The 72,089-nt window shown below is 39.6% G+C and overlaps 1 protein-coding gene and 1 pseudogene across 1 annotated transcript; one reads left to right on the top strand and one right to left on the bottom strand.

Annotated features, from left to right (window-relative positions):
- Nucleotides 1-16,075: 16,075 nt before the first annotated feature.
- LOC148012359 (BTB/POZ domain-containing protein At1g67900-like) lies at nucleotides 16,076-44,983 on the top strand. Its single transcript, XM_087668703.1, has 5 exons — nucleotides 16,076-16,799; nucleotides 16,905-16,974; nucleotides 42,000-43,259; nucleotides 43,364-43,828; nucleotides 43,927-44,983. The coding sequence occupies exons 1-5, from the start codon at nucleotides 16,741-16,743 to the stop codon at nucleotides 43,933-43,935; spliced, it is 1,863 nt and encodes a 620-aa protein (XP_087524829.1). The 5' UTR covers nucleotides 16,076-16,740; the 3' UTR covers nucleotides 43,936-44,983.
- LOC148012360 (uncharacterized) lies at nucleotides 19,454-29,930 on the bottom strand (annotated as a pseudogene).
- Nucleotides 44,984-72,089: the final 27,106 nt, after the last annotated feature.

Raw genomic sequence — 72,089 nt, 5'->3', positions numbered from 1 at the left:
TACATCAGATGGATGTAAAGACTGCCTTCTTGCATGGTGATTTGCAAGAAGAGGTATATATGGAGCAGCCACCAGGTTATGTGCATGCTGTTCATCTTGAGTTTGTTCGCAGGTTGAAGAAAGCATTGTATGGCTTGAAGCAAGCACCTAGAGCATGGTCTGACAAGATAGGATAGTATCTTGTCACTATTAGCTTTCAAATTTCCAAGGCAGATTTCTCACTATATGTGAGAAAAACAGAGAAAGGTATCATGCTACTTGTCATTTATGTTGATGATTTGATTATGACAGGTGACAGTGATGAAGATATCCTTCATGTGAAAATGCTATTGAAGCAAAAGTTTGAGATGAAGGATTTGGGAGAGCTGCGTTATTTCTTGGGCATTGAGGTGATTAGATCACCAAGTGGGATACAGCTCTTACAGAGGCAGTATGGATTGGACATGCTGTCCAAATATGGGATGACAGGCTGTAAGCCTATTTCAGTTCCTTTGGAGCAGAATGTGAAGCTCAGCACAGATGCAGGTGAGCTTCTAGAAGACCCTACTATGTATAGACGCATAGTAGGAAGTTTGATTTATATGACTATTACTTGGCCAGATTTGAGCTATGCTGTTGGATTGGTAAGTCAGTTTATGCAGGCTCCAAGGAAACCACATTTGGATGCGGCTTGACGCATACTCAGGTATGTGAAGTCCACATTGCAGTATGGACTATTTCATGAGACTGGGGCTCAGATACAGTTGCATGGATACACTGATGCTGATTGGGTTGGTAGTATTTCTGATAGACGATCTACCAGTGGATATGTGTTCTCTTTTGGGAGTGCTGCAGTCACTTGGAGCAGCAAGAAACAGCCTACAGTTGCCTTGTCGAGCATAGAGGCTGAGTACAAGGGTGCAGCAATGGCTGCATGTGAGGTAGCTTGGTTGCATAAGCTACTTTATGATATGCATCAGTCTACAGATGGGCCAGTTGTCATTTATTGTGACAACATGAGTAGTATACACTTGGCAAATAACCCAGTCTATCATGCTAGAACAAAGCACATTGAGGTGGATTATCACTATGTGAGAGAGAGGGTTTTACTAGGTCTTATTGATCTAGTTTATGTCAGTACAGAGGATCAGGTAGCTGACATATTCACGAAGGCATTAGGCGCAGAGAAGCTGCGCAAGTTTAGAGACCTGCTTGGTGTGCAGGAATTGGGATTGAGCTCGAGGGGGAGTGTTGAGATATCGAGCTCCACTCGTGATACGCCAGGGTGACCATTGTGTATTTATGTCACTGACTTGTCAGTTGCAGACGCGGTTGGTACACCGCCCATGAATAATAGCTACATGATAGCTATCCTTATCTACTCTAGTTCGTGGCTCAGTTAGTATGCCACCTTAGTTAGTTGAGTTTGGTTTGAGACCCATATATAGGGTTCTTCTATTTCTTTGTACAAAAAGTTCTTTTGGCTTACACAACTAAGAAGAGGAAAACTGTTTTCAGCCTCCACCCTTGTGTGTATTCCCCCATTGTGCAAGCAAGAAAGCTACAAGTGAGACTCCTTCCTTCTCTCCCACAATCTTGACAAAACCTACTTTTACACCTACCAAAATCTAAACCATTCCTTATGCACGAGATTTCCCCAATAGCTAGGAGTCTTAGGATATGCCAAAATGTCACCTCTTTCATGTTGAACTCACCCTTATCACGAAGAAAAATTTTTTTGGGGCAAAAGGAGCTTGATAGACCAACATTATTTAGTATTTTCCCAAGTTCATGCCAAACTGCCCTAACGTCAGGGCATGCCCAAAATACATGCATAACATCCTCGTCCTTCCTTTTGTGAAAACAACAAAGACTAGTAACTCCTTCTGCTTCAATTTGGTTTTCATTGTGGTAGCTTATTCATCAACACTCACCATAGTAAGGGATTTGATCTAACAAAAGGGTTCATTTTCCAATAAGCATTCTCAATTCTCCTCTTCTAAGCCTTGCAGAATCCTAAGAGAAACACTTTTTTCGAGTTTCAACCACTTTAATACTCCACTCATGATAAACATTTCTAAAATCCTTTTTATGCTTGAGTTTCACAAGTGGTTTTTCCTTGTATGGAAAGGGTTATCATTTGAGATAGCATACTTAGGCACCCTACAACTTATATGCTAATGAATTGAGGTGGCTTGAGCAAGTATTGGGTGATTTAGTTCAAGTCTAAGAGGTGATAGTTATGCTAAGGAAGAAAGTTTGGAACCATCCACTTTATACCAGTCTTAGAGGAGTCGAAGATTTCTAAAGCACTCCACTTTAAATCTTCAAAGATATGGGCTAATGCATGGGATTTTGCAATCCAAGAATACTACAGTGTGGAATTCCTACAATAAGAGTATTGCCTCAATGAAAAGAAGATGCTATGGTTAAACAGAAAGAGGGAATGACTAGCTGTGAAAGTTATAGCCAATAAGTATCATCTCAAGTACCTTTGGATGAGTGGGGGACTTAGAAGGTCAAAATTCAACCATTTACATGGGCACTCACTATGCATCCACCTAGTACAACACATAGATGGAAAAAACTCTTCCCACATGCAAGGGTGAGGACATGGAGGAAGCGGCTAAAGTGGGCATGGAAATCCATGTCTTTACCCAAACTAAATTTACTACTTTGGAGGTTACTACTCTATAAGCTCCCTGTGGGGCACAAGTTGGTCGGGAAATACTTGTGTCACCAACATGCCATTATGTTGCAAAACGGAGTAAAACCTAACTCACTTTTTTGGGATTGTTGTAAGGTTTGCCTACTTTGGAAACAAGTCAAACAACAGTAAAATGATGCTAATCTAAGTAACGATCTTAACTTACAATAACTCTTTTTAGTGATCAAGGGTGCCTTGATGAAGAAACCTTAAAGGTAATGTAGTAAATGAGGGTCCTAACAATCACTTTTTTTGGCAATTCAAAAATGCTATAGTCTTTCAAGGTAGAAGATCTTCTAGTCTCATATAATTTGTTTCTAGGGTGAAAGATGAATTGTGTATTATCATTCAAAAGGATGAAGAATAAGGTTCATGTCATTAAGGTTTTGCATAAGAAGCTCTTTAAAGCTAGCCATTTGGCAATCCCTTGAGGCATTTTGATGTGTTCATTAGTTACTTTATAATACATATCTATTAGGCGCTTTGCATCTAATTTCCTCCTAGTGTGAATGTAAACGCCCCGAACAACGTAGCTTAACAATTATGATATTTGCTTGTTTTCGAGATTTAATAGAAAAGAGAATGAACACTTAAAGCTGAAAATGAAAATTACTCACAAAATTACAGCCATAAAAATGTAAAAGTAATGGAGACAAGATTGAGGGTTGAAGATGGGCAACCCCCCCGAAGGAATGTATTTCTGCTCAACCCAAGTCCCTTAGGGAAGAGCTCAGTTACAATCAACCTGAGAGTGAGAAGAAGTAATTCTCACTCTCACAAGATCATGCAAAGATGTACAAACACACATGTATTATCTATTATGCAATGATAAGAACTGATTTCTTTACAGTATGAGAGAAGAAAAAGGGGAATTCAGCCTTTCTCCATCGTTGATCAGTAGTACAGGGATAGAGCTTGCTTCTTGTAGCTAAAATGGAAGAAAGAGCTCAAGAAGGAGGTGCTGTAATGAATTTACAGGCTTGCTGTCTTGTAAAACAGCAGTGATAGAAGAGGGAATATGGAGGAATTTGATAATGGAGAAGTGGGGGATGATGATGGGGATGGATGGGGCCAGTTTCTGGCTATCTGTGGGTGCTGTACATGAGTTTACAGCAAAGAAAAATGATGCTCAATGAAGAAAAACGAGCTCTTATTTATAGGAGAGGGGAGAGCTAGTACAAAAGGGGAAAGTGGAGTAGCACAAGACAAGTGTCCAGCTACATGTCATGAGATGTGACAAGTGGTGGGACACTTGGAAACTTGTGTGACAAGTGTCTTGACACTTGTCTCTTCTTTATGGCCTTTCTTTTTGGGTTGAATACTGTCAAGAATAGAAACAACCAAATTTAGTAAGCACAGTCAGAGTACAGAACTTACTATTTTTAGAATGACATCCCTATTTTTTAGGACTAGCATTTTTAGGCTAATTCGAGGCTCCTAAAATTTAGGGACCTCCTAAAATTTAGGGATCTCCTAGAATTTAGGGACCCCCCCAATATGGGTATCATATGAAAGCTTTTTCCGTGTACATCGCAAAAATGGTATCCGAATCTTCATGTGACTTTCCTATGCAAAGAAATGTGCATTTCAAGCTTTCAGCCCACACATGCACATTATACAAGCATTTCATGATCATGCCATCTTGTTGATTGTAACTGTCTGTTCTGGTGGATCTAGCCCACACTTCAAGGCATCAATCCTTTCTGTGTGCGAGTCTAACCCTGATATGCGTGAGTTCTAGTCACTGGCGCCCAATCGGGTCATATAGGTGGAAGTGTGAACTATCTTTTCTCTAACCCACCGTGTGGGTCCACCATAACCTGTGACCACTCATCAGTGCCAGCTCCAATGCACTTTTCTTTATATCTAATTAGTGCAAAGGAAATAAATTTAATAAATCATTATATAGATAAATTAATGAAAAAGGATACAAATTCTGTTTCTATAGAGTTGTGACAGCCCTCTGGCTTTTATTCAGCTGTCCTCAGCTGAAAATCTTCTTGATATTGTTGTAGAATATTTGGGTAATCCTTCATGAATTTTTCATCTACCCACTGTGCATCTGTGGTGGGTAGATTCTTGAACTTTAGCAAGAATTTTCGTGTCACAAGGCCACTTCTCGTGGTTCGATCCTTGAGAAACAAAATCTTTTCAGGTTCCAAGAGTTGCTCTGTTTCTTCAACTTCTGGGGGATCTTCAGTAATGGGTTCCTTTGGTTCTGGTCCTATGTAAGGTTTTAGCAAACTTACATGAAAAGCATTGTGTATTTTCCAATGAGTAGGAAGCTCAAGTCGATAAGAAACTTCATTTATTTTCTCAATCACTTTGAAGGGTCCAAAGTATCTACTGGAGAGCTTTGGAAAAGATGAATTTTGACCAGAACCTTGTTTGAGCCTGCTTTTATCAAACTTTAGCAAGACATATTGATCTTTTTCAAAAGCCAAAGGTCTTCTTCGTTTATCTGCTTGCTTCTTTTGTCGCTCTTGCGCAACTTTGATAGTGGCTCGAACTTGATCCATTGTTGTTTTTAAATCTGAAGCAAACTCATCAGCAGCAAAAATCTTATCTTTAGTGCGAATAATTGGAGGAGGAATCACTTTACCCTGTACTATTTCATTTGGAGCTTTCCCTGTGGATGAGTGCACTGTATTGTTGTAAGCAAACTCCAATAATGGAAGATATTTCTCCCATTGTGACTTATGTTCACTAACATAAGCTTTCAACATATCCAAAAGAGTGAGATTCATCACCTCTGTTTGGCCGTCAGTTTGAGGATGAAAAGCTGAGGAGAACTTTAAAGTGGTTCCCAAATTCTCAAATAAAGCACGCCAAAAGTTACTTGTGAATTTGGAGTCTCTATCTGAAATGATCTCAGAAGGCATACCATGTAATCTGAAGATATGTTGAATGAAAAGTCTTGCAGCTTGTGCGGATTTCAATGTTTTATGACATGGAATAAAATGTGATTGTTTGCTGAATCTATCAATTATGACCCAAATCATATCATGACCTTGAGGTGTTCTTGGAATACCTGAGATGAAATCCATTGTGATATATTCCCATAGATCTTTGGGCACTGGAAGAGGTTGCAACAATCCTGGAATCTTCTGCCTATCATATTTGGATTTTTGGCATACCAGACAAGCCTCGATGAAGTTATGTGTATCTTTTCGTAATGTTGGCCAATAAAAGTAGCGCTCAATTGCACTTAGAGTGGCTGCCCTCCCTCTATGCCCTGCATAAGGGGGTTCATGACTTTCTTTAAGCACCTTTTGTCGAACAGGAAGAGTGACACAAAGGCGATTGTTCATGAGAAGGTAACCATCTTTGATGGAATAATCTGGATGAGAACCTCCTTGCTATAAATTTGACCAAATTGCTGCAAAATCAGTATCTTCATCATAAGTATTCTTCATCGTTTGAAAATCTTCATGATGAGCCACTGTAATAGTTGCAATGCAAGGCACTCTAGAAAGTGCATCAGCAACTACATTTTGTTTCCCTGGAGTGTACATAATTTGAAAATGAAACATAGACAAGAAATTTTTCCATCTTGCATGTTTCTCCTGCAAATGCTTTTGAGTCTTGAAATACTTCAAGCTTTGATGATCGGTTTTAATAAGGAATTCATTGCCTAAAAGATAATGTTTCCATATCTTTAAAGCATGAACCACTGTTAAGAGCTCCTTTTCATAAATGTCATACATTTTCTCCACATCATTTAGACGGCGGCTTTCAAAGGCTATGGCATGGCCTTCTTGATTCAGCACTGCACCAATACAATCACCGCAAGCATCTGCTTCCACCACAAATGGTTTTACCAGATCTGGAATGATAAGAACAGGTCCAGAAGTAAGAGCTGTTTTCAGCCTTGTGAAGGCTGCCTTCTCTTTTTCCTTCCATTGGAAAGAGATCTTCTTCTTTGTAAGGTCATGAAGTGGAGAAGCCATATGTGCAAAATGCTTGATGAAGCGGCGGTAATAAGAACATAAGCCAAGAAACGATCGCACCTCATGTACATCACGAAGATGAGGCCATTCTTGGATTATCCTGATCTTTTCAGGATCCATCTGAATCCCTTCAAAAGAGATGACATGCCCAAGGTAATTTATTTTATGCATGAAAAATTCACTCTTTTTACCATTTACCAAGAGTTGATTTTGTTGTAGTAATTGTAGAACAATTTCCAAGTGTTGATGATGATCCTCTTCATTCTTGCTAAAGACAAGAATATCATCAAAGAAAGTACCGACATATTGTCGATGCTCTCTAAAGATGCGCTCCATCATTCGATTAAAGGTGGCTGGTGCATTGGTTAATCCGAAAGGAACCACCAAGAATTTATAAAGACCGTATGAAGTGAGAAAAATAGTTTTGTGTACATCTTGTGGTATTACCCTAATTTGATGATAACCACTCTTTAGATCAATGCGGTTGAAAACCTTTGAGCCTCCTAGACGATCCAAAATGTCGTCAATTCTGGGAATAGGAAACCGATTCTTCACAGTGATTTTGTTGAGGGCTCGATAATCAATGCACATCCTGAATGTGCTATCTTTCTTTTGAACGAGAAGAACCGATGAACAAAATGGTGAGCTACTTGGCCTAATTAGCCCACGGTTGAGTAGGTCTTCGACTTGCTTTCTAATTTCTTCTTGTTGAGGACGGCTCACACGGTATGGCGCTATATTAGGAGGAGAACTACTCGGAATAATATCAATATGATGGTCTTCTGGCCTTTCTGGGGGAAGCTGATAAGGAAGATCATAGGTATGGTGTCTCCAGAAACTCCAACTTGGATCTCGTACTTCTTGCCTTTGTTGGTGAGTTCTACCTTTTTTTTCTGAGAGAAGATGGTTGAATCTACTCTATGATTCCAGGGCATGCCAAGAATCACATCGCAACCATCAAGGTCTCCGATACAGAAGGTATCTTCATCACTGTAGCCTTGAATTTGAAACTTGAGCTTGCCAATGTAGGGTATCACAGTCTTCACTGTGTCACCTTCATCAGCATTTAAAGCTTGGCGAACTTCTGCCGGAGTGTCCATCTCTTCATTCTTTAATCCAAGCTCTTTAGCTAATTGCAAGGAAATGATATTTTCATTCGCCCCAAGATCTATCAAGAATAGTGCTTGCTTACCTTGCAACTGTCCCCAAGCTTTTAATAATTTGCGCGTCTCTGGAGTGTGAGTTGTGTTTGCAACTACATCACTGATAGCATTGATTTTCACTGGCGACTTAGGCTTGTTGTCAGAAACCTTGCTTTGTCCCTTGTTTGGACATTGCTTCACTATGTGGCCTGTTTGTCCACATTTAAAGCACTTCCCTTCTTTCATGAAGCGTTGCTTTTCTTCTTCGGAAAATTGCTTTGCTTGTGGGTATAGATTGGAGCGAAATTGAGGAGCATTAGGAGGTGCATAGGGCTTCATCTTCTTTTGATTTGATGGCTGCTTTTGCCACTGTTTTTGTCCTTCATTTGGGGCTCAATACTCCTCATCATCAGCTACTCTCTTCTTATCATTCTTTTGGAATGATTTGTTGCCATTGTGCTCCATTTCCCATGTCTCAGCATGGTCAATGAGTTCCCTGAGACTAGAACAATGATAATGATTAAGAGCAGTACGAAGTTTAAAATGCAAACCTCCTTGAAACTTCCTAAGCTTTTCCGAACTACTGATCTTCTTGAAATGTTGGACCTTCAAAAGTAGCTCCCAAAATCTCTTGGTATAGTCACCAAGTGACTCATTTTTCCTTTGCCAAAGCCGATCCCATTCCATTTTTACATCTCTTTTGAAATGAACATGAAGAAATTGGCTTTGTATCAGGCGAACAAAGGACCGCCATGATTTTGGGGCAGCATGATCATATTCCAACCCCGTCCACCAAGTATGGGCTAAGTCGGTTAAATGTAAAGCTGCAAACTTAATCTTTTCTTTTTCTTTATACTTGTCACGACCATACAAAATTTGAAATTGACGAATAAACTTCAGAAGAAGATCAGGATTTCGGGAACCATCATACATACTGAACTTGATCTTCTTTTCAAGTTGAGATAGTGACTTAGTCTTCTTCTTCTTCTTATGCCTTCGTCCATGCTCGGATATTGAGGTTGAAGATGATGAAGTGCTTGATGGGGATGAAGATGGAGACGAGGGTGAAGAATGTCGACGCCTTTGACGATGATGAGGTCTTCCACGAGAAGGGTGTGACTCTTCATTACTAGAAGAGGATCCATCAGAATAGGCACCAGATGACTTTGAAGAAGAGGATGAGCTTCGACGCGATCTCTTTCTTTGTCTTGAAGTAGAATGGGACTGCCTCTTAGAAGTAGTTGGACTTCTTGATTGGCTCCTTTCATTGGTATGGCTTTGTCTCCTTGAAGTAGATGGGCTTCTTTCCTTGAATTCTTTGGGATTCTCAACTTTTTCTAGTTTGAGAAGTTGCTCACGAATTTGCTGATTCTCCTCTCTAAGACTTTGAATGGCTTGAAGGATAGCACTCGATTGATCCATTGAGACTAAAGAAAAAAAAATATGCTCACGCACTCAATGCAAGGGCTGAAAATAAACAAACTTATAGTTGTAAGCACTACCAGTGTTGGGGGTGAGGACCGAGCCAAAGCTCTGATACCACTGTAAACGCCCCGAACAACGTAGTATGCTTAACAATTATGATATTTGCTTGTTTTCGAGATTTAATAGAAAAGAGAATGAACACTTAAAGCTGAAAATGAAAATTACTCACAAAATTACAGCCATAAAAATGTAAAAGTAATGGAGACAAGATTGAGGGTTGAAGATGGGCAACCCCCCCCGAAGGAATGTATTTCTGCTCAACCCAAGTCCCTTAGGGAAGAGCTCAGTTACAATCAACCTGAGAGTGAGAAGAAGTAATTCTCACTCTCACAAGATCATGCAAAGATGTACAAACACACATGCATTATCTATTATGCAATGATAAGAACTGATTTCTTTACAGTATGAGAGAAGAAAAAGGGGAATTCAGTCTTTCTCCATCGTTGATCAGCAGTACAGGGATAGAGCTTGCTTCTTGTAGCTAAAATGGAAGAAAGAGCTCAAGAAGGAGGTGCTGTAATGAATTTACAGGCTTGGTGTCTTGTAAAACAACAGTGATAGAAGAGGAAATATGGAGGAATTTGATAATGGAGAAGTGGGGGATGATGATGGGGATGGATGGGGCCAGTTTCTGGCTATCTGTGGGTGCTGTACATGAGTTTACAGCAAAGAAAAATGATGCTCAATGAAGAAAAACGAGCTCTTATTTATAGGAGAGGGGAGAGCTAGTACAAAAGGGGAAAGTGGAGTAGCACAAGACAAGTGTCCAGCCACATGTCATGAGATGTGACAAGTGGTGGGACACTTGGAAACTTGTGTGACAAGTGTCTTGACACTTGTCTCTTCTTTATGGCCTTCCTTTTTGGGTTGAATACTGTCAAGAATAGAAACAACCAAATTTAGTAAGCACAGTCAGAGTACAGAACTTACTATTTTTAGAATGACATCCCTATTTTTTAGGACTAGCATTTTTAGGCTAATTCGAGGCTCCTAAAATTTAGGGACCTCCTAAAATTTAGGGATCTCCTAGAATTTAGGGACCCCCCCCCAATATGGGTATCATATGAAAGCTTTTTCCGTGTACATCGCAAAAATGGTATCTGAATCTTCATGTGACTTTCCTATGCAAAGAAATGTGCATTTCAAGCTTTCAGCCCACACATGCACATTATACAAGCATTTCATGATCATGCCATCTTGTTGATTGTAACTGTCTGTTCTGGTGGATCTAGCCCACACTTCAAGGCATCAATCCTTTCTGTGTGCGAGTCTAACCCTGATATGCGTGAGTTCTAGTCACAGGCGCCCAATCGGGTCATATAGGTGGAAGTGTGAACTATCTTTTCTCTAACCCACCGTGTGGGTCCACCATAACTTGTGACCACTCATCAGTGGCCAGCTCCAATGCACTTTTCTTTATATCTAATTAGTGCAAAGGAAATAAATTTAATAAATCATTATATAGATAAATTAATGAAAAAGGATACAAATTCTGTTTCTATAGAGTTGTGACAGTGAAGGTTCTACGTGCTAGCTTAAGTTTGGTGCTTTGCACCATCAAAGTTAAGCTAAGCACATAGGGGCAAGGGTGGGGGTTTGGGGGGGGAGGGATGGGAACACTCAAACAAATAGTAACAATAAAGATGTGTGTGTGTGTGTGTGCATACATTTGTATGTATGTATTATACTATTGATTATATGTAAATATAAAGACTTACACAATGATAGTATATTATCATTAATGTTATAATATATTGATATTGATATAAATTGATAATATATATCAACACAACAATAATCCAAAAATATATTTAAAATATCATAATACTACATGTCACTAAGTTTGGCGTTACGCAGTAAGTCCGACTTGAGGGCATGCTCTGTCAAACGATTTCGACATCACAACACTAAACCTAACTTCAAGGTTTGCGTGATCTCAAAGCAAATCCCTACCCTTCACTTTATGGAGTAAAGGGGCCAATAAAGCAATGGCCTCTAAAAGGAAAACACACCCCACCCCAATTGAGTGACAATTTTACAAGAAAGATGTGGCTTTTTTAGCCACTTAACAATACAATATGATTTTTTTAAAATTACAAATGAGTTTAACTTAAGACAAACAATTGAACCATGCAAATTTTTTGATATTTTAGATTTTGTAAAACCCTAAAGCAATGCATCCTCGAGTGTCACTTTATTGTCCCCTCACTGTCCCTCTGTTATGAACCTTTCATTTGTAACTAAGACAACTTAATAAAAATATCAAAATATCCCAGTAGTTTTTTTTTGAGCTCTATATAATATAAATAGTTTGACCATTAAAAAATATTTATGCAACTCACTTGGAATTTTTTTTAAATAATGGAGGATTGTTAGATGACAATCTATTGGCACCCTTTACCCTAGTGGTGTAATTGTGTTAATTTGCGGCTCTGCGCCGATGAGACAAATAAAGTGAAGCATAGCTCGAATTGCATAGCCTCAAATCGCACATGCGGATGGGCGCAAAATTCGCATGGGCAATTGAGAGCGAATGGGCGGGCAATTCGCATGGGGTGCCGATGCATGGCACCCCACATTTGAGTGAAGGGAGACATGGGGGCTGTCTCATGGCACGTGCCCCCCTACCCCTATAATCTGTTAACTAATAGTAAATATTATCGACTGCATTATTTATAAAGAAAAAAGGGTTATTGGTCTAAGGACAAGTTGGGAGGAGTACTTTGAAATCCCAAATCCATCCTTTGCTTTCGCTAAGGAGGATCACTTTTTATTAAAATTGTTACATCGTGGGTAACGAGACTTCATGAAAGTTTGAAAATTGAGGCCACATACGCAGGAGCAGCACTTGCCTCGGGTTCCTTGCAAACCGCCTCTCTAGAGACTCTCTCTCTCTCTCTCTCTCTCTCTCTCTCTCTCTCTCTCGCGTCAAGATCAAGGCTGCTGTCAATCAAACAACAGCAAGTACAGTCCAGAGTCGTCGCTACCTTCTCTCATTATCTTCTTTAATTGTTTTAAATTTTGTCAAGTGAACGATTCATGTGCTGTCAGCTTGGCCGCAACCCTAATAATGCTCATACACAATGTACCTCGTGGCATCGTGCACACACACACGGAAAGAGAGACAGAGAGGGCATGTAGTTTTTACAAAAAAAAAAACTAAGGTTTAATGTGAAGTGAATTGCAAAATTTTCAAAAAAAAAAAACTCACAATTTAAAGAAGTTTAAAATATTTAAGTTATCAAAGCAGCAAATACATGTAATTTGATTTAAAAATCTATTCAAATTTTTAATCTAGAGGTCTCATTGCTCCATTTGTCAACCCCCCTAATTTGAACCCACATTGCCATGGTAGACCTGGAACTCAATCAACACACTTGCATGCACAAGATTTGCAAAAGCCATACTCGTTTCAATAATAGTCCCGAAAATATCAATGCCCCCCTCTTATAATTGACACTTTCGATCACATGAATTGGAAAGCATGGGTGTGTGGCAGGGCATGTGTTAATATCTATCCTTGCCCCTTGAGCATTGCTCTCCAAGAAGAGCTCCTAGACAGTAAAGGAGCCAATAGAGTGTCGTGTCATCTAATCTATACTTGCTCGTCGAGCATTGCTCTCTAAGAAGAGCTCCTAGAGTAAAGGGGCCAATTGAGAGTTGTGTCCCCTCCCCCTCGAAAGGTGAGTTGCTTAAATTTTTTTAAATAGTTGACCTATTTATCATATGACACTCAAACCAGAAGATTTTAGGAATTCTTAATATTTTTATCGAGTAGGCCTAGTTATAAATGAAGGGTTCACAAAAGAGTGACAACAAGGGGCCAATAGAGTGACATTCAAGAATACATTGTTTAAGGTTCTACAAAATCCAAAATATAAAAAATCTTACAGGACTCAATTGTTTGGCTCACATTAAGCTTATGCATAATCTACAATAATTTGTATCACAACTTTAAATTGCTCAAATATATGCAGCTTTTATGTAAAACTGTCACTCAATCAGGGTGCAATGCATTTTGCTTTTGGTGGCATCATCTTCTTGGTCCCTTTACCTCAATGCTACTTCAATTACAAAGAGCAAGGGCTTTTTCAACATTTTGCTTACACAAGAAAGAGAAGTTCTGACAAAAAAATTTGAACTTAAGCTATATAAAATCAATTCTTAACTAGTCTAAAAGTGAGCCATTTTCTTTGGAGGAAAGAAGTGAGCCATTTAACTCAATTTAATCAAGGGTAATTTTTGGAAGATAAATGCTTTGCCATTGCACCATTATAATAGCATGTGCCTTAATGGTGGGCAATGCTAACAAGAAGAGAGAGATCTCTCAAATTATTTCCTTGGGACTCTTTTGCATGTGCTTTCCATGCCTTGCATTACTTGTATATTGGTGGCATGTTGCTTGGCTTCACAAAGGAATCTTGTGTGCTTATGAAGTTCCCTAGCCTTGCTAGGCAAGGTTGGGAGTTGCAGATATGAAACCCCATATATAGGAAGTTTAATGAGATGTGTGTTGATCATTTATTGTTGAGACTAGTGCCAAACCATTTTTTTGTGGCATTGAGCATAGGACAATGGTTATCAAAGAATGCCTAGGTATGGATATGGCGATAAGAATGGTGAGTGACTTGTAGCAATAATGATAATTAGTAAGAGCACCACATTGTCTAAATAAAGCAACACTAGTTTGAAAGTAGCCCCATGCATTGGACAAGATAAGAATATCCTAGTACAAGTTTCTATTAGACATGTTATCAATGAAGCAAATGTTTATCTTTTCATTCACGCATTAAGCGCACCCCTTTCTCATTAATCATCTATATTTTGAAAACCAATGTGCAAGGACACATTTAGAGTGAGAAAGACAAACTTTTGCAAAATAAGCAATGATTTTCATCAAGCCTATTAAAGTCAACATCCATCATTTCTTACGAAGACCACACAATCAAGTGATAGCAATAGGGTAGGCGCATATCCTATGGTAGACTAGTGACCAAGGGCATATCCCATTGAAGTTCTCATAGTGCCTTGGAGTTTTTAATTGCATGCATGGATTGGATTGTTTTTGGAGAGATCAAGCTTAGACCTTATGTAAAGTAGTGATGGAATAACTTTTTGTTTGACGCTTGGCAACCGCCATTGTTCATGTTTTTGTGTAGGTTTAAGTGCTTTATTACCCTAATAATAAGATATTATACTTTACTCGTGTGTTCAATGGGGAGAGACTTGCTTTTAGCTTCTCCTCAATATTGGCATCCAAGTAGGCTATAGGTTGTGCATAAATGCTAAGCTTAGTTATAAGATGGGCAACTTGAGATAGGTTACATCCTACATGCTAAACAAGTTGCGCATAGTAAGGATAAGTATCAAATTCACCCCAAAAGGAAACTTGTTAAGATAAATGCATGTTCTTGAAATAATTATAGGGCAATTTTGAGAAAGAATATGTAACACAAATTGGCCTGAGTATGTTGCACTTGATAATGAGCGTTTTTGCAACAAGATCTTAGGCCGCATGTTTATGGTTAGAGAGTGATCCTAATCTCACTACAAGTTGTACGTTGGAGGATTCAATTAGCAAGTGCAAGATTGAAAGTATACAAGCCTTGGACATGTGAATTGTAATAATTCCCAACTAATGAAGCTAGCTTTTGGTATCCCGTGTATAAGAACTAGATAAGCCACCCATCACCTTAATGCTCTCATAGTCTAACGTGAAGCTTGGTTACTATGTGAATTGATAGTATACATTAAGTTCTAGGTAAGAACTTAAGAAATATGCAAGTTGGCATACATTTCCCTTTGCTTGTGTGTTGGATTAAAAAGGACCAAAGTCCATCTCTTTTATTTAATATTGGGTGGGGATAGATGCTCTTGCTCACCTTGATCCATTGACATAAAGTTTGCCCATTGACATTACATATGCAATGCATGCAAGACCGAGTTGAGGGATTGATCACACGATTGAGCATTGGCAAGCCAAGTAAGGAAGCATGCACAACAATTGAATAGTAGATGCATTGAGGTATTAAAATATCAATAAATTCTTCTTACATGTTCTAGAACACCACATATGCAATTGTTGTTTCTCCAATATAGTATTTCCAAATGTATACCATTTGAGGTTGAGTAGAATGACACTTGACAAATTGTATTGATTCAAGAAAATGCCAAAATCAAGAATTGCACCTCATAACAAAGGAATGGAAGATACAAAGCTTTAAGTATGTTGGTGGAAAGTAGACTTTGAGGTATAGCTTTGAGATCTTGAAATATGACACAATTTCAAGTTTGGAGGCTCATTACTTGAAGCATTCACATTACACAAGAACTTGATTTCCCTTGCGAAAAGAAGCTTGCGACTCTCAAGCAAGGATGCATGAGGTGTGTGAGAGCATTCCTAGTGAGACATTAAGTTGATCGAGTACTCCAAGCCAACAACAAAAGCTAAGCAACATTAATTTGTTTGTGTCAACCATTTCTCAATGCACGATGAAGATGATTATGGAAAAATATGAGAGAGAGAGAGAGAGAGAGAGAGAGAGAGAGAGAGAGAGAGAGAGAGCTCTCAGTGGACATAATCAATGAGTAGCATGCCTGCACATGCACTGCTAATGCTCATATAGAGCTAGGCTTTATTCCTTAGTAATGCAACTTATTTTGTTTAGTGGCATTGTTTTGATGGGAGTCGTCAAGCTAAGCTATTTGACCTTAATTGATCATAAAGCCATGTTGTGAGAGAGAGAAAAAGCCATGGGAGGGGCGGCGGGTTTGAAGAAAGGCAAATTGTGGGATGCGGACTCGGGACAGCTACTGCGACTGTAAAAAAATTTGTTCCTTGCTTGTTTGCCTACTGCCAACTGGGGTGGTGGTGTAACGTGTTTATGCTCTCTCTCTCTCTCTCTCTCTCTCTCTCTCAGTAGGTTTGTGTTCTCCATCGCTTGTATAGCTCGTGGCCCCCTCCTGACACTAGGCTACAGGGTTGTCCCTTCCCGACCATGCCGCATGTCTCATGGTACTCCCTCCCCCGAGCTTTTGACAGTCCACCTCTCCTTCCACCCCCTCTCCTCCTCTTAAGCTTCCTTTTTATCCCGCCTTAAGCCTCGCCCTCCCCCGCCTTCATCATCATTCTCATCCTCATCATCATCCCCTTTGTCAACTGCCTCCCAGCCATCTCCGGCTATAATCATGCTTTAATCATGGCCCCTCTCATGTGAGCTTTAACGTCTGGCAAGGCCTAAAAGCCTCGCATGCAGGCTTTACTTCACAGCGGCCTGTAAACCTGCTTAACATAATGCATGCTTTGCTTCTTTCCTGGCAATGAGGCACAGTTTTTTCCCCCTCCTTTTCTCTTTCTTGCGTAAACTGTGTTTGGGAAAAGCGGAGTAGTTGTTTTAGCTGGCAGCTCCGGTGATCATCACCATGAGTAGAATGCGGTAAAACTGTCAGGGTTGAAAAGACTCCATTCTTGGTCGAGATGAAGTTCATGCGTCTAGGATCCAAGACGGACATCTTCGAAACCGTCGGCAACACCAGGTTCAACACAACGTTCCCCGTTTTTTCATGAATCAGCACGTTGCAATTCCATTTGAACGCCCCTTGAAAGTCAGTTCTGTCCTTATGCTTTGCCTCGCGTAACAGGTCTGCCAAATCGGATATACCAAGCGACATAACCGTCATAGTCAATGGCATGACATTTCATCTGCATAAGGTATGCTCGCTTTCATTTTTTGTATTTTCCGCCTTAACAACTCGAGGAAAAGAATTACCGTTACGGGAGCCTCATCAAAGTCTGTTAGCAGGAGGTAGATATGGCATTTTCTAGAACGATCATCTGTGCCTAGCAAGTTATCCAGAAATTTGGTTACACCTACATGCGTTCGCATAGTCATATCTAGTTCTCCGAAGTCTTTTGGACCTTTGTAATGACCAGATGCGATCCTTTAACCTTCATGTAGAACACAGTCCAGTTGAGAAGCTATATTGTCCCAATGTAAACCACATTCAATTATAAGTCTAGCAAGCTCCTCAACGAAGGGGCAGCGTGAATGTAAAAAATTATGTTTATATGTCATTTGTGCCTCAAATACTCCCAAACCCACAAATACACAAATTACATCAAGATTAAACCAAAGGAAGTGATCGGCTTAGCGTTGTTTATGGGTGCACCTTCATGAATTGTTTCTTCTCATGCACACATTTGATGACTTAGTGAGATGAGATACAAGAAAGTTGAACATGTAAGTACACCAAATGCAAGAAAAAGAAAACTTCCCTTTTCAATATGAAGGATTTGAAAATTTGGATTGTGTAAATTGTGTTTGTGCCCTTACATCACTAGACTTATGTCACATTCACTTTGACAATTAAGCCACTTGATGCACTAAATGTTTAACTTAGTGCTCCTTTGGTTAAAACATTTGGTGCACTAGTAATAGTTCTCTTAGAATGAGTTTTTTTCGAAACTCATTCTAGTATCATTCAATAATTGAAAGAGAGAGGAGATTTGAAGGAAAAACTTTTGTCCTTGCAATTATGCTAGATCCAAGATGGTTGAAATGCAACCCTACAAATGAGATGAGAATTTGCGTATAAGAGTTTTATTGTGAGATGCTTTGCTACAGAAAAAAAACACAAGTAAAGCAAAAATGAACGATGAATAGAGTAAAAAAATGTATGAATGTGTGAGTGAAAAGCTAAACCAACTACTAGGTCTCAAAGACCTTGAGACTCAAGCATTTGTTGAATAGCTATAGATTAGACCAAGTGGTGAAATGAGGCCTATTGAAATGAGTCTTATCCATAGAGGCATTCTTGATTGTAGCGATTGGAATGTTAGTGTTGAAGAAGGAATAGGATGGATAGGGTGGGGGAAAGAAGTACACTTGGGGATCAATCCAAGAGTGCCCACCATGCATGCATGATGTGTGCACAATGGGTGTGGATTGATGGGCATGGGCATGGTAGCCATACGAGTAGCCCAAGGAGGGTGGATAGACACACTATAAGCAGGGAATGGAAATTTTGAATTGGTAGAGGATGGATATCTTTGTGTTTGAGAGGCCATTGGAATGGGTGGTGCATTTCCAAGGCAATGAGGGGTATATCCAGCATAGCCATCCCATGATAAACAAATGTGTTCACTTACAAGTGTGTGAAAGGTACAATGCTAGTGGGTGGTATTCTCGATAATGATGAACCTAGATACAGAGTCGCATTCACCTATGAGTAGCTAATGGATGGAACTGAAAAGAAAAAGTTCTAGAAATACAAGCAAATGATCCTAATCTTGTTGTACTTGATGCAGATGTGGAATTTAAACCAAAGGTATTGAAAGTAGATGAAAGAAAATCTAGTTATTGTAAGCATAAAAGATCTAAATGAGGAATAGAAGAGGGAGGGCCAGGAGGGAATTGTGAATGAGTACTATTGACTCCATGTTCAAATGAATAGGCATATCTACTTTGAGCACCTCCTCGATTTATGTTAACATAATCAAACCTTTCATGATTTGGATCTTGTACACCAAATGAAGTAACAAGGAAAGGTTTTGTATCAAATGACTCAAAAGGAGTACATGAATATGGCATCGGGTTTGGCTGTGATGAAGAAGATGGATCGCTAGCCATTCCAAATGTAGCATGTCCTCCTTGAGTGTAGAGGTGGCGAGCTTCACCGAGACTGATCTTGACTAATGCATAAGGTTCCTAGGAGTTCCTTCACAGTAGCAAGAGTATTTTATAAGAATGAATTCACTAAACTCCGCTTCCATCATAAGCCCTACATTTGGCAAGAATAAAGAAAGAGATGATGCATTGTCCTAGTTGAGGCCATAATGTCTCCTAAGGGCCTCTAGTAATGGAGAAATTGATCGATTATTTGGGTCACCTAAGAAGAAATAACTAAATTGCATCGATCACCTTGAACTAAATATTTTGTAATTGTCCATAGAGGGTCATAACTTGCATGGTCGATGGAGCCTCATACATCAGCTATAACTTCTCTTGCACCTCTGCAGTCTGAGAATCAAAATGCAGGGTCTGGCAGCAAAAACACAGGCTGGCATGGCTGCCTAGTGGCTGAAAACTGTCACTGTGTTGTAGGAACAGTCGCCTAGGTCTGCCAGAACCAGGACAGCAGCAAAGGAAGTTTCTAAAGCACTCTACACACAATTAACCTGAAAACAGCAGTCAGACACAGCAACCACCACCAGAACCAGGAAACTTGTGCTCCAATACCATGTCAAAAAGGTGTGGAGCAATGGAAGCAAAGAGATGGTGCTGATAGATCTGCTATAAAACACAAAAAACAGAAAAGAACAACAAGAACACAAAAGAACTCAAAGAGTACAGACTTGGGAAATGGAATCCATACTCAAGAGTACAAGGGTAAGGGCTGAAGACAGCCAAGAAGGTGAGTAGTCTCCCTCTCTTCAACAGCAAAAGTGTGCTTGTATCTGTTGAATACATGAGAGGAGGAGGGAGTAGCCTGACAAGAAAATGAAACTCACTCCAAGTAGGGGTTCTGGCACCCAAATAAACAATTTAGCACCTAGGATAAGTACATTACTAACTACTAACGAGTTCCCTAAATAAAGATCCTACATGTGCATTTCCACATCTAATATTGCACCTTCCCCCATTGGTTTAGGTGTACATGTATGATCCCAAGAAATCCAAGAGCGTCAAAATGTATAGAGTCTTTTTCCCACAGCATGAAGCAGATAGATTGCATGATTTCCCACAAGGTAGTCTTCAACAAGGGCAACAATGGCAAGTAATATGAAATCCTCGGCAATATTATTGTTTGAGCAGCCTTGAAAGTTGACGTACACATGGAATGGTCACGCCTTTGATTTCTACTAAACAAATTTTTTTGCAATACATGGTGAACTCCTAGTCGAGCAATTGCTTAGCTAAGACTTGTATGCCCACAAGATATCCCGAGTGTCTCACAATATTGCCTTTTGTTATCACCCTCCCTTGACATCCCAATGCCAATGAGTCTCATTTTATGCCGCTTATGAGAATTGATGTTTAGATGTGAATGCAGTGCCTTGAAGTTGAAACTAGTAACTCCTGTGTGACCATGGCTTTTCAAATATTACCCTTGTTACCTTTCAAGAAAGGTATCATCTACCAAAGCTTAGCCTACTAGTTGTTGTTGAGAAGGGTGAGATAACCCAACCACCTCACCATTTTGCTACCAAATGGGATAGCATTTTTGAGATCGGACAATGTAGAGCAGATTGGGTATTATGGTCCTAAAATCAATCTTCTACATGAATTGGGCCATACAAGACCAATCTAGATGATCAAAAGCTTTCTCCAAGTCTAGCCAAACCATCACTATCTCCTAATATGCATGTTGCTTATAATCCATGACAATCTATAGATTGAGGATATTATGTAGAGTATCTCATCCTTTGATGAATGCACATTGAGTAGGATGCATTATGTTTGAGAGGTGTTTATGCATTGATTAACTCCAAAATGGTACACTCAGGTTTAATCTTGGCTAATTTAATTATTGCATCTTCTCACATGCTAGGGACATTTAGCCCACCCCCTAGGGCACATGTTAAATAGAGCCCTCATGTAATAATTCCATCTAGTTTTGCAACCAATACTATTGTACTAAATCACAAAGCAAGAGACCATAGAGAATCCAGATTGGACCATGATGATTGGTCACACTTTGGAAAAGTCTATCCGTAAGTATGAGTTGAAACTTGAGCAAATGAGTATAGAGTAAACCCGAAGCGAATAGACAAGATGGCTTCAAAGAAGGATTAACTACATTTTTGCCATGCACAACATCATTGAGAAGGGTTGTTACTAACTCAAAATTCTTGACTATATTTTCACGCTACATGACATCATTAAGGAAGGTTGACACTAGACGAGACATATTGTTGGTTTGTGGATTTGTAAGACATTTGATATTATGCCACGTGCTAGGCTCTTACATCGACACTAGACCAGGGGAGTACCATAAAAGATGATATGGGGGCCCATAAACTTTAGGAATCAATGATGAACAAGATATGGGGTCAAGGTGGAGCGTCGAACTTGATCTGCGCGATGATTGGCATGAAGCAAGGATATCCTCTTATCCACGGCCTTTGTACCATGTATTTATGAGGTTAATTTCATGGATAGATTTGGGGAAGCAAAAGCATCACTCATAGGAGTCTTGATCCTAATCATAGTAAATGTTGTTGACAATGATTGTGTTGATTTTACACTCTCTTAATGTCATCTTGATGCACATGCTTCCTACATAGAGGGACCTCACTATGAACCTTGGGAAGATCGAGGTTGTGATTTTTAGCTTCTACTAGTTGGATCACCATGGTAGCTCTGCAAGTTGCAGTTTATCCATGAGAGTAATAATTTGGAGCAAGTACTATCATGAGCCACCTTGGGGTTACCTCTCTAGATGCAAGTTCTCCATGAGGAGAGTTATTGACGATAGGCTCACATAAGGGTTCATAGCCCTCACTACCCTAGAGAGTGTTGAAATCCAATTTTAAGAATGAAGGGCAAAGTAGGGCTCTTTTATATATCTATCATACCAGCCCTGATGTCTACAACTACTTTTTTGGGTTCTAATCTTCACATGAAATGGCAAAGGATGGATCCAAGACGATGTGTAGCTAACCATCACTACCACAGTACATCATGAAAGTGGAGCTGGCTGCTGTCCCCACAATGGTTGGGACTCTCTTCCAAGCAGTCACATACATCACATAGTGACATGGAACGAGTTTTGGGAACAAGAATGGGGATGAGAATTGCCATCCCCAATCACCATCAAAGGAGGCTCTAACAAGGAGATGGGATTGGGATGGTTTGAGGATAGGCTAGAATTGGATGGGAAGCTAGACAATGGCCATCCCATGTCACTGTCAAACATTGATAGTTTTTCTTTTGAACATCATATGTTTCAACCTCCATCATTGTTTCTATCGATGTCATGATCATGGAGTATATTTCCATCCAAAGATCCCCCTCTTCTAGTAAGAAAACGATCCAAAATTGCTTTAGCAGTGTGAATTCAATAGAAGAGAAACATAGACAAATTACAACTACTCTTATCAAATTAGAAAAGGCAAATGAATGGTGAGACACAGAAACTAAACATACATCCATAGTTGTTCTTTTGAGCATTAGATGCTCCAACCTCCATTGTTTCATTTCATCATATGATGTAATGATTAGAGAGTATATCTGCCATCCAAACATTTCCCTCTTCTAGTAAGAAGAAAATCCAAAATTGTGATAGGCATGTGAACTCAACAGCAAGAGAAACATGGACAAATAACAACTCTTACCAATGAAGCTAAAGCAAATGAATAATGAACCAGCAGACCCAAACATTTGTGCCAAAGCCATGCCAATTGTCTATGATCACAACAAGAATGTTGTGACATAAAACCAAAAGCTTGGACAAAATGCAGCACAAGTACTAGATGCTCCTGATTTTGGTACTGACTAGCTGGAAGCTCCTGAGGCTTCAAGTTTGTTTATACTCCATTCATAATTGTTAGCTCTTTATGCAAGAACCAGTTGTCTAACTTCAGAGAATTTGTGACTACCATCATTCCAACATGGAATCATTGACCTGTTAACATCTTGGCAAGCTAATTACTGCTGCCTTTTGCTGTTTTCATGCTTTCATTGCTGAGATTTGGTGTTTTCTCATGGAAATCAGCCCCAGGGGACTTTTCTACCATCATAGGCTGTCTGTAGCAACTGTTGCTGCCCCCATATACATCTCAACAAAATTTGTGTTGTCTTAATTTTTTCGCTGCCACCCTTGTCCTTAGATCTCAAGCAGTCTCACTTGCCAAGTTTCATAGTAGTCGACTCAAGCATGTGCCATCTCAATTCTTGAGCTACCCAATCTCTCCAATGCCTTGAAGTTGAATGGTTGCAACTACTCCTCATGGAAGTTGGCGATAAGCACATCTTTGACACCTACAACCTATGCTAATTTTGTCTTTGTTATGTTATGCTGCTCAAAGCATCAGCCAGCCCTATGGGATGAGATCAATGCTAGAGACAAGCCATTCTTTTACATTTATTGCATCTACTATATTCTTGTTCAAGTTTAGTTAGGACAAGTTTCCAAGCTCTCACTAGTTTTGCGCCTTCTTCCATCAATTCACCCTGGAGCTTTGGTTGCAAAGTAGTTGTCTCGTTGCGTATTGGCCTTTGTTAAAAGATGCTATGGCAGCTGCTGGTATTGTCTTGGTTCCCCCCCACTTTTGAGGGCCACAAATTGCAACCGTGTATACATGTTGTGGAATACTTCTCATAAAGGTCTGATTAGTTATGTCTTAACTATTCTAGAATGTATCCTTTGTATTTTCGCTTGAAATGGGGCACTGTTGTAAGCCATTACTTCTCTTGTGGAAAGTTGGGGCATTTTATGGCTGAGTGTCCAAAGAAAAACGCATCTCTAGATGTAGGGATTGCTCTACCTGTCATTGATTATCTCATGGTTGAAGGCTCTTAGGATGATGAGTACAAATGCCTTGAACAACGCTGTATGCTCGACAATTATAATGTTCATTTGTTTTCAAGATTTAATATTTTAAGAAATGGAGGGGACAAATACTTAAAGCTGAATATAACAATTTACAACCATGGAAATGCAAAAGCAATGGAGATAAGATTGAGGATTAAAAATGGCAATTTTCTCGAAGAAATTTATTTTTGCTCAACCCAAGTACTTTAGGGAATAGCTCAGTTACAATCAACCACAGAGTGAGAAGCAGTTCTCACTCTCACAAGATTACGAAAAGACGTATACACACACTTGCATCACTTACTATGTAATAAAAACAAGAGATTTCTTTACAAGACGTGAGTAACAAGAGAGAAAATCAACCTTTCTCCATCGTTAATCAATGATACATTGATATGGCTTGGTTCTTGTTCTTGAAATGGAAAAAGAGCTCTGGGAGGAAGGGCTATAATGAATTTACAGTTTTGTTGTCTTGTAAAATAGTAGTAACAGAAGAGGGAATATGGAGGCATTCGATGGTGGAGTGGAGGATATGATGTAGATAGATGGGGCCAACTTTAGGCTATCTTCAGTTGATGCATGAGAGTTTACAGCCAAGAAAATTGATGTAGAATGAAGAAAAATGAGTTGTCTTTATAGGAGAAAGGGGAGAGCTAATGTAAAATGGAAAAGTGGAGTAATATGAGACAATTGTCTAGTCACATTGCATGAGGTGTGACAAGTGGAATGACACTTGGAAGCTTGGGTGACAAGTGTCGTGACACTTGTTTCTTCTCTATGGCCTTCCTTTTTGGGTTGAGTATTGACAAGAATAAAAACAACCGAATTTAGTAAGCATTGCTAGAATACTAAACTTAGTATTTTTAGAATGTCATCTCTATTTTTTAGGATAAGCATTTTTAGACCGATCTGAGACTTTTGAAATTTAGAGATCTAAAATTTAGAAATTCTCTAAAATTTCGGGATCACTTTCTTTTCTTCCCAAATATGGGTGTCATATGAAAGCTTTTTACGAATACATTATGAAAACAATGTTGAAATCTTCATAGAAGTTTCCTATGCAAAGATATGTGCATTTTGAGCTTTTAGTCAACACAGTCACATTGTATAAACATTTCATGGTCATGTCATCTTGTTGATTATAATTATTTATTTTGGTAAATTTAGTCTACACTTCAAGGCATTAATTCTTTCTATGTATAAGCTTAATCTTGATATACTTAACCGGTCATATGCACTCAATCAGGTCATACAGTTGGAAGTGTATACTATCTTTTCTTTAACCCATTGCGTGGGTGCACTGTAATAGTGACCACTCATCAATGGCTAGCTCTAGTGCACTTTTCTTTATATCTAGTGAGTGCAAAGGAAACAAATTTAATAAACAAACAAATATGCTGAATAATAAAAATGATACAAAATTCAAATTTTTAAAAAATTGTCTTATGACAATGAGGTCCTTGCACTAAAAACTCTGAATACAAGGAAATTACTAGTGCAGCCTTCGGATTGGCTAAACATGGTTGGGTTGATGTTCAGGCTAAAAGAGACAAAAAGATGCATATTAACATAACAGCTAAATTCTAATATATCTATCACTTTGCAAGACTCTTTACATATCTATGTGTGATGGAAAGAAAAGTTCTTCTATACTTGCTGTGAATGAAATGATTTTGTTTGATTCTTTGAGACTTGCCACTAGAAATCTATTGGTTAATCACTCGGGGAATCCACTTGCTAAACTTGCTTTTGATACAAGAGGCAAGGTGAACACTCTGTGGGATTGTTTTTATCGACGATTGGCTCCAAAGACATGGGATACTCCCTACACCTGTAAATCCAAGTGCTAGGGTCTAAATTCATTTGCAGTGTTGGTTGATTTCCTTGATGAGAAAGTCCTTGATATCTTAGTAAAAAAAGTAAAATTAAGGTAAAATCAGTCTTGAACTTCATTTTTTATCCTTGATGTATACGGAGATCACCACTTGGAATGGACACAGAATTTTCTCTCATAGCAGGCAGCATGACATGTGGTGTGTTTTGTATGAGAATTGATGGGATGTACCATGTGATCTTGAGCATAAGAGTCATGGTGAAGCAAGAAAAATTATGAATTGTCACAAGTTTCAACAATTTTATGCTAGGGGTTTTGCAATGCACTACTTTGAGGTACTCATGATTGTTCATGAGAAATTCTAGTCCGTTTTGGTTACAAATGATGTGCATGGTCGATTTTTTGTGATTGTATTATTTCACTTTCTTAGATTTTGGGGTTGTTGGCATACTGGGTTGTTCGAAATGCATTCGTTTCTTGTTGGTTTTCAAGGGCACATATCTATGTTCAAGGGTCTTTTGCATTGGTAGTTATATTCGTTTAGTATGTTGACATCTTCCCCAGGGAGGACTTGGTATTGGCACATGGCAATTTATTTTGTTCCTTTGCCATGACTTTTGTATTCCTTATATGATTTGATATGATATAGACATCCATTATGGAAGAGAGAGAGAGAGAGAGAGAGAGAGAGAGAGAGAGTGTGTGTGTGTGTGTCTTTTGAGGCCAAAATCGGCCTATGATACAAAACCATATACAATGTTGATCGTCTCTAGATATCAAAGTGTGACATGCTAAGCTAAGGTGATGTACTGAACAAAATAGTGCTTATATAGGAATACAACGGAAGGATGAGGTAGTACATGTCTAGCTGTGTGGCTGAATGATATGTGAAAGTCCTCGGCATCTCACTTGACCCACCACTCTCTCATATAGTGCATAGATATCCCAAATCATGTCCGATGGGATCTCCAGTGTTTGCAGCCTTTTTAGTAGTCTATCTCGTGGAATAGTATCAAAGGCTTTATGAGAATCCACAAAGCAGCAATAGAGTCTCTTCTTCCTCATTTTTGCTTGCTTAATCATGCTTCTTAGGGTGAAGATGTGGTCAAGTATAGAGAATCTTTGCCAGATGCCAGCGTGTCCTACTGCCCTCAATCTCCCTCTCTTTGCATATGCATTGAGCTCTAGCTCTATCATTGCTCCATATATATTTGCCATTGTGGGCCACCATGATCATTCTATAGTTACCTGGATCTAGGGGGTCTCCAAACTTGTGGATGGGCACGATGGTATGCATGGTCCACTCATTTGGGAAGTCTTCTACTAGGACCCTATTGAACATAAAAGCAAGGAGACAAGCCAAAATGTCAATTGCATAAATGAAATGCTCACTTTGTATACCTGTGTGATCCATTGATTGCCCATGCTGTAGGCGCTTTATTGCTCTCCTCACCATATCATGTGTGAAGAAGATGCATGTGGTAGGGCGAGGCATTGGTGGGTGAGGAATTAGTGGTTGGTGTGGTACATCATATAGTTCCTTTGCATAGGAGGGCCATGTCTCTAGCTCATTGATAGGAGTGGGGTGGTATGCACGGTCCACTCATCTGGGAAGCCTTCTACTAGGGTCCTATTGAACGTAAAAGCAAGGAGATGAGCCAAAATGTCAATTGCATAAATGAAATGCTCACCTTGTATACTTGTGTGATCCATTGATCGTCCATGTTGTAGGCGCTCTATTGCTCTCCTCACCATATCATGTGTGAAGAAGATGCATGTGGTAGGGCAAGGCATCGGTGGGTGAGGAATTAGTGGCTGGTGTGGTATATCATATAGTTCCTCTGCATAGGAGGGCCATGTCTCTAGCTCATTGATGGGTGTGGGGTGGCACAGTGCTTGCGATCTACGCCATGCTGTGGCTACATCTCTACTCATGAACAAATGGTACAGATCCCAATACTATGCCTCCTCGTATGCTTGCCATTTACGATGAGTGAAGATCCGCATTTGTTTGTAGGTGTCTCTCTCTCTCTTTGTGATAAGGCTTAGTCTTTGGATCCGGAGGTGTGTGTATAGCTCTTTGCACTCATTGCCATATCACCTCTTTTGAGGCATGGTCCTAGGTTGGGTGGGCTTGCTAGTGTGAGGAGTGTGGGAAGCTCGAGAGAGCAACTGAGTGGAGGATGCAGGTGAGCTGGGAGGTGAGTGTCCCTAGGGGGGCAGTATGCTCATACTATGTGAGCCCATCATATATGTGATGGTTGTATATGTCAGCTAGCTCATGTTTAAAATAGAAAGTGGTGGACTGGATATGTGTAGTGGCTGGCATTTGTGGGTGTGGGGAGGAAGATATGTTGAGGGACAAATAGGTATGATCTCCTTCGATCCAGCAAGGGGAAGAGTGAAGGATTTGACTAGTTCCATCGTCTTGATGGAACCTAGTACATAGTCTATTGTGCTGGAGCCCGTGGGTTGGAAGCAAGTTAGCACTCTGGATCTAGGCCATTTCTTCATCCCGTTGTAAATAACGAGATTGTGTCGGGACCCTAGCTCTAGTAGGTGTTGGCTGTAGTAGCGAGTATTGTCTCCTCTAGTAGCAGCAGATTTTTTGCATGTGCATGCAGAATATCCTAGCAGTAAATAATGAGATCGTGTTGGGACCCTAGCTCTAGTAGGTGCTAGTTGTAGCGAGTACTCTCTCCTCTAGTAGCAGCGGATATTTTGCATGTGTATGCCTCCTTTACATCCATCACTTATAGCCTCCCAAAATCCTCAAAATCATGTGTCGCACTATTTGCTCTGCGTCCTTGTGTTAAAATCTTTGACTAGGAGGATCTCCCCTAGACTTGAGTAGTGTACAATCTCATTGGATAGGAGTGTAAAAGGGGACTCTTTTCCTCCATCTCTCTCTCCCTCCTGTTGGTGCAGCTCCCTGGTAGCATGTCTTGGCCCTCATGGGGGAAGTAGCAGAGGGCAATATATAGCATCTCGCCGGTGGAGATCTCTACTCTAATCTACATGTATTGATCCTCCGATGGTGCCTTGATGTTTCCAGTAGCTCCTATATGTTGACTCCCATTCATATCCCTACAGTCTATGCAATCCCTTCTTGGGACTTTGGTGTGTTTCTGTGATCAAAATCAGCTCATGATTCTCCATCACCTCCTTAATCCTCCCTGTCCATAATGAGTCGTTACAGTTCTAAATTGTCATCCATATCTTTGAGGTGTCTGTCTCATAGGTTCCTTGTCCCTATTCAATTGCCTTGCCATCAATGATGACTCGGCCATCTCTATATATTGCCTTCTTGCTCTCCTTCCTAGCCTTAATTATTTTGGGCATGCTTTTGTGCTTGTGCTCCACTTGCAATCCTAGTAAGGCTATTGTCCAGGCAAATGGGATCCCCTCGGAGTTTGTGTAGTATGGCTTTCTTCCTCACGAGGGCCATCCTTTCCATTTCATCCTGAAACCTTAGGATGAGTGTGCACTTTTGTGGTTCCTTTTGGACTCTCCAAGCTTTTGTAAAGGGGAGTGTTTCTTCTTCTTTATGTTTGAGGCCTATGCACAAATTCTTACTATTCTCCTTAGGCGACATGTCCTTCTCGGGTATGCCAATTACCCATATGTTTCGTTGCCTCCCTTGCCTCATCCTCTCTTCCTCCAGCTCGGTATTGACAATGTGTACCTTCTCTTTTCGGTTGTCCTCTTCTTTTTTTATGTTCTTCACTAGCTCCACCCACCCATAGGTCTATCAAGGCGGGCTGCTAAGGGCAGGTTTGCAGGGCACAGCAAAGGTGGGATTGGGGGCGGAGGGAGTACATGGCAGAGCCGGGTTTAGGCAGAGGGTGGGGTCGGGTTCAGACAGGGGGTGGGGTGAGCCAAGTTGGGGCAGGTTGGGATTAGACGGGCAAGGGGAGGGGCAGGTTGAGAGTCATTTTCAGGTAGAGGGTGGGGTTGGGGTCCAGAGAGAGAGAGAGAGAGAGAGAGAGAGAGAGAGAGAGAGAGAGAGGGAAGCCGCGATGGAGATACGCTCGTCGTCTGCGCGTCGTGCTGCCGCCGTTTTGACCTAGCGCGCCGCCGTTTTGCCCTCTCGACAGGCGCCCTGACGACGCCCCGTCTTGCGCGACCTGTTGACTCTGCCTGCGCGATCTGCGACTCGCGCCCCCAGCCGTCGCCCTTACCTGCGCCCCCTCGCCCCGTCTCGCCTGTGCCCTCTCGCCCCGACTTGACCCGTTGCGGCCCCGCCCGTCTGACCTGTCCGACCCGTCGCGGGACCTGCACGTCGTCCTGTTCGCCATCAGACCAGCCCTCGCCTGTCAGACGCCATCGCCTGCCAGACCTATCCGCCCTCGCCTGTTAAACGTCGCCTGTCAGACGTTGCCCGCTCCTGTCAGCCACCGCCCTGTCTACTGCCTGTCCTGCTGAAACGTCTGCAGCCGCCCCGTCTACTTCGCCTGTGCTGCCGTTTGAGGCGCCGCCTGCGTGCGTTCCTCCTTTCGTGCGAGGCGCCCAGCTCCTGTCAAAACCCATCGTCAGAGAGGCAGCGTCCGGGATAGCGTGCCCCCTGCTCTGTACACACACACAGAGAGAGAGAGAGAGAGAGAGAGAGAGAGAGAGAGAGAGAGAGAGAGAGAGAGAGAGAGAGAGAGAGAGAGAGAGAGAGAGCGGTCCTGCTCTGCACTGTCGGTCAGCCCTTCTTCGCGATCAGCGCGTCATACACGATGGCTGGTTTGGATCTGGATTTCATAGACCAAATAGTGGCAGCACTTGGCCCGGACTCTGATGCTGAGAAACCGGAGGATATGGTTCCGTGCACTGAAGAATTGCCCCCGGGTCCTGACATCTAGCCTGCGGGTAAACGTACCAAGCATGCACCGGAAGAGATAGGTGTTACTCCGGATCGTTCCTATGTGCAGGTTGCTTCGGATTCTGTGGACTCTCAGGAGATGGACTGGGAGTATCTGTTGGAATTTGCCAACACTCTGCTTGGTGAATATGTTCAACATAATCAGGAAGCCTTCTCTGACTCTGCTCCAGACGATGTTCTGGAAGCTACAGTTGACCCAAAAACTGTCCTACGCTCCTTTTCGGTATTTTATGATCGCGCGGTGATACTCTTCTTCACTGGTCGAATCCCGCTGCTTTCCCGTATTCGCCAATGGCTGCAGAGTCTGCTACAAGGGGAATGTGTTGAAGAGATTTTTGTTGGATCCCGAGGTTTTTTTGAGGTCCTCTTGAAAACCGAGACGCACCGTGCTGCTCTCCTGTCTAAACTACCGTTGTTTTTTGATCGTCGGTTGGTTCATGTGGTTCCATGGCGCCCGATGGCAGATTTCCAGCGCCTCCTGCAACGTGAATGCCCTGTGTGGGTAGAAGTGGAAAATTGTCCGGCTGTTTATTGGCCGCTATTGAAGGATGCTATGGCCGCTGTGGGCACGGTTTTGGTCCCTCCCAATCTCAGGGCTGTGAATCGCAATCGCTTGTGCATGTTATGGGATACTGCAAGGAAACGGCCTGCTTGGTTACGCCTCAATTGCTCTGGCATGCATCCGCTACACTTTCGTTTGAAATGGGGCAATTTTGCAGGCCATTGCTTTTCCTGTGGACAGTTGGGGCACTTTATGGCTGAATGCCCTGAGCAACAACACGTTTCAGATACGGGTCATGTTGCTCCGCCCATGGAAGATATGGTGTGCGATGCTCTGTCGCAGGATACTATCCACCCGCCCCAAGTTCTGGCCAAAGGTAAACAACAGGTTTCGGGTCTGGATTCCCGTGCCACTGATTGGGTTGAAATACGTGCCAAAAAAGGCAACAGGATTGGTGCTGGCATGGAGAGTACTCTGCCTACTACCTCACAAGATTCCATGCGAACATACATGCGCAGGAAGGAAATGATGTCTTCTGAGCGCTCTGCTCCTGCTATGGTTTCTTCAGCTCCCCGTCATCAACCAGCCAGGAAAATGTATTCGGATCGTCTAAAGGGCCCACTTGCACAGCTGGCTTTTGATACCAGAGGCAACGTCATTACTCCGTGGGATCGTCGTTACCCACGTTCCAACCCCAAGCAAGCAGATATGCCGTCTACTTCCAAACTGGCCCTCAGAACTCTTTTGCGGTGTTGGCGGATTTCTTGGATGAGGGAGTCCTGGACATTCTCGCCGACAAAGTCAAATCGAGGCAAGCTGTGCCTCGTACTTGATTGTGTTTTGTATACACATGAAAGTGGCCACGTGGAATGTGCGAGGGATTTGTTCTCGCCACAAGCAACATGCCATGTGGATGGCATTGTATGAGAATCAGTGGGATGTCCTGTGCGCTGTTGAGCACAAGAGTCACGGTGACACCGGTAAAGTTGTGGATTGCCATGGCTTTCGTCTGTTCTATGCAGGAACACAGGCCATGCATTATTCGGGTGTGCTCATGATTGTACATGCCAAATATCAGCCTGTTCTTATTAAAAATGATGTTCATGGCCGCTTCTTGGTGGTTGAAATCTTATTCGAAGGGGAAATCCTATGGTTACTTGGCCTCTATGCTCCGAATGATTTGTTATCTCGCCGGGAGCTTTGGCAGACTTTGAAGACTTCCTTATCACTTGGCAGACGGGGCTTCTTCATGGGGGATTTCAATATGTGTGTTGATTCTTCCCAGTCTACATCGGAGCACTCGGTCATGGATGCACCGGAAAGTCGTATGTGGCAAGAGTTGGCTCTTGCTGTTCTTAAGCAAGATCTTTGGTCCTGGCTACACCAGTCTTCTCCAGGCTTTACTTTCCATTCGGCCCAGTATGCCACAACATGGTCGCGGCTAGACTGTATATATATCATGCAGAATGATGATTTTCTGCCTGAGATGCTCGAAATAAAAGTATTGCAGCAATATGTCTTGTCGGACCATTTCCCTCTGCAGTTTGAGTTGCTTGCACAACCCATTGCCCCTTTCAAGCAATTTCTGGAGAGACTCCCTTTGCGTTTCAACTCGTCCTACTTAAAGCATACAATTTTTCAGGGCTATATGCAACAATTGCTTGATAGATTCTCCTTGGACTTTTCCTCTCAGGGCACTGCGTCATTTGAAAGATTGCTCTCTAATGTGCAGCGGGTTGCTCGGCAATATGGGATCTATCATGCCTCTCTTTGTCGGCGCCGTCGACAGGCAGCGGAGGACCTGCTGGTTTTGGTTCGCTCCCTGCTGGTAGACACTCCGGATGATGCATTTCTGCTTGCACTGGCCATGCGGGTGGCCGATCTTATTAAAGAATTCCAGCTAAAATCGTATAAGCAGGCCAAATTGCAACATTTGACAGAGACTTTGCAAGATAGTGCATGTCAGACCCATAAGTTCTTTCGAGCCCTCCATGCCTCTCCTGCTCGAGAGAATATGACCAGACTCGAGGATGCACAAGGCCATTTTATCCTGGATCCACAGACTATTGTGCATATGTGCAGGAATTATTTCCGTGACCTTCTCGGTTACGCTTCACCTTCAGCCCAAATTACTCAGCCCCGTTTGGTTTTTTATGACCTGGTCCACAATCAGCTTCCGCAGGACATGCAAGCTACTCTGGAGTCAGATATTGGTGAAGCAGAGGTTATGGATGTCTTATTACACTTGCCCAAAGATAAAAGTCCGGGTTGGGATGGTCTCACCAATGAGTTCTTTGAAGCTTTCGCTACCCAACTGGCGAAACCATTACAGGCTTTGTTTCAACAGGTGTGGGAAACGGGAATCATGCCTCCCTCATGGAAACAAGGAATTATTAAACTGCTTCCAAAAGTTCCTTCGCCATTTAAGTTGACTCACTGGCGCCCCATTTCTTTGATGGGTTCAATGTACAAAATCTTTTCCAAAATAATGGCGAATCGGCTCCATAAGCATCTTCCTGCCCTTGTGCACCCTCTCCAGTATGGTTTCATTAAGGGCCGAAATATTCTACACAATGTTTTGAATGCCCAATTGGCCATTGATTATGTCTGCCATTCTAATCAGGAGGTGGTACTGATTCAACTGGACCTGGAAAAGGCTTTTGACTATCTGGACTGGTCTTTCGTTGCTGACCTTATGTTTGCTATGGGCTTTGGTGCTCGGATGTCTCGTCTAATCTACACCATTAGTGCTGCGGCGTCTTCGCGAGTCATGCTGAACGGAGGTGTTACTGAGCCATTTGTCCTTGCCCGTTCTGTCAGACAGGGGTGCCCTTTGAGCCCTTTATTCTTTGCCCTTGCGACACATCCAGTTCTTTCCATGTTATCACATATGGCCGCCTCTTCCCAGTTGGCCGGACTGTCGCTTCCTACAGGACAACACTTCATTGGCCAATCACTGGCGGATGATACTTTTATGATTTTGCGAGCGGACAAGGATAACCTTCGAAAAGCATTGGATGTTTGGGGTCTCTTTGGTCAGGCGTTAGGCCTTCGTATCAATGCGCTCAAATCAGCCATCCTAAGCTACACGGAGTCGGATTTGCAGTCCTTGGACTGGCAGGGTCTGGTTGTTCCTCGCGGTTCCATTGTCAGGCATCTTGGATGCCCTTTGGGTGTTGATGTTCCCCCAAAATACCTTCTGCAGTGGATTTCTCAGAAAATGGTGGCCAAGTTTATGTATTGGAAGTCTCAAGCCTGGCCTTTTCATGTTCGCCTCAAAGTAGCCCAGATAATTATGTTGCCAATGCTCACATATTTCTTGCCATTGTTGCCCTGGACTCCTACGACTCTGAATGCTCTCACTCAGTCTATTCGCTTCATGCTATGGAAGAAGGACTCATTGCATGCAGGTATTTCCTGGATCTCGTGGTTGCATGCGTGCACCCCCAAACGCATGGGTGGCGGAGCTATTTTAGATGCCCAAACTCACATGCAGGCACTTCGTTGGTCCCTTTTCCGCGCCATGTGCTCGGATGATCATCATCCGTGGGTCGCTATCGCCCGTTATTTCCTCGAGGGCCATGGGCTTCGGCATGGCAATACCCAACTCCGAAGTTCTTGGTGGCACGTTCTTAATGCGGATTCGCAGTTTTCCAGTTCTTCTTCATCGCTGCTTACTCATTTGGTGTGTTCCTGGAAACACGTCCTTCAAAAGGCTCAGTGGCACCCAACGGAGGATCGCTTGGCTAATAACTCTTTTCAATTGGAATTACTGGCGGTCTCGCGTTTACTTTCGTGGGAAGGTAAACATGAGCTTAGACCACAATTCAACCGGATGGCACGTTTGGGCTTGTTTTCAGTCGCGGATGCCACCCTTGCCAGTCGCAATGTGCTTATATCGTTTCGTACTGCTAGGAGGCTCTTCCGGATCCCTTGTGGATATAGGCCTATATGGGAACAGCTTTTGACGGTGCTCCAGAGCAGACAACCCTTTCCTGCTCTTGCTTTGGATCATCCCTGGCAAGATTGGGACCTACAAGGCTGGCTGCATTTGAGCAAAGCTTTTGCTAATCAAGTGTATCATCTTCTGGTTAAAGATAATCAATGGCTAGTTACTAAAGCGAATGCTTTATGGGGATTGCGTAAATCCCGGTCATGGTGGAGGGCAACTGTGATGGAGGGCTGGGTCAACAAGACACCCTTTAAATACAAAGTCTTTCTTTGGAGAGTGATGATTGGGGGTCTTCCGCTTGCTTCGGCTCTTTCCAAGCGACGAATCTCCAATGGCACCTGTTTCTTTTGCACCACTACTATGGAATCCGCCCGTCACCGATTTATTTCTTGCCCCGTCGCTAAGAAAGTCTGGTTGTTTTTGTCGGCCGTTTGGCGAGGGGTGGTTGGTATCACACTGCGCCCCTTTGATTGGGTTTTGGGCCAGCCCAAATACCCTACTCCCGCACAGCCACATATGAAGCTCATGTACCACTTTCTTCGATACTGGGGCTGTTGGCATAACTGGACCATTCGGAATGCTTTTCTGTTTGACTCTGCCCATAATGTTCAGCGGCATATTGTGAGGCTTAAGGGCCTCTTGTATTGGCAATTAGCTCTTCTCCATCGTTCTGATTTGCTCTCTATGGAGGACTTCCGTCCTTGGCATATGGCAATTTCCTCCGCATCCTTGCCATGAAATTGTAACTCGTAGTACTTAGCACCTCTTCACATGATGGCCTGGCTTGTCGTCATGTATCTTGTAATCAAGTAATCTTGTATTTTTTTCGTAATTAATACAATTACCTTTTACGAAAAAAAAAAAGAGAGAGTACATCCATGTTTGATACCAACTCATCCAACTCATCAAGAAAGTTTTTAAAAAAAGTAAATAATTGCATCCTAGTCTAAGAGTAGTATCTAAAAATCTACGAATTGTATATAGAAGATATCTAGATATTGTAGCTATCCCTTTGGATCTCAAGGTCAACATATGATGCTGGTCGTAATGTGGTCTAGGGCCACTATGCTGATGTGCCTAGGGTAGAATCCATGGTGGCTTGCAATGATGATTCTGATCTAACCGTGGTGTGGGGTCCCTCGGTTGTGGCATCGATGGTTGAGGTCGTCCTCCTTATAGCGAAGTGCAATGGCCCTATCTAGTATGACTCCATGGCATGGGGTAGATGCAGTCCTAGTGGGTGGTTTTGTCTTTGCTGAACTATTGGTGCCTATAGGATGGGATTTGTAGAAAAAATCTGTCATTGCTCTCTGCATGTCTGTCTGCACGGGCTGGTTTCGTATCTTGTGGTAGTGTAGGCATAGAAGTTCCAAGAATGAAGGGCCCCAGAAACATGTGGTCCTTGTACTCCATAATACATCGGAGAGGTCCAAAGCCCTCACAGAAGAGATAGTGATCATTGATACCTCCCCCATATGTGATGATACTTTGTACATTTGTATATATAGTGCTCCTTCGTCTCAATCTTTCAGCCACACAATTATCATATCCTATCCTTTGCTGGGATGTCTGTCCATGCTTGATTGCGAGGTGTAGAGTACTGTGCATTTCGTGGGAGAGGTGTGTGTCCATACATTGTGGTCGGATAATAAATCCATCTTGAGAGGCACAATAGTTCCTAGAGGGACTGGCAGCTGAATCTAAGTTCTCTATGTCTCAACCCTTAGAATATTGACTTGATAATTGAAATCAGCTCAGATCTATTGAGGTGAAGTGTGGGTTAGTCCATGCTATAGTCAAAAGGTGGTCAATGTCTAATCCATGCAAGCTCATCCAATGTCTAGTCCATGCAAGCTCATCCAAGTGGCCATTTGTGAGTACTAGTTGGAGGAGGTCAATGCCAATTTTGGGTAGCTCTAATACAAGAGCTCCCATCATCTATGCAAGAAAGGCACTCTTATTGAAGAGTGCCTCCACAACCATAGGTGTTGCCCTAAACCTTGGTATGACGATGAGGTGTGGAGTGGAGGGCTTACTCCTGATCATATGTGATATCATCAACATTATCAATGGCTTCTCATATTATCCTAGCCATCACAATAATCTTTTTGTGGGCTAATTTGATCAGCGCTTAGTCATCTAGGGTATAACGCTAAACCTTTGCTTCATAAAAGAGTGGGTGTAATTTAAGTAACAAATAGCTACAATTTGGTATAAGGTTCCTAAAACTATCAGTGGGTGTACCGACTCTCAAGGACCCCTAATGTTGCATAGCCTTGTGCCAATTAGATCTCCAATTGTCCCTCTCTGTGAAATCTCATACTTGAGAAAGTGACTACTAGGTATATGTACAAAGTGATTGTCAGGTATACATACTCCCTCACTTGCTTCATTATATCTCCTCCTAATGTGAATTGATACATAAATCTGGTCATCCATGCTGTTGAAGTGATGAAAACCATAATTATGGTCTTTCCAAGGTTCATGTGAGATTCTATCTTTGTAAAAGGTGTGTAGTGCATCCAAGTGGGTTTGCAAGCCCTTTGGGGAGTTTGAAATGAACACAAGTTCATTGGGCTAAAACAATAGTGGAACCAACTCCCTAACTAGGCCAGCTTTGACTCCACATCCCTTGTCAATGTAGTTAGACACCTCCATGTATAATCCAAATAGTGTGGGTGAAAGTGAGCATCCTTGTTTTACTCCTATTGTGATGTCAATTCTCTTGAACATCCCCCAAGTACTCGTCAATGGCCTGTCATTGTTATACACGATGCATAAATGTCCCATTGCATGCACTTTGGCACTTCAATGTATTGCAATCTTGGCATGGTTTGTGCTTGAGGTACTATGTCAAATGCCTCGCGGAATTCCCAAGCTCAACTTGCACGGGCAATTTTGACAAGTGGCAACCTCTTTTGCCACTTGGTAGCCTTTTTATTGTACTTTCCAACTTTTATCCATTTGACCTTGCTCAAGAACTGGCTAGTGCCTAGTCACAATTAATATGCTAAGCAGTGCTAACTTTGTGGGACATTTAATGATGCCAATATTATTGACATTGGACTAGCATTGATTTTAGTAATTAATGCCTAGTCCCAAAATGTCACATTGGATATTTAATGGCCCAATTAATGGTCTAGACCCCAAATTGACACCAGTATGCACTAGTGCCTACCCAGTATAACTTTGTACAACTTTTGCCAATGTCACCCATTGTTCACTTGGGCTAGTTAAGCCATCACCGTGACTGAACTGACTTGCACTTCACATGTGCACTTGACTTGCGCACAACTTAATAATGCCTAAGTTACGCATTAACAATACATGTCCTTGTGATAGACTCCCCATTGAAATCCTTGCAATCATTCTCGATCTCACTTTAAGAATTGGCTAGTGCCTAGTTACAATTAATATGCTAAGCAGTGCTAACTTTGTGGGACATTTAATGATGCCAATCTTATTGACATTGGACTAGCATTGATTTTAGTAATTAATGCCTAGTCCCACAATGTCACCATTGGATCTTTAATGGCCCAATTAATGGTCTAGACCCCAAATTGACACCGAGTACGCACTAGTGCCTATCCGGCATAACTTTATACAACTTTTGCCAATGTCACCCATTGTTCACTTGGGCTAGTTAAGCCATCAAGCATTAACAATACATGTCCTTGTGATAGACTCCCCATTGAAATCCTTGCAATCATTCCCGATCGCACTTCAAGGTGACAAAAGTAAAGCATGGAAGAAGCATAGACATATAGTCAAAGAATATCAGTTGCTGTTCATATTATGCTATTACCAAACTCATATTTAAATTTCCAGCCAATATAACTAAGTCATAACTAACCAAAAATGAATCATAGCTACTGTCAGAATCACATGGGATGCATCCATTAACTCTAAACCAAAAGTATTTTGACCAAACAACCATAGCAAAGCATAAACTAAGCATGAACCATCGCTGAACTATCAACCAACAACTTATAATCAATCTCTAATGATCAAAATTTGATGCAAATGTATAGTTTCAAATCCATGGTAAAAACTATATCCATCTGCATACCAACTGTAGTAACTAGTATAGTGAATAGTGACCTCTTGGCAATTATATTGTTAGCAAACAATACCTTGGATGCATGCTAAATACATCCAAGATCCATTGTACACTAGAGCTGTCTAGCATTGGAAGAGTGGAAGTGCTATCTCCCCCTTGAGCATTAGGTAATGCTTTGGACCCTTGCTCTGTTGAACCTTTATTGAGCTTGATCCAAAGTCTGCTCCAACTGAAAAGCATTGAGGTAAAGTTGCAATAGTCAAGAGTGGTTTGCCAAGTTACTCTCTTTCATCCATTTAGCATTCATTGGTGAGTAATTTTGAAACTTCACCAAGTATCTCTTGGAAACTTTACCTTTGATCTTTCTTTCTTTTTGTACCAAAATCTGCTGGGTTATCAATATCTCATCTAGCTTCTTAACCTCTGGCTGAATTTCAATAGATACATCCTTTGGCACATCACATGAAAATGCCTCAATAAATAACATGAAAGGCATTGTGTATTTGCCAGTGTGCAGGGAATTTCTGCCTATAATAAACATCATTGATCTTCTCTAACACTTGGAAGAGTCCATAATAACACTTACTTAGCTTTGGATACAATCCCTCTCTACCATTTATATTTTTCAGCCTTGCCTTTCAAAATGCAGCAATACATAATCGTCCTCTACAAATTGCAAATTATGTGGCACTTCTCATGTCTTTGGTAAGGTAATACTTGGGGAATTGTTGTGGGTATCTCCATGGTGGGGTTGAATTGTATCAGCAAGTGATCTTGAGGCAGAGGTAGGTATGGTCTATAGCTTTTGCAATATGGCATAGGGAGATGGTAAAAGATTGTAAATCTGGCATGAGAGATAAGGATCCTAATAGGTAATTCACTATGCTCACTCCGACTCTCTATGTACTAATTAGGTCTTGTAGATGGGCCTCTACTCAACCGTCTAGATGCATGCTTATTTGGAAAGCATGTGAGAGCATCTAATCTTGCCCATCTAGCCAGACCATTAAAAGTGGCTAGTCCATGTGCACCTCCTAGAGCCAAGAGATAGTCTCCATAGTTTGTACACTTTGTTGTGTCCTATGATGTCTTGTTGAGTCCCATCTCCTCTAATGCTACATCTTTGTACATAAAATCCTTACTCTCGAGAAAAGGTACCTATCTTTGTGACGTGTGTGCATTAAAGCCCCTAGCTAATAGAACATCCCCTATGTTGGAGTAATGCACATATCCTCATATAGTGATAGATAGAGGTGACTTTGCGGGTATAGCGTACGCAAAGGCTATGGGAGCAAAGTAGCATACTGCAATGTATATGTCAGATGGGCGATTTGTGTGCATCGGGATCCACATGAAGTGAGCCTCCTCATCTCTCTCTACACACACACACACACACACACACACACACACACAGAGTCACATGGTCAACTATACTCCCTCCAAATCCAAATGGATGGCATGAATGCTTTGTACGCTTCTTGGATTTCGTCTTTGTAGAAATTGGTCAGTCATCAACATGTTCTTGTATCTTGATATCCAAGGAAGGGGGTAAAGATTTAATAATATAGTTTATTATTGAAGGTGAGACCCGCCATTAATTAGCTTAAATCCACATAATGGTAGACCTCAATAAAATAAAAAGCATGGTTGATCTAACAATTCGTAAGCATTTGAAGATGGGCTAGATTATCCAAATCATGTTGATGAATGGCCATTGTGCCATCCCAATAAAAATGGCAAGTCTCCCATATTGTGTGATGTTTATTGGATTTGATAGGTCTTAATGCGACATGTCCCCCTAATTTTACCTCCTTATTCATGGGCTTTGACATGTGAAATAAGGGGGCTTGGTGTTTGGGATTAGAGCTTATAGTCCTTAGCAAGGAGTATGTCGCCAACTACTCTCAAATTGGCTTTGGTGGGTCTTTGTGTTCTCCCCCACCTTGGTACAGTGCCCACTTGGATGCCTCCTTGGATGGCTAGATCTACTCCGTGCAAGACTTCTTATGCAACAATTGCATCCTAGGGAGGTCAGCCCCCAAGTAGAACTTCTTCCCCTTTATTGATCCTCTCTTGTATAGAAAAAGCACATTGATTGTGAAAAATAAAATTTAAGATCAATTTCTCTTCCCCCCCCTCTCTCTCTCTCTCTATGCGTGCACACACACGTGTGTGTGTGTGTGTGTGCGTGTGTGTGTGTGTAGTGATGCTAGATGCTAGTCCACATACTATGTGTCAATAAAGGGTTTGTTCATCATTTGGAGCATGGAGCACAAGGATGTGGCATCACCAAAATGGCCTATGAAACTGAAACCATGAACACAACTATTCATGGTACGTCTTGTCATCTAAACCTGAAAACAAGACAAGAAAGTGCCATCTATTTGTACAAGAGCTCCGGGATTTCCTCCTATCCTAAAAGATCTAGCATAGGATTATGATGGAGGGATCTTCAACACTATTCTAGCACAATCTGCTGATTTAAGCCGGAATGGTTGATAGTGTTCAAAGATGATAGCCACAAGTTCTCAAACACTCACCCATCAATGCATCCCTTGGGGTTGGAGCCTTGGTCTTATGATGGGGATTGGGCTAGAAACGAGACATTCTTCATTTTATCTCAAACCAATTTGAGATCAATTCATGTCTGCATTTAACCACATCGCCTAACTCAAGAAATACCCTAGATGGCATAGCATGACTTAAAAGACATATTATTGTGTGATCAACATTAGTCAGAGGATGCATTGTGATTTAGGTAGAATGCTTCTGTGTGACTCAGGTAGTGACATAGCATGACTTAAAATACATATTATACCCTAGATCAGATAGCACGACTTAAAAGACATATTGTTGTGTGATTGACATCATAGGATGCATTGTTATTTAGGTAGAATGCTCCTGGTGACTCAGGTAGTGACATAAGAATAGTGGTTCAGGCATGGATTATCTCATTCTAATGCTTTGTTTTCAAAAAATGTTGCAGTTTCCTCTCTTCTCAAAGAGCGCAAAGTTGCAAAGGCTTGCTGCTACTAAAGCCCTTGAAGGAAATGAAGACCCTTTAGAGCTATCTGATTTTCCAGGGGGAGTAGAAACATTTGAACTGTGTGTCAAGTTCAGCTATGGAATTACTGTTACTTTGAATGCATATAATGTGGTGGCTGTTAGGTGTGCTGCTGAGCACCTTGAAATGACAGAGACAACTGATAAAGGCAACCTAATGTTCAAAGTAGATGTCTTCCTAAGTACTTACATATTCAATGGGTGGAAAGACTCGATCATAGCCTTGAAGAGTACAAGGACTATGCAACCATGGGCTGAAGAACTGCAGCTAACAAGCAGGTGTATTGATGCAATAGCTTGTAAGGTGCTTGTAAATCCCTCAAAAGTGGATTGGTCATACACCTACACACAGACAGGAAAAGCTCTACAACAAAAGTCATCAGAAATAACCCACAGCCCTCCTCGCAATGGTTTCCAGGGTCGGAAAAAACAATCTGCACATGATGATTGGTGGATAGAAGATCTTGCTGAATTAAGTATTGATTTATACTGGCGTGTTTTTCTAGCAATTAAGTCTAAGGGTAGAATACCATATAAGGTGTTAGGTGCAGCTCTGCATTTCTATGCATTGAAATGGATACTGCAGGTAAGAAATGATAAGAGGATTACAGAAGTTGATGAAACGACAGCAGCCAAAGATCGTCACTTGTTAGAAAAGATAGCAACCTTGCTTCCTCCAGATAAAGGCTGTATATCTGGCAGCTTTCTACTGAAGCTATTGAAAGCAGCAGTTCTCTTAGGTGCCTCCATTTCTATCAGGAAGGAGCTTACAAGGCGTGCTGGATTGCAGCTGGAGGAAGCATCTGTCAATGATCTTCTCATTCCATCTGTTTCTCGACCTTGCAATACTTACTATGATATGGATTTGGTGCAGTCGATAGTGGAGCATTTCATGATGCAGGACCAGAGCCCTCCTGTAAGCCCTACTTGTGTGCAACGTCCTCCCCAGAAACGGCGAACAAGGTCAGCTGAGCATGTTCATTTCGCTGACAGCCGTAGATCAACCTCGGCAACACACAGTGCAAAACTGCGGGTTGCAAAGCTTATTGATGGTTACCTTGCAGAAGTAGCTCGAGATCCTCATCTTGATATCTCAAAGTTCATGGCACTGGCCAAATCAATTCCTGACTTTAGTCGGCCAGTTCATGATGGACTATACAAGGCCATAGATGTGCTTTTGAAGGTGCGTGCTCTGAAACATGAATGCATGAGTTTGTCTGATGTCTCTTGAAGGTGCTGAGAGTATGAAATGCAAAAGCAATAGCTGACCTTGTCATAACTGTACAGGAGCATCCAGAGATTTCAAAAAGTGAGAGGAAAAGAATATGTCGTATTCTTGACTGCAAGAAGTTGTCAATGGAGGCTTGCATGGAGGCTGCTCAAAACGAACAGCTTCCATTGAGAGTAGTAGTACAGGTGCTTTTCTTCGAGCAAGTTCGAGCAAGCATCGCCGGAGGAGTGCTGCTCACAGAGCTGCCCAACAATGTTAAAGCTATGTTGGCTGTCCCAGAAAGCGAATCCCGTGAAGGCACTTCCTGTATTCTTGATGAGAAATGGGATGAAGTTCAACAGAACTTTGAAGCATTGCAGAAGGACCTAGCGAACATGAAGGTGAAGATTGCAGAGGTTGGTAAGGAACAATCTGCTGTGGAGCAAGAGATAGCAAAGGGTACCATTGCTTCTTCCAGGACAAAAAAATTCTTTTCGAAGTTATGGACAGGAAAACTTGCCACAGACACTGCAAAGAGCTGCGTAAGCCGTACATGCTGTTTTGCATATCTCACTAGTCTAGCCTAATAGTATTAATTTTGCATATACTCAATGTAGATTTGCATCTTTTTTTCTGGCAGTGCCCTTAGGTCGTAGCTCAAGGAGGAGGACTCTAACTTGGGACAAAAGGTATATTAGCGGATGTCCAAGCATTTTTCCTGCACCATCTTGAACTCACTTCACAAGAAGGTTGGGAAAGACCTTAACGGTACGTACATCATACATGACCGGAGGTTGGTACCAGCAAAGCATGTTGCAGAGACGGTCTGCATCATATACAGCAATTTTGTTACTTCACTGAGCCAGCATTCATTATTACAGACGTAGTGTCAAAACGTATACGGAATAAAAACTTACAGGACAGGATCAGTTGGTGGTATCCTTCCATTGAAACAACTCTTCTTCTTCTCTCTCTCTCTCTCTCACAGGAGAGAGACAGCTTTACAAATTAGGAAGTGAAGTTCGTCCTTACATTATATTAAACCTTGGGGAAAAAGAAAAGACGACTGTCAGACGATGGATGGGTGTGGAACTGATATGAGGAGCGGAGGACGTCCCTCATGGGTCTCTCTGTAGCATAGATAGTCAATGCTGGAGTAATTTGACGTTAGTCTTTGGCAGGGTTTTGCAATTAGATCGTCCGTCACGTCTGAAGATGAAAGGAAAACTGCAGAGGTAAGATAGAGGTGTGTAGAATGTGTGGAAGCACTTCAGCTTGCTCGAAAGAGTACCTATCATGCTGATGTTGTATTGCTTTGATGTTACTTCGCTTGGTGTTACCGCACACAAAAAGGCAGGAGCCGATTAAATTACTTTGTGACAGCTTGCAGTATGTAAAGCTAAATGATTACCATCCAATATACAAGGCGAAGAGTTGGCATAATTCTGTTAAGAGTTTGGGCCTGTATCTGTCCCCCATTCATGAGAGTACATGTAGTCCTTTGATTGTGTCAGCTCCTCATGAATGATGCTGCTGTGAACAAAAAAAAGCATGAAAGGTTAGATCATTTAGCAAAATCTTTGTACCAAAATAATGCAATACAATATGTATGATGGAGAGTTAGCATAGATCTCTCTCAAGTTTATAAAGGTGAGCTTTTTTGTTCAATAATACTTGGTTCTAATATCAACAAGGGCATGCTGTCTCACACAAGAGAGTTTGCTCTGTTTTCCTCTTGTATGAGAGAACTTTTTTCTTTAATTTTGAAAAATTAACTCTAATTTCTCAAAAAGCTATATATACAGAGTTGCCCTTTTTTCGTCTTGTACGAGAGAACTTTTTTCTTTAATTTTGAAAAATGAACTCTTCTTTCTCGAAAAGGTGTGTGTGTGTGTGTGTGTGTGTGTGAGGTTAGGTGGATCCTTAATTGAAGATAACAATGGGTAATTTTCTTGGAACATGCATCGCCTTGTCACTGCACCATTGTATAAACATGTCTTGCAAGGCAATGCTAATAAATATATTTATATTTGTCCTTGTGTGAGTAATGTGGCATAGCAAAATTTAGCTATTTTTCTTCAATGTCGTAAAAATTGCTCAATAGAGCGAGGCTTTTTCACCTAGGCCTTTGTCAAGCTACCCAAATCTCCTCCTTACAAAGCACAATGTCGAGAGAAGCAAAATAGAATATTCCCTCAAATACTAGTGCATTCTTATGCTACTATAGCTCTAGTTACATAGCAAATTTTGAATGATCCATCATTCAATTTTGAGGCCTCTTCAAACATGACACTTTTGGCATTAAACTTGGCATGAAACTTTCTTTCTCTATCCATTCTCCAATCTTTTTTTAGAATAGTTTTGCTTCTTTACACTCCCATTCCATTTGCTAAATTGTTTCTTTCTCCTTTGACATACAACACATAAGGGTGATATTGGGGTACATTTATGGAAACTCTCTTGTGGCAAACTTATTAAAGTGTTGATTTTCAAACCTGTCTTAGTATTCTTTTCCAAAGTCCTTATTCTAGCTGTCTTTTCCAATATTCCATTTTTCTCATTAGGATGCAATTTGTTAAGGTTGAAAGTTGTTTCTCTCCTTACAATTTGCTAGGATTTTATCCAATTCAGCTTTAAGGCACTTTAAAATAGGGGGCATCCTTAAGGATATAAGATGTAGGTCAATCATCTTTCTTCCTTTAGAAAACTTCTCTCATCCATGCCATCTCCTTGTGGGTTTGCCTCTATTCAAGCATAGTTTCTTCTTTTGTTAGTCTATTGAGTTGTTTGTCCTTCCATATATCCTCCCGATGTTGGATTGCTTTTATGTGCACACCTTTAGAAAGTTTAGCTTTATTAGTTGTTGGGATAAATAGTTCTTAATATGCTTTGTCACTTAACCATATTGTTTGCTTTACCATCACTATATTGTGCCCATTTTGTCTCCAATGATCCCTCTCCATGCCACAACCAAGGTGTTAATTTCCTTTGAAACTTTAATCCTCACTTGAACAACCATACTTGTAATTAAATATTCCAATTTCAATGTTGGCCAATGCCCCCCTTGAATAGGGATCTACAATATTACATGTCTACTAATGATAGACCATGTCTAGTTTGAGCCCATCTTTCCAATTAGTCTTAGTAGTTGTCTATTAGCTATTGTAAGGGTTCAATTCCAAGATCCCCCTCATTTGTTGTAACTTTATCTTAGGATATGGGGTGCCAAAATGGTATATCTTGCTTAGACCATAAAAATCTTCTAAACTTCTCTATTTCATTCCATGCTTGCTTAATGCAAATATGTTGGCCACAAAATTGATTGCCACCACCATAAACTTAAGGATTATTATCTTCCCTCTTGGAGTTATTGCTTTTGAACCCCACTTCTAAACCATTATTGCAACCTTATTCTTTAGCTACATTGGAAGCATTAAGCTTGAGTGATCCTGAGGCCAAATGGAACATCTAAATATATGAAATATTCTCCTTGGCATAGGCCATTTGTCCATGTCTTCCCAACGAGTTTGATGAGTCCTAAGTGCATGATCTCTATTTTGGGCTTATTGATTGTTGACATGGGAGGTCCTCTCCATTTCTCCTTGTACACTATATGCATGATGTTCTAATACATATTGCTAAAGCCTAAATACTAGCTTGTAAACATAGTTTTATAGTGGCATGTGTTTCTTCATAGTTGTTGGCCTTTTGCTCTCCCTTCAATTGAAAGTTTTGTCTTGTTTGATTAGCTAACCTTGCAAATATAGATCTAGGTTGTGGACACAATGGGGTAATATCAATTGCTCCTCTTTATTGTGAATAGCCTTTCTTGTTATATATCTTCTTCATCTTGTGTACACACTTCATTTGACAATCTTAATCCATTTGAAATAGGAAAGGTTGCTTAATGGACTTGAAATTACTAGAAGGAGAGGCAAGCACAATAAATGGAGGGTGGAAGCCTCATGTTTCTTTGTAGCTTCAATGTTGTTGGATATGTTGGACGTAGGAGTTTGTGTGAGGCATGCTTTAGGTTTGACATAAATTATTTAGACACCACCTCAAAGGACCTTCCATATTGGCCATTGAATGTTATTTGTTGTATCACAAAAACATGTGAACCCATTAGTTGTAGGTTCTCCTTGCACGCGCGCGCGCGCACACACACACACACACACACACACACACACACACACACACACACACAAGATCATGTGTTTAAGAACTAAGTTTATTGAATGTTAAAAAATGGATTATCCAAAGTCTTTTCAACATACAATGAGATAAAGAGATTGGGTGTCGTAACAAGGTTAGCTCACTCACACACACACACACACACACACACACACACACACACGTGTGTGTGTGTGTGAGCTAACCTTGTTACGACATGACACACACGTGTGTGTGTGTGTGTGTGTGTGTGAGCTAACCTTGTTACGACGTGTGTGTGTGTGTGAGCTAACCTTGTTACGACACCCAATCTCTTTATCTCATTGTATGTTGAAAAGACTTTGGATAATCCTCTTTTTAACATTCAATAAACTTAGTTCTTAAACACATGATCTTTTACAACATTGATTCTTGAACTAGCTGCTCTTATGGGTAGGGAAGAGGGGACATGGTGGATGCTATCCTATTGTCCTTGTTGTAAGCATGTCAGTATAGAGTGCACACAATGTTATAGTTTTCTCTCTTCTCAAACAAATAAGTAGATGTAAGTCAAACCCTTCCTACAAATCTTACCTTACAGTGTTCGAAAATCTCTTGATTTTCCCAATTGAAGTATGGTGATGTCTCACAATTATATGTAATGTGTATAGCATTGATATCGACATATCTAAGTATCTCGCCATTATGTGTGACTGTATAGCACGTAGTGCTTTTGTCTCATGCTAGATTTTACCATATTAACATAAGTTTCATGGTTCTAGCATATGGCCCCGATAATGTAGTGTAACTACTTGCATTTGCATTCCAAATAATATATATAGTTAGCAATAATGGAGCATGATTTGATAGCAAAATATCTCTATCAATGCGCTATTTATGTGTGCAATCATCATACCACATTTCATTGAGTATTTACATCTACCTTCTCTTGCCCAAGATTGGTTAATTATGCACACTTTGAGTTGTCTTTCTTGCATTGACTAAATGAAGCATGTGTCATGCAATGTATTCAAGAGTGAGTCCATTCTTGCTTTCCCATATTTATCGTATGTGAATTGTGTGATGCTATCCTCATGATAAGCACAATTATTCAAATCCCCATTAATGACTATCTTCTTCTCTTCTATGTCTATGCACTTATGGTTGTACTTAGTAAGACAAAGTAAAATTTCCATTTGTAGAATCTGACATGCATCATAAATGTATCATCTCCATCTTTCTTAAGGCCATAGAATGTCAGAAATATGTATCATTCATGCAAAATAATAAGTTAAACTAGGAAAATTGCAATGTTTCATCCTTAGGTATCTTGGATGGATGCCCACAACATTGACCATATAACATACCTAATTTTTTTCAATTAATTGCACGTGACCACCCCTATTTTCATATTCTCACATGCTAGTCAATGAGTCTTCATGTTTATATATGTTTATGTACTTACATAAGAGCTTATATTAATTTGTTTTTCATTTTATTAGCTTAAAATATTTTGATATGATTTTATTGTGATTTTTTCAATTTAAATTGAAATATTTATGTTTATCATATAATTCTCTAGATTTATATTTATTTTTAATTATAATAATTTTAAATATTTTAATAAACTTATCCCAATTATTTATAAAAATTTCTAGAGTATTATTAACTCAACACATTGTTGAGAGGAGGCTACTCTTGTGAGAGTGAGAGTATGAGTTAACATGAGAGAATTATCAAGATGGGAGGTAATTTTCGTAAGAAGGAGATAGTGCCTATCCTTTTGTTGGCACCTTACCTTTGAAGTCATTCTATCTAATACCCTTTCTTATCTACATTGGCCCCATGCAAGCATGTTGATGTGGTGGGACCATTGACCAACCAAAATGGCTAGCATACGGTTGTGGATATGGTTTTAATTGAATAAATTCTCAAAAATTACTATTATAACATTTCTTATCTTTGTTAGCTTTTGAATAATTGTTAATTTTAAAATTTGAAAAGTGTAGTGAAAATTATGCTAATAATTTGTAAAAATTAATAGGTTAAAATGAAAAATACTATTTAAAAAACTTAAATAGGTGTAATAAATTATACAAAAAGTAGAATAATAGTTGAAAATTAATTTTATTTAATAAAGTGATAAAATTAGATAAAATTTTTTCAAAAAATAAAAGCAACACATTTAATCTTATAAATTATAAAAAATATTGAAAATTTATTTTAGAAAATGATTGGACTTTTAGATGGATTTTTAATTCATAATATCATGAAATTGTTTATGAAAAAGTAGTATTTTGTAGTCATGGCTTAGAAATCATGTTGAAAAAGATAAATTTCTTATGGATTATGTATGCCATACTTATATTTGTTGTGGTTATTGAAATATGTATTTAAAAATAATATTGTAAATTGCTCTTTTCATATATTTCCAAGTTGAAAAGAAATCAATCTAATGTGTTTTCATTGTGAAGTTAAACTCAAGTTATTAGTTGGATTCTTAGTGGTTGAATGGAAATTATTGAACAACTCAATTGGAAAGTTTTAAATGATTAAAAATTCCATTGGAAAGTTTCACTTGATCCTTGTTTGGAAAGGGCTGATTGTTGACTATGATTGAATTATTTGTTGGTTGAATTTGGTTGCATTAAATCATTGAAAAATATTCTAATGATGTCCATGTCTTCAACAGTTAGATGAGATTGAGGTGTGATACCATCCCTAGGGCTACGCCTAGCTTACTGTTCACCCAAAGTTATTTATAAACTTTCTAAGGCAAGCGACTATCACTTAGGTATGTATAGTCATCCATATATAGGAAGGTTCTCCCTTACAGCAGAACCAATGGGGCTTTGGTGTGAGGTTATAATCTCAATCCTAGTCCTAAGATAGGAAAGAAATGAGGAAGGAAATCTATAATACAAGCCCAACGTGGTTTATTGTTGGAAGGCCCGGGAAGAATATGACAGACTAGTAACTCAATTTTTGGATTGGCTTTCTCCTTAGAGTAGTTGTAATTATGATAATAATATGAACTACCATAATTGTCTTGACTCAAATGATGAGAAGGCCGAGACAGGTAAGATCCCATATACATCTGTAGTGGGTGGCTTGATGTATGCCATGATAGCCACTAGACCTAACATAGCACTTGCAGTGGGATTTGTGGCTCATTATATGGTGACACCTAGTTGATGATATTGGGACACTGTGAAGGGTATCATGAGACACCTTAAGGGCACTGAAAATATATACACTTGTCATGGAGGCTAAGTACGGGTGTCATGGGCTACATAGACTCTCAGATTATGCAGGACATATAGAATGCCTTCGCTTTTGTTAGAGGTGTTGTTTCTTGGATGTTTGGGGTGCAGAAATGCACTACCTTATCTACTACCGAGGTCGAGTACATTGTAGCCACCACATTGAGGCTTGTACAAGGAGACCCTATGATTAGGCCATCTAGTTAAAGACCTCGCTATGACTATGACTCCTACATTGTACTCAAACTCTATGAGTTCCAAGGTTAAGTAGATTGCAGCCACCACTAAGGCTTGCAAGGAGACCCTATGATTAGGCCATCTGGTCAAAGACCTTGGTATGAGTCCCATCTAGTTGTCACATAATCCAATCCAAGCATATTATGGTCCATTATTACTTTGTTAGAGAGGTAATTAAGGATAAGCTTATAGAGCTTGTCAAGATTTCCCAATTCATGAGAATCCTATTGATGTGCTCACTAAACGTCTCCCAATGGAATGCCATGCCTTCCTTAGGAAGATGATCAAAGTAGGATGTGTGTCTATTCCTCATCCTATTGTACTTATATGTACACATTATACTTTGTCACTTTTGCCTTATTCTCTCCTCACTTAGATACATTTACCTTTAAGTGGAAGGTTGTTGGCAGTTAAAGGTCACCTGTGCCTAGCCGCCTACATTTACCTTCTTGTGATGGCAGAGCTACACTATGTAGGTGGCAGTCGCCCATCAATATCAATTTATTCTTTATTCTTTCTATGACAATAGAATAAGGGAAGGTAGGTCACATATTGTGACTGTTGGAGTTTTCACATATAATCTCTCTCTCTCTCTCTCTCTCTCTCTCACGTGAATCTTCATAGCTCTCGGTTCCTATTACTTCCACTTGTGCTTTCACTCTTGCTCCAGCTTTCATAAAAAAGGATGACTTTGGTATTTATCTCAACTATGACTTCGAAGATTGCCAAGTTGTATGATCGTCATAGAAATGTTTGGAAATGGGGCTATGTCATTGTGATCGATTGATCCTAGTAGTAATATTAACGAATAATGGTGGTAGCCTATCTTTGTACATAATTATATTTTTCTTTACTTATTTGACTAAAAGCCTCAAGTAATTTGAGGTGATGAAACCAAGATTAGGGTAGTTGCTAAACTTTTTGATGAAGCTAGAGATGGACCTCATAACATCCCTTGGCTAGCATAAATGATGCCTTTTCAAGATGTGTGGCAAATACATATTTAGGATCTTGTGGAAGATATCTTCTATGCTCCTTTGGATTAGAGTCGACATTGGATTGCTTATGGTATGGGAAATAAATTACATTTGTCATTTTGTTGGGAAAGTGTACCAAAAAAGAAACTAGACATGCTCATATGTCTCAAATATAGCTTTGCTAGATATCCTATACTTCCTATTTTTGCAAACTTTAGTGAATATTATTATATTTTGTTGATCCAACCAATTCCATCCAATGTTAGTAGGGATTTCTATGGCTAGGTTGGATAGGTTAGATCCTCCTAATGTTAGTAGTAGGGGTTTCTATGGTGGCTTGGATAGGCTAATTTGTTCTAGGCCTAGGATCTCATGAAATGTTGAAGTCAAAAACCATGCTAGTGTCTCTTTTCTGGCCATCTTAGTATTGCTAGAGTATTGCTTCAATGTCTTCTTCTCTTTCTTCTCATGTTGAGAGATCTATTGGCAATGGAATTTTCAACATCTTGTGTGTTTGAGCTCTAATGATCTTGATCACCCTATCATATATCTCTTGAGCATATATAGATGTCTCTAGTTCCTCTTGGGAATCCTTTCTTTGATGCTCATGTAACTCCTTGTCAAATCCTTTCAAAGTTCAATTAACTTCCTATGGATCTACATACTTAGGTGATAATGATGCTTGTCTGCTCTAGTTGGCGGTAAGAGTCAGAGAAGGGCAACCATCCAACTATTTAAAGGAAAAGTTCTAGAAACTCCCGCGTTCCGTCACGTCCAATTGGAAAATCCTCATGTGAATTGGATGGATGCTCAATGTTGAAGGTTTTTGAGAGGAACTAGTTCTCTAGAATCTTACATCTTTAACTTTGTGGGTGCTATGACCTACCAATTTGAGTAGTTCCACCAAGTCTTCCTTGTCTTGCTCATACATGGATGTTTTGACTTCCTAGTTAAAAGTCATGTACAAGGGAGGATGCGACCAACAATAATTTTGACCTTACTCCTCCACATCTTTAGTGGTGGATGGTGTAGTGGCAATAGGGATGGCTATTTTATAAAGCTCTTGATGCAAAGTAATTGTGTGCCTATACATAGAGGCTTTCTCTAGATAGGGAAATTTCCAAGTTAGAGATCATTTTTAAAGGAAATTCATCCTTTGCCTCCTACCTTTTTTGTGATTCTCATTTTTTCTACCTACACTAAGGCTATGTGTATGTTGTCTATTGTTAGTCATTCATGTTCTTGGTGGGTTTTCTCTCATTCTCTACTTAAAATGGTGGTCTTGGACCTCTAAAGAGAAATAAAAAGGGATTGGCATTGAATCCACCACATCAACTTCAACCATTCAAGATATGCTTAAAAAGCACTCCTTCCATTTGAGTAGACGCTGAAACTTGATTTATTATCTTCTACTCCCTCTGAATCTCTCGCTTACCCTCTTCTCTATCCATCAAGAATCTTAGAAATATCAGCCTTAAACTATTCATACAATATTTTCCATCATCACTTCAAGAGGGGCAAAGAAGAGAAAGACTGCCATAGCCTCAAAGTGAGAGGAGGAGGAGGACAAGTTTGTATCTATTAAATAAAGCATAAGATAGTGATAAGTTTTTCTTATTTAACCATCTAAAATTTTACCCTACCATTTTAATGCTAGACTAAGATCATGATTGTCTCTCTAAGATCACAAGTGCATGCTTGCTTAAGACTACCTATTGCCATCTCATGTCAATTCACCTGCTTGCTTAAGTCTCAACCTAATTGGGTGCTAGTCTACTTGAGTGATTGCCTGCTTGTGCCACATTATCATGGATCTACCAACCTGCTTTGTTTATTTGCTTAACTAAGACTAGGACTATACCACATCACCATCAAGTCAATCCACATGATTATGCAAGATCATGACTAAAAATAATGCATCCTAGTTTGCCTATGCCCCATCATCATAAGTCTATTTGCATAAGTTTATGATTGAGGTAGCGTATTTATCTATCTATTTACTTGCTTCCTAGTCCACCCACTTCCTACTCTACCCACTTCCTTGTTTACCCACGGTTCAATATATCTGCTCACTTCTTCATTTGCCCACCTTTCAATCTACCTATTTATAGCCTACTTTCTTGCCTGAGTGATTGCATACTAGATGAGCTACTAGACTATGAATATATGCTTGTCAAGTGCATGCTACCATAATGTGCTACAACATCCTTTGTTTGAGTGCTAGTGCACCCACTTTTTAAACCTAGACTATGCGTATGTAACCCTAAGATTGAGCTTATGGTGAGCTTAAGAGCATGACCATGTAAGCTTTTTTGTTTATGTGCATATCTACTTACCACTACCAAAATCATCATAACCTTACTTGTTGTTCCCATTGACCTATCTACTTATCATTACCTAATTGTGTAATTGCACTATTGTTTAGTTTACATGCTAGCCTACTTAATATTAAGATTCAAGGACTAATATTTCTTATTGTACTTATTCAAGGCCAAGACTGTGTAAGCATGCTTGTTTATGATGAAGGCTCTAATATCATCTCAAGCTTAACAACTTACCTAAGTGTCTACCCATGACTACATAACCTACCTCTTGAGACCACAACTATAAGTTAAAGCATGCATGTCTACATGTTGGCATATGTACTTATTTGTTTATCTACATACATAGCTCGCTTAAGACCAAGGCTAGACCAAGACTATGCTTGCATAAGATCAACATTAACCATGATTGGGTAGGCCTACATGAGACTAGGACTATGTGAATGTGCCTAGTATTAAGTCTATGTAGCTTATCTATCTTAGAAAATAATGAAGCAACCTACTTGACCATGATTGCAACTTAGAGGCCATAAGTATCTACCCAAGAAACCTTGAAGCCATTGGTATTCTTAGAATTGTTTAAATGCTTGCTTTACAACTAGAAGAATTGAATTGTTACTAAAGTATAATTGAAATTGGTTGAGCACTAGGACACCCTTTCATCACTCAAGGTCTTGCATTGAATAAACACAAGAAAAGCTAAATGAAGGATTTTGGATTGATAGAGGTGGTTAAATTGCAAAATTTATGAAGTCAAAGTTGAATCAAGGAGAAACGTGAACATAAAGGGTCAAACTTAGAAAAGAACCAAGGTAAACAAAAAGTGAGCTAAGACTTGTAAGAATAAAACCAAACCAAATAAGTTAATCAAGGATACACAATACTTAAGGAACTAATAAAAACAAGAATCCAAGTGGTATATGCCAAACCAAACTAAAGAGTTGCCCAAACTTGTGAGAAAACCCAAAGTCCCTTAGAAATAATGCCTAAAACTATTACACACAAGGAAGTTTAGGAACTTAATAAAAAATTGAATCAACTTGAATAGAATATATTTTTATAAATAGAAAAAGAAAATGCCAAACAAGCACTTGAAAAAGCTTTAACTACATGCAAGAGTAGAATGAAATCCTAACCTAGAAAGATGACCTTTCAAGAGAATATTAGTGATGTATTTGGTTAATTAAGAGCCAAGAAAACTAGCACATGTTATTATTCAATGGGAAGGATCCCTACTTGTGTGGAAAGGCGATCTTTGGTTTAGAATGCACATTTGAAAGATTCAAAATTGGAAACACTCCTATTCCCTTGTTGATAAATAGGATCATAGAGCTCACAAAGACAAATTAATAAGATGGAGGGAGATAACCTCATAGAAGAAGCTCCTTTAGGACCTACATGAATCAGATAAATTTGAAACAACAAGAAAATTCAACATAAGATGAATGACTCAAGAAGCATCAAGTTTTTGGAATTGATGGTTGCTATGTAAAGGAAGAGAGTAAAGATGCAAAAGGAGATAGATGCCATCAAGAGATTAGTCATGGATCCTAGTTTAATAGGGCCATAAAATGAATCTTTAAAATATTTTGTATAAAGATGGTTACTTGGAAATTCTAGTGTGCTCTAAGCTAGATCTCAAATGGTCCACAACTTGCTCGCTAGACTAGGTATCATGCCTAAGGCCAAAGAGCAATCCAAGATACCCTTAATAGCCAAAAAAGTGGACAATTATAGAGCAAGGAATGACTTTTATAGCTTCGTACAATAGCTTGAGAAAGTGTGAGAGGCTAAAAACCTCATATTAGACTCAAAGAGAGCACAAACCTTTAGATTGTACTTAGGTGGGAGGGTGTGGTTTATAGGTTTTGACACTATAGAAAAAACCTATAAACCTTTAGATTGTACTTAGGTGGACAGGGGAAGGTGTGGTTTATAGGTTTTGAAACTATAGAAAAAACATATTTCTCCACTTTTAAAAGCAACTCTTCATCACGCATTTTGTAGAGGTTGGATATAGGGGCAACCTCATAATATGATATATGAATGTAGAGTGCATGCGCATGCACACACCCATAGAGAGAGAGAGAGAGAGAGAGAGAGAGAGAGAGAGAGAGAGAGAGAGAGAGAGAGAGAGAGAGAGAGAGAGAGAGAGAGAGAGAGAGAGAGAGAGAGAGAGAGAGAGAGAGAGAGAGAGAGAGAGAGGATTACATGTTCAAGTTCATGTGTTTATACAAAACCATACCAACAATACAAATTTCTAACACCAACATAGTAATCAAGGTTTTCATCAAAAGTATCCATGATAAAAAGATATACAAATCCATGATAAAGTAATTCAATTTTAGATAGTTCCACTATAAATGATTTATTGTCAGAATAGATGGCTTATTGTTCCGATTTTAGATAGTTCTAATATAAATGGCTTATTGTCAAAATTAATGACCTCCATAGAAAAACAACTACAAGAGGGGGTTGGATGGCAAGATTCCTAGCCCAACATGAGTAAGCTAGAGTTGAACACCATATATGCCATTCTTGTGAACTTTAAGCAACAATAGTAAGACCTCCCCAAGCTCGTGGAAACCATAAAGCAAAACATAATCAAAATATTTAGTACATACACTATGGTGGAGTTCCTCTACCATTAGAATGCACCTGACTCGGTCAAGTTTGCATTGACTATGGCCACTTTGGACATGAGGTAGCATACTTTAGAAGAGCCCTAGGAAGACTCCCTAGTTCTACAACATACACCAATGTCGGATCTCAATAATAAAATAGAGGACCTTTCTATCAAAGACATCAACAATTGACTTCACAGACCCTCCCTATCTTCACCAAGAGTAAATATATCACCCATAAACTTGGTTCATTTCATACAACTAATGGAAAAATAGGAGTTGAAAAATCCTTATGCCACATATGACATAGAGGAAAACATGATCCTCATGAACTACCACTCTATCCCAGTAATAATGTTAGGACATGGCTAGGGGAGAGGCATGATCCAAGCCCATGATGTTGTTGAGTACTAAACTAGGTTAGCTTGGGCTATTTCAACAAAGTGTCTACAAAAATGGGCACACTTTAAGAAGAACATGTTAAAAACCCTAAAGTGGGGCTAATCATGGTGTGTACAAAATGATTTGACACATAATCACAGTGAATTATAGCGGTGACAAAATGAGATTGCATACTCAACAATGATAATTGATATTCCACATGCGATGCTAAAACACAAGGCTTATTTAATAGATAGCCTTTTTATCTTTCACTTATACAAGTGGCCATCTTAGGTGGCATCCTTATCTTGACTTTTCCATAGTCAATACTTACCCCCTCACCTTGCACATTTAGGGTGCTATGTCATACATACCCACAAACACCAAGCTTACATTCTTAGCACCCCCTCTTAAGAGAGGTGTTTACTTTGCCTTGTCACCCATCCAATATATATACCATTGTACAACTATAATAGCTACCCCTCAACACTCCCCCTTGATGCTTTATTGGTGTTCACATGACTAGACATATCTACTCCCTAGATACATGCTTCATGTATATGTACTAATGTTTGTTCGAGCACCACTTGTCGAGTGAACCTATCCCATCCTTTCTGAATAATTATAATGTTTGGGAAATGTATGAAAAAACCATTCATGCATCTAACATGTGCACACTCTCACACAATATGCACGTACAAAGTCCTTTTAAGATCTTAAACTTGGGACAGAGAAATCTTGCACAAGTCAATTCTTATGCAACCTTGTCTCAAACAACCTTTGTCAAGAACACACATGTATACCTACACATTCATTTTCAGCCTCTAGGTGGGCTTAGTTAGAGGACCCTTTTACCATGGGTGAAACATAATTTTTCACTTTGAGCATTCATCTCAAATACAATGCAAACATTTGCAATACATGGAATCACAATGTGGGTATGAACAAGACTTTTCACAAAGCCATAATTAAGTTGATGTTTTTACATTTTAAAAATAATAATTATTGGATAGGGAGCCGCATGGCATCCTCCTTCTCCTCTTGTTCTATGATCTCTCGATCTTCTTTTTTGTTTTCTCCTTCTACTATTATGCACCTTTCTATTCTCTCTCTCTCTCTCTCTCTCTCTCTCTCTCTCTCTCTCACACACATTAGAGACTGTTTGTGACTCTCTCTTACCTTGGGCTACATATGAACAATTGCTAAAACTCTTGCTACACTAGGCATGCTCCCCTTATGACATCAATCTTTACTTCTTTTCTATGTTTGTGCACCCTTGGCTATCACTCCCTCTATCTCCTATGGTGTAGCGATAGGTTTGTTAGGACCACAAAGTAAGCCCATGATTACAAGAGGGAAACTGTTGGCATTGGGCGACTGATTTTGGGGTAGCTGATAGGTGCCATCTTGTCTAGCCTCATATGAATGCATATGCACCAACTTTGGAATCTCTATATACGTAATTCTCAGCAAGAACTTTGTGGGGCTTGCACAATAGAACACTTCATCATATTCGAGGACATGGACCCCAAGCACTACATCATACCTCCATCTGCTTCTCTATCCTTATCCTTTTCAACTCATTTGATTCATTGCGTCACTTATGACATCCCATGCCACATCACACTTGGATGTTATTTCAGCATGAATCTTTATACTCACACTTGAAAAGCCATGGGTCTTATAATCCCATACACAATAGCCTTCTACCAATTGAGAAATTAAAACTTGAGATAATAGTTCCATGATACCTTCTTTAATTTCATGATAGGTGTTTTGACAATGATGGCACCATGTACTTTGTTTCTAGCTTCATTGAAGTGTTGTTGTATAATCTTGTACTTAATGATGATGACATCTCCATACTCCCAAGTCTTCAAGTCCCTGAAATGCAATCAACAAGATAATAAGTGTGAAATTTTATTACATATTGTTACTTACCAAAGATGAGTAAGCCCAAAATAGTTCACATGAAGAGCATAAACTCATCAAAACTCATCTTTGATGATTAAGGAAGCCTCCCCTAATGTTTGGGACCAAGAATCAAGTGAGAGATTGCCGCAAAGACCTTGTAAGAGATGAAGATCCTCAAGAACAACTTGCTACCTTCTCTTCCCCTATTTTTCCCTATTCAAAATAGTCCAATACTCTCCTCTCTCTTCTCCAATGCGTGAGCCTCCATCCCACTTACTTTCTTTGGCCCTTCCCCTCACCTAGTTAGCATGCTATCGCCTTCACCTTTGTGGCCACAGTGGAAAGTAGCCACTAAATTAGTCTTGTTGTTGCCCCTAAATATGTATACTAATGGTAAATGCAACACACACACACACACGCACGCACGCACGCACGCACGCACGCACGCACGCACGCACCCACACATGCACACGCACGCGCGCGTGCGTGCGTGCACGCACACGCACACGCACATGCACGCACGCACGCACGCGCGCACGCACACGCACGCGCACACGCACACGCACGCGCACACGCACACGCACACGCACACGCACACGCACACGCACACGCACACGCACACGCACACGCACACGCACACGCACACGCACACGCACACACACACACACACACACACACACACACACACACACACACACACACACACACACACACACACACACACACACACACACACACACATGATCTAAAACCCACACCGTGTTGATATCGATGGTGACAAAATGAGATTGCACACTTAACAATGATAATTGATATTTCACATAGATGATGCTGCCGTACAAGGCTTCTTTAATAGGTAGCCTTTTGCCCTTTCACTCATACAAGTGGCCATCTTAGGTGGCATCCTTATCTTGACTTTTCCATACTCAAGACTTATCCACTCACCTTGCACCTTTAGGGTGGTGTCACACACATACACACCCACACCCACACCCACACCCACAAACACTGAGCTTACATTCTCCACACAACAAAGTGGATCAAAGATGTATCAAATGTAGCACAACTCACATGTACCAATATTTTCCTAAGCAAAAAGGAAGTACGAGCAATATAAAATTTCCATCAGTTCCATTTAGTCTCTAGTACATCTATTCCTTCTCTAGCCAATGGTTTGATGATTGGAAAGATAATCAATAAAGGAAAGAAGCATAGTAACTTCAAAGTTTCTTTGAAAATCAACAAAATTGCAATGTTAGTTCAAAACACAACTAAGTTCTAGTGCAAAAAGTTCCAGAACAACATCTAAAGTTGAAAATGAACATTTTGCAAAAGTAGTTGGATATCCTAACTTAGAATACCAATTGGAAGTGATAGATAAGGTCAAGGACTAGGTCAAGGAAGCATAAGCTAAACTACAAGAGAAAGAGGTAGTGAGGTGTGAATGCACTTGACTTAGCTGGCACTACACCACCATCAATCCCCATAGGACCTAATACCTTGGGAAGACTTGGTTTTGATGAAGTTGACAAAAAGGAACCACAAGCAATGCCATCACAAGGGCATGACTATGAAGCATAAAACCAATGAATTTTCCATTCAAGGAAGTAGATTTGAGCATCATTGCAATCATGGCCTCAAGAAATGTGATTGTCCCAATGGGAAGACTCTTGAAAAGTAGAAACATTAGAGGAAACACTAATAGTGCCTTAATTAAGGTAGTCCCCCAATCTAACCCCAACACCAAGCTTGGCAGCACTTGGAGTGAATACATTTTGAAAGGGAGCCTAATGTGACTCCATCCTTCTAGTGGAAGCCCTAGGTGACTTGATGAGAAGAGAAATCATTGATACTAGAGAGCTTGAGGCACCCTACCTATTAAGAGCATTGCACTTCAACCCTATTATGGTGATGGTTTTAAGATCCATCCATCGGAGACATTAAAACACTAACTAGTTAAGATTGGAGGTGTTACATTCTTCATAAATTTTGTTGTGATGAAGGAAGTATACTATGATCTACTACTCAAGCATCCTTGGTTGTGAAATGCAAGATTGATAGAGGACTAGTTAGTCTTCCTGGGCAACAAGAAGGATATAACAAGAGTTGAAGTGGATAGTGAAAATGTAGTAAGAGTTGAAATGAATAGTTGGAAGATAAACTACCTAATAGTTGAAATGGATAGTTGGGTAATGGAATAGTGTTCTTAGGCAACAAGAAGGATGACCTCAAGGTCTTGGGTCATAAATTAACTATTAAAAGCCTATAGACCTCATACCTACCCTCAAACTTCTTGTGATTGAGAAGGGGGAAAACTCAAAAACTGACTCCCCAAGTAGGCCAAAATAATTGAGCTTAGAGTCAGACATCAGCATTGATAATGACCTTGAGATTACTTGACCTTTTAAAGTGATAAGAAAAAGAGAGGTTTGCCTATTTGCTTGTGATGGAAGGAGATGAAAGTCTCTTAGAGGGAGATCGACTCGAATGTGAGAAGCTAGAAGAAACAAAATGATAGAGTCTATCTTACATGGAATCTATCTCAAAGAAACCAAAGGATAGAGTCTATCTTAGAGGGAGATAGAGTCTAATGTGAGAAAGAAGAAACCAAAGGATAGAGTCTATCTCAAAGGGAGATAGAGTCTAATGTGAGAAGCTAGAAGAAACCAAAGGATAGAGTCTATCTTACATGGAGTCTATCTCAAAGGGAGATAGACTCTAATGTAAGAAGCTAGAAGAAACCAAAGGATCTCCTAAAGCATTTTCCAAAGTGCAAGAAGTGATATTGTGTTATTGTGATGTTTGGAATAAAGTAATAAAGCAACTTAAGTGAACCAATCAAGAGACCCATGAAAGTGTGAGAGGTGAATCTTGTAGTAGAGGGAGAGGCATTGAAACTTGTATACACAATCAAGAATCTCATTGTAGAGGATGAGAAAAAACCCATTTTCTTGCTTAAGGAGCTCCAATATGTCTTTTCTTAGAGCTGTACTAACCCAATGGGTGTTCTATCACGCATACTAACTCAATATCCTAATGATCCCAGCCCATACCCCATGTGTCTAAGAATTGACTTAAATAAAATTCTAAAATATAGATTCATCTATGAAATCAAGTGGTTCTCAAGAAGAATGATAAAATCAAAGTATATGTGAAGTACAAAAACATAAATAGTGCCATCAAGAGAGAACATTACCCAATGTCATACATTGAGCATATGATTGAGTGTGTGGTAGAGTAAGGCAACTTACAACTTGCTAGATGGATTTTCAAGTGACAATGAAGTTCAAGTCCACCTAGATGATGGTGATAAGACAAGCTTTGCCACAGAACAAGGTTATTTGCATACATTTAGTCCTCCTTTTGGGTGGACTAATGCAATGTACACCTTTCAATACTTAATGTATATAATTACAAAGACACATTAACAATATGACTTGAAGTGTTGATTGATAATCTTAATGCCATTTCAAGGTAGGAAAAATATCTAGAGAAGTTAAGATTAGTCTTTGAACTTTGTTGGCAGCATTAACTCTCTATTATTGTGATAACCTCTATGTCATTTCAAGCTAGGAAGAACATCTAGAGAAGTTAAGATTAGTCTTTGAACTTTGTTGGCAGCATTAACTCTCTATCATCTAGAGGCACCAAATCTCTCTTATTAATAACCTCTATGTCATTACAACTTGACCCTATCAAATGATTGCTTGACAACTATGTCAATTGGGGTGGGACATTCTTTTAAGAAGATGCATATGCAAGCATGAAATTGAGGATGTGCTTCAAGAAGCATAAAATGGGATGGTAGAAGGTCACTTCATTAATATTGCAGCCATAAAAGTTCTACAATCATATGTGTGGTGACCTACCCTATCTCAAGGTGTGACATGCTTTCTCAAGCATTGGGATGAGTACTAACACTCCAAGGTGCATGTTAAAAGAAAAGTGAGCTTATACTAGCTATGGTCTACCAGGCCTTCTAGAAATAGGGTATAGTATTAATGAGACCCAATGACCCAACAACCAGTACTCACAAGCATGATATATAATTGTTGCTATAGACTATATGACTCAATGCATTGATGGTAGGGCCACTCACAAGAACAATGCCAAGACCATAGCTAAGTTATTATCAGAGCAAGCCATCGCTAGATTTGGTTGCCCCATCAAGATTGTGAACCAAAGAACACTTTATCAATAAAGCCATTGAGAATGTATTCTTTATATATTTAGTCATTCATAGAAAGCTAGCTCTATACCATCCTCAAGCTAATGACAAAGTAGAATCTACAAATACAATGTTGCTAAACATTCTCACAAAAATAGTATTTGCCTACATGATTGATTGGGGTAATAAGCTCGTTGTAGCCCCATGGGCTATCAAATAACCTACTAGATAATCACAAGAAAAACTCCAAGTTGACTCACATATGGCATGGATTCCATTGAACTTGCAAAATTTCTTATTCCTAGCCTAGGAATAGTAATCCAAGAGCAATGGGAAGGTACAAAAGCATAGGTCAACTACCTAACTAGAATAGAGTAATCAACAAAGACACATGACTTGGAAACTCATGCCTTAGTCACAACAAAAGGCTAGATGGAAGACTTGGTTTGATAAGCATGTGGAATTATAGAGGATGGTTGAGAATGAGAAAAGTGATAATCTTGAGACGTTACACACAAAATTATGGAGAGAGTGGGGAGGGAAAGTATATGCTCAAAAAGTTTCATGAATTTCTAGTTGAAAAGGCATCAAGAAGCAAGAACATAAATTCCTTACACTCTACATCACAATGAAGCAATTGAGAGAAAATGTAAGAGCATTTTAAAGATGGCATAATGCATGATACAAGCATAGACTTCACCTACTAGTAATTTTTGGTTAGAAGCTACCTTTTATGCCTTCTGTATAGTAATAAGGTGTCTAATGAGGGGTTTGTAGATAATTGCATCTTATGACACTTGGCATAGTTAAAAACCTATATGCTTTTGGATGCTTGCTTTATGCTCTTGTGCCATAAAGTTGGGTGATAAGGCTATGATTGCATGTTTGGGCAAAATAGTGATGAAATTAGATGTTATAGAGTTTATAACCTTGTTACAAAAGAAAGTGATAGTTCACATGGATTTGATCTCCATTGGAAATATAAATTATCCCTTTCTCTCATGTAAATAATAGTAAGAAATATCCATAGAAGATATGTTTATACTCTTCTTGCCTTGTTTGCTACTAGAAATTTCAATGGAGACCATGACTCTTTTCCATCTATAGTCTCACATGTAGCTAAAAATATTACCACATCAACAATTTGTTGATAAAATGGATTCAATACTACCATATTTTGATAGTATGTGTGAAAATGCTTAAGAACATTAGGGCCTTATATATAAGTATATTTAGGGTAGGGTATAATTGTAAGTAATGCCTCTAAAAACACTTTGTTTTCTATGTTCTTAAGCATCTTCTTCTCTAAGTTATGTATTTGCATCTCTACAATCATAAATCCAATCAATAGGTATTAGAGTGGGCTTTGACCACTCGGGAAGAGTTGTCACAAACACCTTGGTTTTATGTCCTTTGATTGGCCCCTAATTTGACAAGCATTTGCAAGTTGACTAATACAAGGAACTCATAATGCTTAGCATCATCAAATTTTTAATTCATGTTCATTTTTTGTTATATTTGCACTATTGCTAGTACCATGCAAGCAAATTTATCCTTTTTGACAAGTTGCATGGAACCAACCATTCATTGTGGGTTCTTTGGAGTATTGTGTAAGGAATTGAAGTACATCCTAATATGGATTTCAAAGATCCAAGTGCAACAAAAATAGGTGTTATTGAGGTGTTTCAAATTGTAGTTCTACTCCAATTAATACTAGAATACCACCACCTACTCCTAAATAGATTCATTGAGATGCAAGAGATATAGAGGTTCATACTTTGATTGCTTTCATTTGGTAAACATACTATGATCTCACACATTTTCTCATACAAGAAAGCTAAAGATGCTTGGAATATGCTCGCATGTTTGTATTAAGGAAGAAATAAGGCCACATTTCTTACTTGCATAAGTAATTAGAGGGTGAACATATAGATGAATGAGACCCTATGGAGAGTTCTTCGACAAAGATCAAAGATGTTAATGAAAGTAATGGTGATAGATAAAGACCATTCACTTGTGCAGATTGTTCTCAAAGGTCTTCATAAATTTTATTGGACTTTTTTATTTAGTTGATGTTTGATTTTAAAAGATAATCCCTATGATTTTTCATTTGATGAGTTGATTTTTGTTTTGCTACAAGAAGAACGATATTGGAAAAATAGGTCCATTATGCATGTTAAAGATTAACTCTTATGGATAACTAGAAAAGTAAAGGAAAAGATACATTTTCTACTATTAAGTGGAAGCCTATAAATCCAATTAAGGGAAAGAAGGATGATAAGGATGAGAAGAAAAATGATATTATGCTATTGTAAGTATTGTAAGGTAAGAGATCATATCATTGAGTACTATCCTAAAAAATGGATTGTGAAAGAGGCCAAAAAGAAAGACTACTATGTTGTTGTAGATGCATCTCCTCCAAAAGACTACTATATTGTTGTAGATGTCTCTCCTTCTAATTCAAAACTTGCAAATATTATGCAAGATAAAGAATGAGCATTTTGTGTGCAATATAGTTATGTTCTTTTTTACATAATTCATGTATGTCTATTTTGGAGTCAAACGTGTGGTACTTCAATGCTACTACTAAGAATATAACTCCACAATGTAGTTTGTTCACTTTCCTTGAGTGTCCCCAAGAGTTGTGCTATCAAATGTACCAATAGCTTCTCATATCTTGTATAAGGAGCTACCAAAATTAGGTCGTTTGTTTACTACTTGTATGTTTTCAAATGCTTTGTAACTACTAGAGATTAAAAGAATTTTTTGTCAATTTCTACATTGGCCAAGATTTTCTTGATTGTTGTGGATGATAGATGCATTATTAATGATCTCTTATGGGGTGCTACAATTATTGCATTTGAATCATATGTTGTGGGCTACACAAACTCAATAATGATATACATGTGCACAAGGTATGGTAAATATAGTTGCAAATGTGTGGACCGATTTAGATGCAAAACTTCGATGTGCACATTTTCATTATCTAAATTTGCTAGTTTATTGTGCTTGCAAAAATTTGACATGTATCTTCATTACCCACTCTTGAGGCACTTATAAAATATATTTTTTAGGGCTACATAATGCAACATGGTTCCTTCTCAAAAGGCACCTTAGTGAGAATGGTTTGTAAAGTGCATCTTCCATAAAGTGATGTTTGAAGTCTGATGCAAACATCATCTTTCAAGTACCTATACATCATAACATTTATTGATGATTACTACAGTCATGCATGGTATATCTTTTGAAAGCTAAGTTTGAAGTGTTTTGGTACTTCAAATGGCTTATATGTATGGCTAAAATTTTATCACAATCTAAACCAGGTACTCTCTAATCTAATTGGGGAAAGTACATGTCTAAGGATTTTACTGCATTTTTGGTTGAAAATGGGATTAACCACCAATGAATAGTGCTATATATACCACAACTAAATGGTGTAGCTGGGAGAAAAAATAGATCTCTCATGGAGATGGCACATTGTATAACCAAAAATAAAGCTTTTCTAAATGGTTTTGGGCTTTAGGTTGTTATCTGAGGTAATGTATGAAAGAGATGTGGATATATGCATGATAAGGTGGTCTTAATACTTGTATCCTAGAAATTGGTAGCATCTTGGTAGCTCCTTATCATGCAATGCCGAAAAATTCATTTCAAATTTGGACCCATCACACCATGTTCCTCAAAATACTTTAAGCTCATGTGCTTTCCCTCTGAGACTCTCTCTCTCTCTCTCTCTCTCTCTCTCTCTCTATGTTCTTTTTTTTGTTTGGTCATAGGTTTCCACAGTCATTACACTTTGACATGCCATCAAAGTAGCATAGAAGGGTTGGTTGATCATGGGTAGACTTGAAGGAGAGACTTCAATGTGATAAAAGCATGAATGTTCAATGTTCAAGGGTGAGCATGAGGGATGTGTATCGATACAAGGCCAAGACAAACAAGTGAAGGATGAGAAAAGAGTGAAGTTGCTATTTTTTGCATGTTGTTGCTATTCTTGAAGGAGAAAAGGCTACGTTTTCAACCTCTTGTTATAGATTTTACATTTTCATTGCTTTCAATGATTGAAACACATTTGAGGTGAGTAGAGAAAGCCCTAGCAGACCATGTTTTTAGAGTTAGATGGGGTTCTCCTTGTTCTTGTGCATGTTATATAGGTGATAATGTCTTTCGAGATCGACGTGGAGTTTTAGGCTATCATGGACTATAAGGTCCTAGTTTTACTAGCTCTTCCTTAAGATCGAAAGCTAGATGGGGTGAATTATTGTATCTAGTGGGTACTGATGCTTGCCACCTTGGAGTCCTATGATTTGGCAGAGCTTGTGATCGAGGCCATAGACCCTCGTATAGTCCATGATGTCTCCAAGATTTTTGCTAATGAGAAAGCTTAGTTGGAAAAGGTATAGGTGTATTGGGACAAATTGAATGCCCACATTTGATCGTTCATATTTCTCCCATGCACTCTAATTATGATAGCTCACATACTGCTACTCAAGAGATATGGCTAGAATTGAATTAGTTATAAAATTGGATGACCATGATGAAGTGGGTGTATTTAGAGGCACAAATGTGGATGGTGAACTCATCCAAGTCCACTTCCATGTGGGAGCATCTTCATAAGCTTCAGCAATTGTAGATGCAATTGGAACGAGAAGATATACTCATTCCTCCAAGCATGCTTAGGATATCAAGGTTCTTTTGTTGATCCTAAATTCTATGTCCACACCTTAGCTAGAGGGCACATGTTGTCCATGCTTTATGTGGATGATCTCATTTTGATAGGTGACTATGCCCATAAGGTCAAGTTGATGAAGGAGGCACTACATGAGATGTTCAAGATGATGGATATGGACCTTCTCCACTTCTTTCTAGGTCATGGGATTTGGTAGACTCCAAGGGGGATTTTTATTTCCCAATAGCAGTACGTGTACGAGCTTTTGACTACTTTTGAGATGGAGGGGTGTAGGGCTATTTCTACTCCCATGGATTTGAGCTAGAAGATTATGGCCCATATAGATTCATCAGTTGGCAGATGCTACCCACTACATGCAGTTGATTTGGCCATTGATATGGCTTCTACATACCTAGGTTGATTTGTATTTTCTTATGGGTTTTCTTGTAGGGTTCATGAGTGAACCCAAGCTAGTTCATTGGAAGGCTACAATGAGGATTTTGCAGTTCTTGCGGGGGACCTTTGATCTAGGTATTTATTATCTAGTAGGAAAAAGATTTTCAACCTTTGTTCTACAAGGCTAGATGGATTCAAACTAGGTTGAAGATGTTAACCACAAGAGGTCAAGGATTGGATATTGCTCTAGTTTGAACGTAGGTTCTATCTCTAGGAGTAGTAAAAAGCAACCCATAGTTTCCCTATCATCTACAATGGAGTATAGAGTGGTACCTTCTACCACATTGGGATAGTGTGGCTTTGGAGGTTGTTAGGAGATCTTGTCTATCCTTAGATAGGACTTAATATAGTTCATTATGACAATGAAAGTTGCATTGCTTTTGCATGGAATCCCATATTACATGCTAGGTCAAAGCACATTGAGATACAATACCATTTCATTTGGGAGAAGATCTTGGATGAAACTATAGATGTGGTGTATTGTAAGATGGTCGATAGCTTTGTTAGATTTGTTTATGAAGGCTCCTCCTTAGGCCATTCTTTGATAGCACTCCAAATCCCTATGCTTTATGTTGCATCCAAGATCTAAGGGGGGGTGTTAGAGATTCAACCCATCCCTTGGACATGCATGGGTAGTGTACTATTGTACAATTAGTACCATTGGGCACAATTATGCATTTTGTTATGTAGGTTTGCTAGTTTTTAGGAGTAATCTAATAGTTTTATAGTAGCGTGGGTAGTGCAAACCACATCGGGCAAGACAAGTAGTAAAAACAAACCTTGGGTTTCAACCCATCCCTTAGACATGCATGGATAATGTACTATTATACAATTACTATCCTTGGGCACAATTCTGCATTTTTAAATGTAGGTTGTCTAGTTTTTAGCAATAATCTAATAGTTTTGTAGTAGTGCAGGTAGCGAAAATCACATTGGGCAAGGCGAGCAATAAAAACAAACCTTGGGTTATTGCCACATGGCACTGCACATAGGGTAAAGAATAAGGGATCCCCTGGATTTTTAGTTTGTAGATAGGTAGACAAATGTTCGGTTAATCAATGGTGAAGAGTTTAGAAAATTGGGCAAATTTTAAGAGAAAACCCTATTTTGAGCTATTTTTGGGAAATTCTAGGTTAAAATATGTGAATTTTTGTATATATTGGCTAATTATTTGAGTTTTCAAGCCTTTAAAATAAGCTCAGTGACCAAGAAAACCTTCGAAAAATAGCATTTGCGCTAAAATTCACCCCTAAATTTTACCCTGACTGCAAATTATTTTTGGTGCATTTATTGCATAGTTGACTAGTTTTTTGGTTGATTGGCCAATTTTTATAGGTTGACTTACTATTTTTTATTCATTTTTTGGGCTATTTATGCTTAGCCCCTTTCTAGTCTTTGGCACTTGTCTTTATAGGTGTAAGCAGAGAGATATAGCCAATATATGCATATAGTGCCCTTGTACATATCTGCCTTCTTCATTTTAGCATTCATTTATTGCATATTTTTATGTTCTATTGTTTCTTTTTCTCTCCTCCTCTTTGTGTTCATTTTCTTTCATTCTGGTCATATGTTTCTACATTCACTGCACTCTAACACAAAGATGGCATACGTGATTGTCGATCAAATAAGAAAAAATTGATTAAGGAGTGAGGTTATGACTTCAAAAGAAGTAGGGGAATGGCTATAGATCTCACCCAAGCTGAGTGATCTAGAGTGTCAAAGGATTCCAATAGATATTGTGAACTACTACAAGCATCGTATATAGGGAATGGCTAACTTGCATATCTCACCCAAGTTGAGTCATCTAGAATGTCAAGAGATTGTAATAGATATTGCAAGCATCACACATAGGGACTTGAATATGAAATAAAGGTATAAATTCAAGGTTTGCATATTAGATGTTCACAATGACTTGCAAAAAATGACTAGAAATATTCATTGCTAACAACTCTAAGAGATAACCTTAACATCATTGAGAAACCTGGAAGCTCTAGAATATTATTTTTAAAGAGGACAACTATCATGATGGTTATGAAAGCTATAATACCAAATTTCAATAGCATCAAAACTTCTAGGGATATGCCAAAGGAACTTATGTGGCTAGAATTAGATTAAAGAGAAATGTATTGCCATTGCATTTGTGTAAATAATAACCATGTGTAAAGGACACAATCAGTGGTGAGATAAAAAAATTGATGGTGTTTTCCTTGACAAACAATACCCATTTCTTCCCAATATATGTTCTTCACTACACCCTACTCATCTTCTTGAGCAACCCTAGGTTAGTGTTAATTATAGCAAAAGATCTTTGATTGACTCTGTAGTTAATGATAATTGTGGGATGGTTTGCTTGCATCCATATTCATGTATACAATCAAGAGTTAATGAATGGTGACTTGTAGTGAATCTATTAATATAATAGCAATAGCATATGTGTAGTTGCCTATACATTAGTGTTTGGAGAACTCCTAATATAGTAGTCACTAGGATGGTTGCTACCTACATAACTTGGATGATGCTAGCTTATTTTTCACTAGCTTGGATGCTACTATGATGGTGGCTACCATCTTAGTTACTACTGGCTTGGATGCTACTAGCTTAGTTTCTACCAGCTTTGGATGCCACCATCATGTGATAACTACCATCTTAGTTGCTACTAGCTTCATAGTTATGGACTTGGTAGCTAGCAGTGTGATAGATGCCTATGGGCACCATTATGCAATCATACACATAGCTAGCATTATGGTATGATAATCCATGGTAGCTAACAACTTGATAGATACTTGTGAATACCATTATGCTACCATATATATGGATAACACTATGCCCTCCACAATGCTAGTATATGACTTGGTAGCTAACAATAGCTTGAGAAATGCCCAATGGTACCACTACATGTGCTACCATATATCTTGGAGGCTAGCAACTTCATAGATGCCTAGGAGAATTGGCCAAGTAGCTTCTCGTATGCTATCATAAGGATGCATCATAGTTCAAAATAACCATATGTAGGCTTTTGTACATGTACATTTTAGTATGCTACCATACTTGTGTGGTAGCATATTAGTTAGTATTAATTACAAAGAGAAAAAGGCCCATAATTTTTGGAAAATGATTTATTGTAAAATTTAGTTGGATTAAAAGCTAAACTATGCAAATTGTATTTGATGTAGCATCATCATCATGTGGTCACTGTTTGTGTTACTCCATTTTTTGGATAGGGTCTAGGTGCATGAAATAGGTGATAAGTTTGGCCATGAGGTCACAAAAAGGAGTTGGATGCCCAAGGGGAATGGAGAAACCTTAAGTCTAGAGTTGATGTATAAAAGAGATGAAAGCTAATGTAACAAGAATATGTGTGTAACTTCACCTTCTTGCCTTCTTGCTACTCTAATGTCTTTCCCCTTCTTCTCTATCCCCTTTCTTTGTTGCTGCAAATGAGAGAAAGAGTCTTTGAGTGGAGAGTGTGGGAGGGTGAGGGATGTGGTTCATGAAGCTTTCTTCCTTTCTTCATCTCCTTGAGCTTGTTGTTGGTTATCTCCTCTCATTCATGGAAAAAATAAAAGCAAGATTGAGGGCAAATGAGAGTGCATGCATATCAAGAATGTGGCTCACCAATACAACAACTACAATGTGGTAAG

Source organism: Lygodium microphyllum, chromosome 27 (assembly GCF_053477565.2).
Source record: "Lygodium microphyllum isolate KBCC chromosome 27, Lygodium_microphyllum_v1.1.10, whole genome shotgun sequence".
NCBI lineage: Eukaryota > Viridiplantae > Streptophyta > Polypodiopsida > Schizaeales > Lygodiaceae > Lygodium > Lygodium microphyllum.
This window is presented reverse-complemented; position numbering and strand designations above follow the sequence as displayed.

What these genes read in the sequence shown, in the direction of transcription:
- LOC148012359 (XM_087668703.1), top strand. Translation starts at nt 16,741, where the DNA reads ATGAAGTTCATGCGTCTAGGATCCAAGACGGACATCTTCGAAACCGTC. An exon ending in GAAACCGTCGGCAACACCAG is followed by an intron (nt 16,800 to 16,904) that starts GTTCAACACAAC and finishes CTCGCGTAACAG; the next exon opens with GTCTGCCAAATCGGATATAC. An exon ending in CCATAGATGTGCTTTTGAAG is followed by an intron (nt 43,260 to 43,363) that starts GTGCGTGCTCTG and finishes ATAACTGTACAG; the next exon opens with GAGCATCCAGAGATTTCAAA.